General features: G+C 43.0%; 1 long non-coding RNA gene across 20 annotated transcripts; it reads left to right on the top strand.

Annotated features, from left to right (window-relative positions):
- The first annotated feature begins 43,485 nt into the window (after positions 1-43,485).
- LOC127317180 (uncharacterized) lies at positions 43,486-53,010 on the top strand. Of its 20 annotated transcripts, XR_011749435.1 has the most exons (16): positions 43,486-44,109; positions 44,196-44,251; positions 44,913-45,029; positions 45,771-45,916; positions 46,006-46,141; positions 46,242-47,140; positions 47,355-47,964; positions 48,260-48,401; positions 49,030-49,101; positions 49,223-49,285; positions 49,559-49,633; positions 50,286-51,348; positions 51,676-51,820; positions 51,995-52,119; positions 52,319-52,395; positions 52,590-53,010. It is a non-coding gene; the product is annotated as an uncharacterized lncRNA (long non-coding RNA). The 20 variants fall into 20 exon arrangements; XR_011749429.1 differs by having other exon boundaries at positions 46,242-46,344; positions 46,475-47,140; positions 49,223-51,348; XR_011749431.1 differs by having other exon boundaries at positions 46,242-46,344; positions 46,440-47,140; positions 49,223-51,348.
- Positions 53,011-72,089: the final 19,079 nt, after the last annotated feature.

The following is a 72,089-nucleotide window of genomic DNA, read 5'->3' as shown; positions in this document are numbered from 1 at the left end:
CACTAGTCTAAGCCTTGTATTGAGAGGTTCTACTTCTCATGCATCCAAATCCTTGAGCCAAAAACTATGCCACTTGTGTCCACCATACCTACCTACTACATGGTATTTTTCCGCCATTCCAAAGTAAATTGCTTGAGTGCTACCTTTAAAATTCCATTCTTTGTCTTTGTAATATATAGCTCATGGGACAAATAGCCTAAAAACTATTGTGGTATTGAATATGTACTTATGTATCTTATTTCTTATTAAGTTGCTTGTTGAGCGATAACCATGTTCCTGGGGACGCCATCAACTATCCTTTGTTGAATATCATGTGAGTTGCTATGCATGTTCGTCTTGTCTAAAGTAAGGGTGATTTATCATGATAAAATGGTTTGAGTATGCATATTGTTAGAGAAGAACATTGGGCCGCTAACTAAAGCCATGATCCATGGTGGAAGTTTCAGTTTGGACAACAATCCTCAATCTCTTATGAGAATATTATCTGTTGTTGAATGCTTATGCATTAAAGAGGAGTCCATTATCTGTTGTCTATGTTGTCCCGGTATGGATGTCTAAGTTGAGAATAATCAAAAGCGAGAAATCCAATGCGAACTTTCTCCTTAGACCTTTGTACAGGCGACATAGAGGTACCCCTTTGTGACACTTGGTTGAAACATATGTTATGCTATGATAATCCATGTAAATCCAAGCTAATTAGGACAAGGTGCAGGCACTATTGGTATACTATGCATGAGGCTTGCAACTTGTAGGATATAATATACATAACACATATGCTTTATTACTACCGTTGACAAAATTGTTTCTTGTTTTCAAAATAAAAGCTCTAGCACAAATAAAGCAATCAATGCTTCCCTCTGCGAAGGGCCATTCTTCTACTTTTATGTTGAGTCAATTTACCTATTTCCTTCTGTCTTAGAAGCAAACACTTGTGTTATCTGTGCATTGATTCCTACATACTTGCACATTGCACTTATTATATTACTTTATGTTGACAATTATCCATGAGATAAACATGTTGAAGGTAAAAGCAACCGCTGAAACTTAATCTTCCTTTGTGTTGCTCCAATGCTCTACTTTGAAAATATTGCTTTATGAGTTAACTCTTATGCAAGACTTATTGATGCTTGTCTTGAAAGTAATATTCATGAAAAGTCTTTGCTATATGATTCAATTGTTTACTCATTGTATTTACCATTGCTTTGAATCGCTGCATTCATCTTATATGCTTAACAATAGTATGATCAAGATTATTGTAACATCCCAAAAATTTCAAAAACAAACAAAATGAATTTCACTAGTTCCAAATTTTGGAAACCAACAAAAACTTTTATTAAATTAAGTTTGATACATAGCAATCTTGCTTAATTCTTGTGCTATTGCCATGATTGCTTGTTATAGTACTTTGAATAATCTTAAACCCTAAACCTCACCCCTCTTTTCACCACCCTAGTTAAAATAAAATAAAAGGAAATTAAATAAGAAAAAGGTATATGTGCCTATAGCTATTTTTATAAATCTTTACCCTAGACCTTTCTATTTTGTTTAGAGGTTTGGAAAACCTTCATAAACCTTACCTAGCACTTATCAAACTAAATCCAAAGTAAATCTAAAGAAAATAAAAAGAAACTAAAAATGCCATAGTGGCATATGAGAGTAAAATAGCAAATTTGTGAATTTGAGGATCTTGACCCTAAGACTTGTTGTGAATGGTGGGATCACTCCTATATACCATTTCAACACTCAACCACCTCATTTGGGTCAAGTCAAGTCAAATTAAAAATCAAATGCAACATATGCATAGAGGCATATGTGAAACATAGCCATAATACTCAATTCTTGCCTTATGCCTTTAAACCTTGACCAAATGGTGTGAAATCATTTCTAAACCTAATCTAACCCTAAATTGACCCTAATCCATGCCCAAGTAAAACAAGGGGAACAATTTACAAGAATAATGAAAGTTGACACATCACCTCCTATGTGTTAAGGCCAATTTTGCAAATCTTTGAACTAGACCCTTTGGAATGGTTTCAATGGTTTGGAAATGTTTCTAAACTAATAAGAATCACATTAGAGTCAAGAAAAATCAAATCAAAAAGGGAGAAATCAAATAGGGAGAAAATCCCCAAAATTCACTAACATACACTTAGCAAAATTTGCAAATCTTCAACCAAGGCCCCCATTGCTTGCTCTCTTGCTTGTAGAATACTTATATATGATAAACAAACACAATTGCATCAAAGAAACCAGAATCAAATCAAAGAAAATCTCAAAACCAACATACATATGATAATGGTCCAAATTGAGTTTTATAAAATGTTCCTCACTTTACCCCTCTGGTTTTGACTTTTCTTCAACCAAACTTGGTCAACTCTTGCCATGTCATCCAAGACCTTGAGAAAGTGAACAACTTTGCTGTTGACCATCAGTGCTGATGTTGACCAGGTTGACCAGAATAGATTGGACAAGATGAGACCTTGAAACAAAATGAAGATCATACCAAATTTGAAAACTTGCAAATCTTCATCAAATTGACCACCACCACCACCATTATTTCTCTTTGATTATATAAATGAGTTGCACCAAAAAGAATTTCAAATTTTGAAAAGAAGTTTCATGCGGCCATTATGTCGAATACCTTGCAGGCAGCATCTTGCAAATACAACACATGCCTTTACCCAACAGATTCTTGACTAAACCCCTGCCAATCTTTGATGATCATGGCTCTCCTATGTTCCCTGCATCATGCCCATTACTTGCCATGGTCGATTAAAGTGTGGAGAGGGCAAAACTTTGGCCATGCCGTACCCATGCCGGCCACCCAAGCACTCCATCTCCCTGGCCCTCCCCTCTCTCGAGCACCATGTCAGCAAGCATGCTTACACCTCCCTGAGCACGCCAGTACCCTCGCTGACTCAAACCCTGCACGCCATTGGCCAGAACGTCGCACGCCCAGACCATGCCAGAAACCTGCCAGGCACGCGGTGAGCTCGCCCTGGCATGACACTGGACGCCGCAGTAATCCTCCTCGCCTGGACGCGCTCGTCCTCCTCTCCCTTTTCTTCTCATGCACGCGCGATCACCACCACACCAGTACCCTCGTGGACACGCCCACTGGCTCGCGGAAGCACTGACGCCCACGCCATGATCAACATCTACCGCCACGGTACTGCGAGGACTCTACCGTCGCTAGCCCGCCACAGACCATCATTCGACTTGCGGTCACGCGCGTTAGCTCCGCCTAGCCGTCGCCTACACGACGCGCCCCCTAGCTTTCCCCTTCACCGCTCCAAACGCCGGCGCCATGAACGACCACCACGGGCACCCGCAGCACCTCGCTCCCCTATAAATAGAGGCACCCCTTGAGGAATTCTTCACACCATCGGCCTCCCCTCCTTCTCCTGAAGCTCCTCGACCACTTCCCCCATCCCAATTTAGCCGGAGTAGCACCAATTGCATCGCCTACCACCGCCACAGTAGCTCATCACCGCCGTTGATCCCGACCACCTCCGCTCCTCCCACGGCTACCAGGAGGTTCCTCGTCGTCGACAACGTCATCTAGCGTCCGCGCCGCCCCTCACCGGAGCTCCCTCACGTCGTCGACCCCCTACCGCCGCCGCTCCAGCAAGGTCTTCCCCTCGTCGACGACGACGACTGCCAACCACACGATCCGCATCTAATCGCACGGCCAAGGTGAGCCCTTACCGTTTCGGTGTTTAAAACACACTGATAGGTGGGGTAGCCATGTTAGGCGGCCCTCTGAGCGCTGAAGCGTTACTGGGCCGGCCCGTTAGTCTTTCCCGCCTAGGCCCAACATTTGAATTTGAATAAATCAAGTCTAGTCAATTTTGCTTGCAGATGCCTCATTTAAATTTGAATAACTTCGAATTTACTCAACCAATTTTGACCAACCTTATACTATTAGAAAGCCCATGAAATGCTTGATCCAACCCCACTGGATTCAACCCTATAGCTTTTGTAGAAATGGTATAGCAAAAATAACAAAACAGAGACTTTTCAGTATTCACATAAATCTAGAAAATCAACCATTTTGAATTTTGAAGTGAATCCAATTGCAATAATTCACATTTAACCAACTCTAATTTACTATGTAAAAAGATAGTATAGGTTCTGTACATGATCATGGGCTAGAAGCAAATTATTGGCTGTGTAGTCAATGTCTAGCTCATTTAAACTATTTCAAATTTTAGGGTTTTAAATCTATGAGGTGTAGCACCTCATTTAATTCACTTTCCCAAGTGTTATGAAGTAATGTGAGGTCCTTAGTTGCATAATCTCATATTTGCTCACTTGTGGAATTTAAATCAAAATAGTATCTCAATTGCAATGGTTATTTAAATCACATGAGATGATGAATCTCATTTAAATCATTTCTCTCAAATAATAAGTAGGAAGTGTTGACCTTGGTCAACATGTGATCATACATGGTTAGTTGAGAGGATTAAATCTTAAGAAGATTCAATGAGAGGAAATTATTTCTCCAAAACTAAAGAAAAACCCTAACTCCAATTTCAATGAGAGGAAATTATTTTCCTAATACTAAATAAGGAAACCCTAGCATAATTTTGTAATAAATGTTAAGTAGGGATGCTAGATCATTTGTGTGAGCCACTAAGGCTAATTAAGAGTACTTAAGTATTGTTTGGTGATTGTATCCTCGTATTCGTTTATAGACGCTAGTACCGGAGACTATCAAGAGGAGGAGGTATTCTACCAAGAGGGAGAAGAAGAACACTTTGATCACCTCACCAATCAAGGCAAGATAACACTCTTGCAAAGTTCCCATGTGCAAAGCTCTACAAGAGAAAGGCACCATTACATTTTACTTTATGATCCTATCCCAAGCTTTTACTTTACAAGTTTTCTTGTATTTTATTTATCAAAGTTACTTTTGATTTATGATTCACTTGGTTTAGTTTTGGAGTAGTACAAGAGCATCACACTTAGCCTAGAGAGCCATAAGCTATTTAGCACCCCTCATAACTAGTTTCTAGTGCTAAAGACTAAAAGTGACTACTCTAGTTGGGAACTTGTGAAATGAAATGACTTTGAAAACCTTGGAATGATGAGTCATTCTATTGACAGATCTTGAAGGTGAACATGACTTGTGAATGACTTGGTGAATTTTACCAAAACTGATGGTTGGGTTCGGATGCGATACCATTCCAATTTTACAAGTACCCCCACAATACCTGAATCTGGGTAAGGCTTAGCCGGAAACTTATGTATTTTAGTATGGGTTCCCTCTGAACAAGCGTCATAGGGGTCATGCCGAAGCTGCCTCCATTGAAAGTGAAATGACGTGAAAAGAGGTGAATGTACTACCCAAGCCCTGTGCAGTTCCCGGGTTGACGGTTTGTTTTCACCGGGAGGCCAAGCTCATGGGGAGAGGTGCCTATACTAGGGTATGTAAATGAAAGGTTAGGATTGGTAGTTCGCGTACTGCGTACGATAAATCAGGGCCAGTTACCCCTAACGAACTATTGCAATTGTTGTGGCACAAGTGTACAACCTCTGCAGAGTTTAACCTATTCGAATAGCCGCGTCCGCGGTCATGGACAGTTGGAAAGGCCATACTGTTTCGTCATCAGAATTTTTCTAAAAATATGAATGGTGACTTGGGATTTGAATTGAAAGGTGACTTTGACTTTGAATCACAATTGAGTTGTGGGAATGACACTAATGTTCCCACTTGAGTTAAGCTAGGCAAATGAAGAGTTTGTTTACTAAAGTGCTTATGAAATAAAACTGGCTTTATGCAAATGAAACTAGAGCTTAGAACCCCCTTACTATAGTTGATAGTATTTACATTAGTATTAGTTTGCGAGTACTTTAAAGTACTCATGGCTGTGTCCCTGGCTATTCAAATGGCCAGACTATGAAGAGGAATACCAGAACCCGGAAGAAGGACAGCAGGACGTCTACGACAACTAGGATCACTCCTGACGTCAACAGTTGCCTGTGGAACAGATGGACCAAGACCACTACTATTTCGCTTCCGCTATGTTTTTTGTATTTGGATCTCTAGATCCCCTATGTTGTAATAAGACTGGATCATGTGATCCTTTATTTGTAAGACGATTATGGTATGTAATGAATGATGTGTTGTGATATCAATCTATTATGTCTCGCAAAAACAATATTCCTGGGATTGCGAGGAATGGCATAATAGGCATCTGGACTTAAAAATCCGGGTGTTGACAAGTTGGTATCAGAGCCATTGTTGACCTTAGGAGACCCTAGTTAGAATGGACGTCTGAAAAACTTAGTTTCAAAACCAATGAAGTGAATATTTATGAAAACTTACTCTCACTCTTATCTTTGAGATCTTCTTCAAAATAAGAAAGTTATGCTCTATTCTTCTTATACTACTACATAAAATGTTGACACATCCCCCACCTCTTTAACTTACTTATCCTAATTGCTCACAGATGGAGTACCAATGGGAGTTCTATCAGCTTGGTCACGGAGGCGACCTAAGGTTCGAAAAGGATTTGAAGCAACTAGTGGAATATCTAGGACGCCCGTATCCCGAGTTCTTCGGAACACCCCTCAATAATCAGTCAGGAGGACCACCTCGGTGGGAAGTTTCTGCTGATCTAGGAAGAGAGCTTGGAGCCCCGATATGGGAAACCATATGGTTTTCGGTAACGGGAAACACTTGGAAGGAAGGACTAGTCAGAGCTATGCATGAAGCAATTGCCCGTCTGTGTGGACAAAATGAGAACAAGATCAAGAACAGTCGCTTCATCTACTACCCAAGACATGACTCCATGGGAAGATCGATGACCATGCCACCACACACGGAGGTGAATCACTATGTAGCACACCGAGACTTCAGGCTGTACAAAACCCGCAGGGATTTGGACAACGCCCTCGCCTCTCGCCAAGCACATCACCCGTGAAGACGAAGAATTCCCCCCTGAAGCGTAGTACCATTAAAGCACTTTCGTAGGTGTGAGTATGTATCAGGATTCCCCTTGTATCGTAGAGCGATGAATGGTTCTTCAAACCAACGGTGTGTTAGCTTTGTAATATGTGATGCTTGGTATGAATGAAAAAGTGTTGTTGGTTTTACCCCTGCAACACTACTCAAATTTTTAAGTTATAAACTGTTTAAACTTTAACAAAACAAACCATAGAAATTTTCCTCTTATCTCATCATCTACCTCAATGTTCAGATGGCCCCACCAACCCGCAACGCCACCCAGGATGCCATGATGCAACTACTGCAGACAATGATGGCAGACCGAGAAATCGAGAGAGCTGAACGCCAAGCCAACATTGCTGCACTGCAACAGATAGCCCAGAACAATCAAGGCCATGGAAACCACGATCACCCTGGATCGAAGCTGAAGAACTTTCAGAACACCAACCCACCGATGTTCAACAAGACTGAAGAGCCCCTCGATGCTGATGACTGGCTCCAGACCATGGAGAACAACCTTGAAGTTGCGGGAGTTGAAGCCGCAGAAAAAGTACTGTTCGCCACCCACTACCTGTCAGGACCTGCCAGAGCCTAGTGGACAATTGCCCGCGCAATGAATGCCGGACAAATGATGACCTGGGAGGACTTCAAGACCAAGTTCAGCAAATACCATGTGCCCCAAGGACTAATCAAGAAGATGAGAGACGAGTTCCGTGAACTCAAGCAAGGAAGGATGTCCGTGGTGGAATACCGCGACCGGTTTCTCACTCTGTCAAGGTACGCCCCGGATGAGACCGACACCAACGAGAAAAGGAAGGAGAGATTTCTGAACGGACTGCATGACGAGATGCAAACTGTGTTAGTGAACATTTCGTTCGCTGACTTGGAAGCCCTCGTGGACTCAGCCATACAGATGGAAGGAAAGCTGCATCAGGCCAATGAGAACCGCAAGCGCAGGATGATGAACCAGAATGGACCCCACCATACCCAGAAGCACCGCAACAACTCCTCTGGAGGATTTACCCCAAGATACAACAAGCCCACTGCTCAGAGTTATCGCCCCAACTACCCCAACAACAACGGAGGACCCCCGAAGACCGGAGGCAACAACAACAACAACCACAGCAACAACAACCATGGGGACAACAACAACACCAATACTGCCCCAAGGACTGGAAGCAATGCCACCCCCGCCACCCCGAAGGACAAGTCAACTGTGAACTGCTATGAATGTGGAGTTGTGGGTCACTACTCCAACGAGTGCCCCAAGAAGCTTGCCAAGATTGCCGCCAATACCGCAGCACCTGCTCAGCAACAGCGCCGCTACGCAGGAAGAAGGAACCAGAACAACAACAACGGCCGCCTCTACCACATGAATGCCACTGAAGCTCAGGAAGCACCCCAGACCATGCCAAGTATGTCTTCCTGTTAATCAAACTGCTCGATCTTTCTTAGGAAACTAACTTTTCTTAAAATCTCGGGACGAGATTTGTTTAAGGGGGAAGGGTTTGTAACATCCCAAAAATTTCAAAAAAAACAAAATGAATTTCACTAGTTCCAAATTTTGGAAACCAACAAAAACTTTTATTCAATTAAGTTTGATACATAGCAATCTTGCTTAATTCTTGTGCTATTGCCATGATTGCTTGTTATAGTACTTTGAATAATCTTAAACCCTAAACCTCACCCCTCTTTTCATCACCCTAGTTAAAATAAAATAAAAGGAAATTAAATAAGAAAAAGGTATATGTGCCTATGGCTATTTTTATAAATCTTTACCCTAGACCTTTCTATTTTGTTTAGAGGTTTGGAAAACCTTCATAAACCTTACCTAGCACTTATCAAACCAAATCCAAAGTAAATCCAAAGAAAATAAAAAGAAACTAAAAATGCCATAGTGGCATATGAGAGTAAAATAGCAAATTTGTGAATTTGAGGATCTTGACCCTAAGACTTGTTGTGAATGGTGGGATCACTCCTATATACCATTTCAACACTCAACCACCTCATTTGGGTCAAGTCAAGTCAAATTAAAAATCAAATGCAACATATGCATAGAGGCATATGTGACACATAGCCATAATACTCAATTCTTGCCTTATGCCTTTAAACCTTGACCAAATGGTGTGAAATCATTTCTAAACCTAATCTAACCCTAAATTGACCCTAATCCATGCCCAAGTAAAACAAGGGGAACAACTTACAAGAATAATGAAAGTTGACACATCACCTCCTATGTGTTAAGGCCAATTTTGCAAATCTTTGAACTACACCCTTTGGAATGGTTTCAATGGTTTGGAAATGTTTCTAAACTAATAAGAATCACATTAGAGTCAAGAAAAATCAAATCAAAAAGAGAGAAATCAAATAGGGAGAAAATCCCCAAAATTCACTCACATACACTTAGCAAAATTTGCAAATCTTCAACCAAGGCCCCCATTGCTTGCTCTCTTGCTTGTAGAATACTTATATATGATAAACAAACACAATTGCATCAAAGAAACCAGAATCAAATCAAAGAAAATCTCAAAACCAACATACATATGATAATGGTCCAAATTGAGTTTTATAAAATGTTCCTCACTTTACCCCTCTGGTTTTGACTTTTCTTCAACCAAACTTGGTCAACTCTTGCCATGTCATCCAAGATCTTGTGAAAGTGAACAACTTTGCTGTTGACCATTAGTGCTGATGTTGACCAGGTTGACCAGAATAGATTGGACAAGATGAGACCTTGAAACAAAATGAAGATCATACCAAATTTGAAAACTTGCAAATCTTCATCAAATTGACCACCACCACCACCATTCTTTCTCTTTGATTATATAAATAAGTTGCACCAAAAAGAATTTCAAATTTTGAAAAGAAGTTTCATGCGGCCATTATGTCGAATACCTTGCAGGCAGCATCTTGCAAATGCAACACATGCCTTTACCCAACAGATTCTTGACTAAACCCCTGCCAATCTTTGATGATCATGGCTCTCCTATGTTCCCTGCATCATGCCCAGTACTTGCCATGGTCGATTAAAGTGTGGAGAGGGCAGAACTTTGGCCATGCCGTACCCATGCCGGCCACCCAAGCACTCCATCTTCCTGGCCCTCCCCTCTCTCGAGCACCATGTCAGCAAGCATGCTTACACCTCCCTGAGCACGCCAGTACCCTCGCTGACTCGAACCCTGCACGCCATTGGCCAGAACGTCGCACGCCCAGACCATGCCAGAAACCTGCCAGGCACGCGGTGAGCGCGCCCTGGCATGACACTGGACGCCGCAGTACACCTCCTCGCCTGGACGCGCTCGTCCTTGATACGTCTCAAACGTATCTATAATTTCTTATGTTCCATGCTACTTTTATGATGATACTCACATGTGTCATACACATTATATGTCATTATTATGCATTTTCCGGCACTAACCTATTAACGAGATGCCGAAGAGCCAGTTGTTGTTTTATGCTGTTTTTGGTTTCAGAAATCCTAGTAAGGAAATATTCTCGGAATTGGACGAAATCAACGCCCAGGGTCCTATTTTTCCACGAAGCTTCCGGAAGACCGAGGGAGAAACGAAGTGGGGCCACGAGGCGCCGACACAGCAGGGCCGCGCGCCCAGGGCTGGGGCCGCGCCGCCCTGGCATGTGGGGCCCTCGTGAGGCCCCCTGACCTACCCTTCCGCCTACTTAAACCTTCGTCGACAATAGCCCCAGTACCGAGAGCCACGATATGGAAAACCTTCCAGAGACGCTGCCGCCGCCAATCCCATCTCGGGGGATTCAGGAGATCGCCTCCGGCACCCTGCCGGAGAGGGGAATCATCTCCCGGAGGACTCTACACCGCCATGGTCGCCTCCGGATTGATGTGTGAGTAGTTCACCCCTGGACTATGGGTCCATGGCAGTAGCTAGATGGTTGTCTTCTCCTCATTGTGCTATCATTGTCGGATCTTGTGAGCTGCCTAACATGATCAAGATCATCTATCTGTAATGCTACATGTGCGTTTGTTGGGATCCGATGAATAATGAAAACTATGCTATGTTGATTATCAATCTATCTATGTGTTGTTTATGATCTTGCATGCTCTACGTTGCTAGCAGAGGCTCTGGCCAAGTCATTGCTTGTAACTCCAAGAGGGAGTAATTATGCTCGATAGTGGGTTCATGCCTCCATTAAATCTGGGGGAGTGACAGCAACCTCTAAGGTTGTGGATGTGCTATTGCCACTAGGGATAAAACATCAATTCTATATCTAAGGATGTATTTGTTGATTACATTATGCACCATACTTAATGCAATTGTCTGTTGTTTGCAACTTAATACTGGAGGGGGTTCGGATGATAACCTGAAGGTGGACTTTTTAGGCACAGAGATGCGAAATTTGGATAGCGGTCTATGTACTTTGTCGTAATGCCCAATTAAATCTCACACTACTCATCATAACATGTATGTGCATTGTTATGCTCTCTTTATTTGTCAATTGCCCAACTGTAATTTGTTTACCCAATATGCTATTTCTTATGGGAGAGACACCTCTAGTGAACTGTGGACCCCGGTCCATTCTTTTACATCGAATACAATCTACTGCAATACTCGTTCTACTGTTTTCTGCAAACATCATCTTCCACACTATACATCTAATCCTTTGTTACAGCAAGCCGGTGAAATTTACAACCTCACTGTCACGTTGGGGCAAAGTAATTTGGTTGTGTTGTGCAGGTTCCACGTTGGCGCCGGAATCCCTGGTGTTGCGCCGCACTACACTCCGCCGCCATCAACCTTCAACGTGCTTCTTGGCTCCTACTGGTTCGATAAACCTTGGTTTCTTACTGAGGGAAACTTACTGCTGTACGCATCACACCTTTCTCTTGGGGTTCCCAACGGCCGCGTGTTGAACGGAAAGACATACGTCAACCACGCGCAGCAAGTAAAATTTCTGGCGCCGTTGCCGGGGAGATCAAGACACGCTGCAAGGGGAGTCTCCACCTCCAGTTTCTTTACTTTGTTTTTGTCTTGCTTTACTTTTATTTACTACTTTGTTTGCTGCACTAAAACAAAACACAAAAAAATTAGTTGCTAGTTTTACTTTATTTACTATCTTGTTTGCCATATTAAAAACACACAAAAAATTAGTTACTTGCATTTACTTTATCTAGTTTACTTTATTTACTATTGCTAAAATGAATACTCCTGAAAATACTAAGTTGTGTGACTTCACAAACACAAATAATAATGATTTCTTATGCACACCTATTGCTCCACCTGCTACTACAGCAGAATTCTTTGAAATTAAACCTGCTTTACTAAATCTTGTTATGACAGAGCAATTTTCTGGTGTTAGTTCTGATGATGTTGCTGCCCATCTTAATAATTTTGTTGAACTATGTGAAATGCAAAAGTATAAGGATGTAGATGGTGACATTATAAAGTTAAAATTGTTTCCTTTCTCATTAAGAGGAAGAGCTAAAGATTGGTTGCTATCTCTGCCTAAGAATAGTATTGATTCATGGACTAAATGTAAGGATGCTTTCATTGGTAGATATTATCCTCCTGCTAAAATTATATCTTTGAGAAGTAGCATAATGAATTTTAAGCAATTAGATACTGAGCATGTTGCACAAGCATGGGAAAGAATGAAGTCTTTGGTTAAAAATTGCCCAACCCATGGACTGACTACTTGGATGATCATCCAAACCTTTTATGCAGGATTGAATTTTTCTTCACGGAACCTATTGGATTCAGCTGCTGGAGGTACCTTTATGTCCATCACTTTGGGGGCAGCAACAAAACTTCTTGATGATATGATGATAAATTACTCTGAATGGCACACGGAAAGAGCTCCACAAGGTAAGAAGGTAAATTCTGTCGAAGAAACCTCTTCCTTGGGTGATAAGATTGATGCTATTATGTCTATGCTTGTGAGTGGTAGGACTAATGTTGATCCTAATAATGTTCCGTTAGCTTAATTGGTTGCTCAAGAAGAACATGTTGATGTTAACTTCATTAAAAATAATAATTTCAACAACAATGCTTATCGGAACAATTCTAGTAACAACTATAGGCCATACCCCTTTAACAATGGTAACGGTTATGGTAATTCTTATGGGAATTGTTACAACAATAATAGGAATACACCCCCTGGACTTGAAGCCATGCTTAAAGAATTTATTAGTACACAAACTGCTTTTAACAAATCTGTTGAAGAAAAGCTTGGGAAAATTGATATACTTGCTTCTAAAGTTGATAGTCTTGCTGCTGATGTTGATCTTTTGAAATTGAAAGTTATGCCTAATAGGGATAATGAAAATAAAATTGTTACTACAGCAAATGCCATTCAAGTTAGAATTAATGAGAATATAAGATTAATGGCTGAATTGCATGCTAGGTGGGAAAGAGAAGAAAATGAAAAACTAGCTAAAGAGAATAATGTAGCTAAAGTTTGGACTATTACCACCACTAGTAATGCTAATGCTCCACATGTTTCTGCGCCTCCTACTATCAATGGTAAAATAATTGGTGTTAGCAATGTTTCTACTCCTAATGCAAAGCGAGCAAAACTGCCTGAAACTGCTAAAACTGCTGAAACTGCCTGTGATAAAACTGCTGAATTTTTTTCCAACATTGGGAACAATGATCCCATTGCTTTAGATTATAATGGTTTAGATTTTGATGATTGCCACATCTATGAAGTTATAAAGTTCTTACAAAAACTTGCTAAGAGTCCTAATGCTAGTGCTATAAATTTGGCCTTTACAAAACATATTACAAATGCTCTCATAAAAGCTAGAGAAGAAAAACTAAAACTTGAAACTTCTATTCCTAGGAAGTTAGAAGATGGTTGGGAGCCCATCATTAAGATGAGGGTCAATGATTTTAATTGTAATGCTTCATGTGATCTTGGGGCAAGTATTTCTGTTATGCCTAAGAAAATTTATGATATGCTTGACTTGCCACCATTGAAAATTGTTATTTGGATGTTAATCTTGCTGATAATGCTATAAAGAAACCTTTGGGGAGGATTGATAATGTTCGTATTATGGTTGACAATAACCTTGTCCCCGTTGATTTTGTTGTCTTGGATATTGAATGCAATGCATCTTGTCCCATCATATTGGGAAGACCTTTTCTTCGAACTGTTGGAGCTACCATTGATATGAAGGAAGGTAATATTAAATATCAATTTCCTCTCAAGAAAGGTATGGAACACTTCCCTAGAAAGAGAATGAAGTTACCTTTTGATTCTATCATTAGAACAAATTATGATGTTGATGCTTCATCTTTTGATAATACTTGATATACACTTTCTGCGCCTAGCTGAAAGGCGTTAAAGAAAAGCGCTTATGGGAGACAACCCATTATTTTACTACAGTACTATGTTTTATATTTGAGTCTTGGAAGTTGTTACTACTGTATCAACCTCTCCTTATCTTAGTATTATTGCATTGTTGTGCCAAGTAAAGTCTTTAATGATAAAGTTGATACTAGATTTGGATTACTGCACAGAAAAAGATTTCTTGCTGTCACGAATTTGAACAGTATTCTCTGTAGGTAACTCATAAAATTATGCCAATTTACGTGCGTGATCCTCAGATATGTACGCAACTTTCATTAGTTTTGAGTTTTCTCATTTGAGCAAGTCTGATGCCCCAGAAAAATATGTCTTTACGGACTGTTCTGTTTTGACAGATTCTGCCTTTTATTTCGTATTGCATGTTTTGCTATGTTAGATGGATTTCTTTGTTCCATTAACTTTCAGTAGCTTTGTGCAATGTCCAGAAGTGTTAAAAATGATTGTGTCACCTCTAAACATGTGAAATTTTTGGTTATGCACTAACCCTCTAATGAGTTTGTTTCTAGTTTGGTGTGGAGGAAGTTTTCAAGGATCAAGAGAGGAGGATGATACAATATGATCAAGAAGAGTGAAAGCTCTAAGCTTGGGGATGCCCCGGTGGTTCATCCCTGCATATTTCAAGAAGACTCAAGCGTCTAAGCTTGGGGATGCCCAAGGCATCCCCTTCTTCATCGACAACATTATCAGGTTCCTCTAGTGAAACTATATTTTTATTCCATCACATCTTGTGTGCTTTACTTGGAGCGTCTGTTTGTTTTTCTTTTGTTTTGTTTGAATAAAGTTGGATCCTAGCATTCATTGTGTGGGAGAGAGACACGCTCCTCTGTTGCATATGGACACATATGTCCTTAGGCTTTACTCATAATATTCATGGCGAAGGTTGAACTGCTTCGTTAAATTGTTATATGGTTGGAAACGGGAAATGTTACATGTGGTAATTGGTACAATATCTTGAATAATGTGATACTTGGCAATTGTTGTGCTCATGTTTAAGCTCTTGCATCATATACCTTGCACCTATTAATGAAGAAATACATAGAGCTTGCTAAAATTTGGTTTGCATAATTGGTCTCTCTAAGGTCTAGATATTTTCTAGTAAAGGTCGAACAACAAGGAAGACGGTATAGAGTCTTATAATGCTTACAATATGTCTTTTATGTGAGTTTTGTTGTACCGGTTCATACTTGTGTTTGCTTTAAACAACCTTGCTAGCCTAAACCTTGTATCGAGAGGGAATACTTCTCATGCATCCAAAATCCTTAAGCCAAACACTATGCCACTTGTGTCCACCATACCTACCTACTACATGGTAATTCTCCGCCATTCCAAAGTAAATTGCTTGAGTGCTACCTTTAAAATTTCCATTCTTTATCTTTGCAATATATAGCTCATGGGACAAATAGCTTAAAAACTATTGTGGTATTGAATATGTACTTATGCATCTTATCTCTTATAAGTTGCTTGTTGAGCGATAACCATGCTTCTGGGGACGCCATCAACTATTTCTTTGTTGAATATCATGTGAGTTGCTATGCATGTTCGTCTTGTCTGAAGTAAGGGCGATTTACCATGAGTTGAATGGTTTGAGTATGCATATTGTTAGAGAAGAACATTGGGCCGCTAACTAAAGCCATGATTCATGGTGGAAGTTTCAGTTTTGGACAACTATCCTCAATCTCATATGAGAACATTATTTGTTGCTAAATGCTTATGCATTAAAGAGGAGTCCATTATCTGTTGTCTATGTTGTCCCGGTATGGATGTCTAAGTTGAGAATAACCAAAAGCGAGAAATCCAATGCGAGCTTTCTCCTTAGACCTTTGTATAGGCGGCATAGAGGTACCCCATTGTGACACTTGGTTAAAACATATGTATTGCGATGATAATCCAGGTAATCCGAGCTAATTAGGACAAGGTGCGGGCACTATTGGTATACTATGCATGAGGCTTGCAACTTGTAGGATATAATTTACATGATACATATGCTTTATTACTACCGTTGACAAAATTGTTTCTTGTTTTCAAAATAAAAGCTCTAGCACAAATATAGCAATCCATGCTTCCCTCTGCGAAGGGCCTTTCTTCTACTTTTATTGTTGAGTCAGTTTACCCATTTCCTTCTGTCTTAAAAGCAAACACTTGTATTAATTGTGCATTGATTCCTACATACTTGCATATTGCACTTATTATATTACTTTATGTTGACAATTATCCATGAGATATACATGTTATAAGTTGAAAGCAACCGCTGAAACTTAATCTTCCTTTGTGTTGCTTCAATGTCTTTACTATGAAACTATTTCTTTATGAGTTAACTCTTATGCAAGACTTATTGATGCTTGCCTTGAAAGTACTATTCATGAAAAGTCTTTGCTATATGGTTCAGTTGTTTACTCATTACATTTACCATTGCTTCGGATCGCTGGATTCATTACATGTGCTTACAATAGTATTGATCAAGATTATGATAGCATGTCACTTAAGAAATTATCTTTGTTATCGTTTACCTACTCGGGACGAGTAGGAACTAAGCTTGGGGATGCTTGATACGTCTCAAACGTATCTATAATTTCTTATGTTCCATGCTACTTTTATGATGATACTCACATGTTTCATACACATTATATGTCATTATTATGCATTTTCCGGCACTAACCTATTAACGAGATGCCGAAGAGCCAGTTGTTGTTTTCTGCTGTTTTTGGTTTCAGAAATCCTAGTAAGAAAATATTCTCGGAATTGGACGAAATCAATGCCCAGGGTCCTATTTTTCCACGAAGCTTCCAGAAGACCGAGGGAGAAACGAAGTGGGGCCACAAGGCGCCGACACAGCAGGGCCGCGCGGCCAGGGCTGGGGCCGCACCGCCCTGGCATGTGGGGCCCTCGTGAGGCCCCCTGACCTACCCTTCCGCCTACTTAAGCCTTCGTCGATAATAGCCCTAGTACCGAGAGCCACGATACGGAAAACCTTCCAGAGACGCCGCCGCCGCCAATCCCATCTCGGGGGATTCAGGAGATCGCCTCCGGCACCCTGCCGGAGAGGGGAATCATCTCCCGGAGGACTCTACACCGCCATGGTCGCCTCCGGATTGATATGTGAGTAGTTCACCCCTGGACTATGGGTCCATAGCAGTAGCTAGATGGTTGTCTTCTCCTCATTGTGCTATCATTGTCGGATCTTGTGAGCTGCCTAACATGATCAAGATCATCTATCTGTAATGCTACATGTGCGTTTGTTGGGATCCGATGAATAATGAATACTATGCTATGTTGATTATCAATCTATCTATGTGTTGTTTATGATCTTGCATGCTCTCCGTTGCTAGTAGAGGCTCTGGCCAAGTCATTGCTTGTAACTCCAAGAGGGAGTAATTATGCTCGATAGTGGGTTCATGCCTCCATTAAATCTGGGGAGTGACAGCAACCTCTAAGGTTGTGGATGTGCTGTTGCCACTAGGGATAAAACATCAATTATATATCTAAGGATGTATTTGTTGATTACATTACGCACCATACTTAATGCAATTGTCTGTTGTTTGCAACTTAATACTGGAGGGGGTTCGGATGATAACCTGAAGGTGGACTTTTTAGGCATAGATGCATGATGGATAGCGGTCTATGTACTTTGTCGTAATGCCCAATTAAATCTCACACTACTCATCATAACATGTATGTGCATTGTTATGCTCTCTTTATTTGTCAATTGCCCAACTGTAATTTGTTTACCCAATATGCTATTTCTTATGGGAGAGACACCTCTAGTGAACTGTGGACTCCGGTCCATTCTTTTACATCGAATACAATCTACTGCAATACTCGTTCTACTGTTTTCTGCAAACATCATCTTCCACACTATACATCTAATCCTTTGTTACAGCAAGCCGGTGAGATTGACAACCTCACTGTCACGTTGGGGCAAAGTAATTTGGTTGTGTTGTGCAGGTTCCACGTTGGCGCCGGAATCCCTGGTGTTGCGCCGCACTACACTCCGCCGCCATCAACCTTCAACGTGCTTCTTGGCTCCTACTGGTTCGATAAACCTTGGTTTCTTACTGAGGGAAACTTACTGTTGTACGCATCACACCTTCCTCTTGGGGTTCCCAACGGTCGCGTGTTGAATGGAAAGACATACGTCAACCACGCGCAGCAGTCCTCCTCTCCCTTTTCTTCTCATGCACGCGCGATCACCACCACACCAGTACCCTCCTGGTCACGCCCACTGGCTCGCGGAAGCACTGACGCCCACGCCATGACCAACATCTGCCGCCACGGTACTGCGAGGACTCTATCGTCGCTAGCCTGCCACAGACCATCATTCGGCTTGCGATCACGCGCGTTAGCTCCGCCTAGCCGTCGCCTACACGACGCGCCCCCTAGCTTGCCCCTTCACCGCTCCAAACGTCGGCGCCATGAACGACCACCACGGGCACCCGCAGCACCTCGCTCCCCTATAAATAGAGGCACCCCCTTGAGGAATTCTTCACACCATCGGCCTCCCCTCCTTCTCCTGAAGCTCCTCGACCACTTCCCCCATCCCAATTTAGCCGGAGTAGCACCAATTGCATCGCCGACCACCGCCACAGTAGCTCATCACCGCCGTTGATCCCGACCACCTCCGCTCCTCCCACGGCTACCAGGAGGTTCCTCGTCGTCGACAACGTCGTCTAGTGTCTGCGCCGCCCCTCGCTGGAGCTCCCTCACGCCGTCGACCCCCTACCGCCGCCGCTCCAGCAAGGTCTTCCCCTCGTCGACGACGACGACTGCCAACCACACGATCCGCATCTAATCGCACGGCCAAGGTGAGCCCTTACCGTTTCGGTGTTTAAAACACACCGACAGGTGGGGTAGCCATGTCAGGCGGCCCTCTGAGCGCTGAAGCGTTACTGGGCCGGCCCGTTAGTCTTTCCCGCCTAGGCCCAACATTTGAATTCGAATAAATCAAGTCTAGTCAATTTTGCTTGCAGATGCCCCATTCAAATTTGAATAACTTCGAATTTACTCAACCAATTTTGACCAACCTTATACTGTTAGAAAGCCCATGAAATGCTTGATCCAACCCCACTGGATTCAACCCTATAGCTTTGGTAGAAATGGTATAGCAAAAATAACAAAACAGAGACTTTTCAGTATTCAAATAAATCTAGAAAATCAACCAATTTGAATTTTGAAGTGAATACAATTGCAATAATTCACATTTAACCAACTCTAATTTACTATGCAAAAAGATAGTATAGGTTCTGTACATGATCATGGGCTAGAAGCAAATTATTGGTTGTGTAGTCAATGTCTAGCTCATTTAAACTATTTCAAATTTTAGGGTTTTAAATCTATGAGGTGTAGCACCTCATTTAAATAACTTTCCCAAGTGTTATGAAGTAATGTGAGGTCCTTAGTTGCATAATCTCATATTTGCTCACTTGTGGAATTTAAATCAAAATAGTATCTCAATTAAAATGGTTATTTAAATCACATGAGATGATGAATCTCATTTAAATCATTTCTCTCAAATAATAAGTGGGAAGTGTTGACCTTGGTCAACATGTGATCATACATGGTTAGTTGAGAAGATTAAATCTTAAGAAGATTCAATGAGAGGAAATTATTTCTCCAAAACTAAAGAAAAACCCTAACTCCAATTTCAATGAGAGGAAATTATTTTCCTAATACTAAATAAGGAAACCCTAGCATAATTTTGTAATAAATGTTAAGTAGGGATGCTAGATCATTTGTGTGAGACACTAAGGATAATTAAGAGTACTTAAGTATTGTTTGGTGATTGTATCCTCGTATTCGTTTATAGACGCTAGTACCGGAGACTATCAAGAGGAGGAGGTATTCTACCAAGAGGGAGAAGAAGAACACTTTGATCACCTCACCAATCAAGGCAAGCTAACACTCTTGCAAAGTTCCCATGTGCAAAGCTCTACAAGAGCAAGGCACCATTACATTTTACGTTATGATCCTATCCCAAGCTTTTACTTTACAAGTTTTCTTGTATTTTATTTATCAAAGTTACTTTTGATTTATGATTCACTTGGTTTAGTTTTGGAGTAGTACAAGAGCATCACACTTAGCCTAGAGAGCCATAAGCTATTTAGCAAACCCTCATAACTAGTTGCTAGTGCTAAAGACTAAAAGTGACTACTCTAGTTGGGAACTTGTGAAATGAAATGACTTTGAAAACCTTGGAATAATGAGTCATTCTATTGAAAGATTTTGAAGGTGAACATGACTTGTGAATGACTTGGTGAATTTTACCAAAACTGATGGTTGGGTTCGGATGTGATACCATTCCAATTTTACAAGTACCCCCACAATACCTGGATCTGGGTAAGGCTTAGCCGGAAACTTATGTATTTTAGTATGGGTTCCCTCTGAACAAGCGTCATAGGGGTCATGCCGAGGCTGCCTCCATTGAAAGTGAAATGACGTGAAAAGAGGTGAATGTACTACCCAAGCCCTGTGCAGTTCCCGGGTTGACGGTTTGTTTTCACCGGGAGGCCAAGCTCATGGGGAGAGGTGCCTATACTAGGGTATGTAAATGAAAGGTTAGGATTGGTAGTTCGCGTACTGCGTACGATAAATCAGGGCCAGTTACCCCTGACGAACTATTGCAATTGTTGTGGCACAAGTGTACAACCTCTGCAGAGTTTAACCTATTCGAATAGCCGCGTCCGCGGTCATGGACAGTTGGAAAGGCCATACTGTTCCGTCATCAGAATTTTTCTAAAAATATGAATGGTGACTTGGGATTTGAATTGAAAGGTGACTTTGACTTTGAATCACAATTGAGTTGTGGGAATGACACTAATGTTCCCACTTGAGTTAAGCTAGGCAAATGAAGAGTTTGTTTACTAAAGTCCTTATGAAATAAAACTGGCTTTATGCAAATGAAACTAGTGCTTGGAACCCCCTTACTATAGTTGATAGTATTTACATTAGTATTAGTTTGCGAGTACTTTAAAGTACTCATGGTTGTGTCCCTGGCTATTCAAATGGCCAGACTATGAAGAGGAATACCAGAACCCGGAAGAAGGACAGCAGGACGTCTACGACAACTAGGATCACTCCTAACGTCAACAGTTGCCTGTGGAACAGATGGACCAAGACAATTACTATTTCGCTTCCGCTATGTGTTTTGTATTTGGATCTCTAGATCCCCTATGTTGTAATAAGACTGGATCATGTGATCCTTTATTTGTAAGACGATTATGGTATGTAATGAATGATGTGTTGTGATATCAATCTATTATGTCTCGCAAAACCAATATTCCTGGGATTGCGAGGAATGGCATAATAGGCATCTGGACTTAAAAATCCGGGTGTTGACAATTATGTTGGTAGCATGTCACTTCAGAAATTATCTTTTATCGTTTACCTACTCGAGGACGAGTAGGAACTAAGCTTGGGGATGCTGATACGTCTCCAACGTATCTATAATTTCTGATGTTTCATGCTTGTTTTATGACAATACCTACATGTTTTGTTCACACTTTATGATGATTTTATGCGTTTTCCGGAACTAACCTATTGACGAGATGCCAAAGTGCCAGTTCCTGTTTTCTGCTGTTTTTGGTTTCAGAAATCCTAGTAAGGAAATATTCTCAGAATTGGACGAAATCAACGCCCAGAACCTTATAATTCCACGAAGCTTCCAGAACACCGGAGAGGGGCCAGAGGAGAGCCACAGGCCCACCACACAAGGTGGCGGCGCGGCCCAGGGGGGCGCGCCCCCCTGTTGTGTGGCTGCCTCGTCAGCCCTCCGACTCCGACTCTTCGCCTATAAAAGCCTCCCTGACCTAAATCTTCGAGACGAATAAGCCACGGTACGAGAAACCTTCCAGAGCCGCCGCCATCGCGAAGCCAAGATCTGGGGGACAGGAGTCTCTGTTCCGGCACGCTGCCGGGACGGGGAAGTGCCCCCGGAAGGCATCTCCATCAACACCACCGCCATCTTCATCAACGCTGCTATCTCCCATGAGGAGGGAGTAGTTCTCCATCGAGGCTAAGGGCTATACCGGTATCTATGTGGTTAATCTCTCTCCTATGTACTTCAATACAATGATCTCATGAGCTGCCTTACATGATTGAGATTCATATGATGAGCTTTGTATCACTATTAATCTATGTGCTACTCTAGTGATGTTATTAAAGTACTCTATTCCTCCTCCATGATGTAATGGTGACAGTGTGTGCATCATGTAGTACTTGGCGTAGTTTATGATTGTGATCTCTTGTAGATTATGAAGTTAACTATTACTATGATAGTATTGATGTGATCTATTCCTCCTTTCATAGTTTGTCGGTGATGGTGTGCATGCTATGTTAGTACTCAGTATAATTGCGTTGGTCTATCATGCACTCTAAGGTTATTTAAATATGAACATCGAATGTTGTGGAGCTTGTTAACTCCAGCATTGAGGTGCTCTTGTAGCCCTACACAATTAATGGTGTTCATCATCCAACAAGAGAGTGTAGAGTGGTTTTATTATGTGATCAATGTTGAGAGTGTCCACTAGTGAAAGTATGATCCCTAGGCCTTGTTTCCAAATACTGCAATCATCGCTTATTTACTGTTCTACTGCATCTTTACTTCCTGCAATATTACCACCATCAACTGCACGCCAGCAAGCTATTTTCTGGCGCCGTTACTACTGCTCATATTCATTCATACCACTCGTATTTCACTATCTCTTCGCCGAACTAGTGCACCTATACATCTGACAAGTGTATTAGGTGTGTTGGGGACACAAGAGACTTCTTGTATCGTGATTGCAGGGTTGCTTGAGAGGGATATCTTTGACCTCTTCCTCCCTGAGTTCGATAAACCTTGGGTGATTCACTTAAGGGAAACTTGCTGCTGTTCTACAAACCTATGCTCTTGGAGGCCCAACACTGTCTACAGGAATAGAAGTGTGCGTAGACATCAGCCACCGACTTCAACTGCCTGGTGAACCATGTTGAATCCATTGGCAGATGCGGCGCTAGAGTTGGAACGACCGTGAACGTGCATGCGTTCATGGCCAAACACAAAGCACTTGGGATTCACCTGCGCAACCTCCAAGCGAGTCACAGGCGCTACCTGGAGGCATTGGGCATGCCTACTGCACTCTCTGTATGTGACTGCTATATCTGTAGAGCAGCTTAAATTCATGTAAAATGTAGCTTATGTTGTAGGGTTCTATCGGTACTACTGTTGGATCTGTCGTGAATATATCTATGCTATGTTGGCTGCTGTATGCAGCTTATCCTATATTTTCTCTGGATTTGTGCCCTAGATTTCCTACCTGATTGGGTAAAAATGAAGGCATAAAGAAATGAATGGCGTTAAAAAACAGAAGGAGAAGCTGCTCTAGATTTGCTACCAATTTGGGCTATCAAATATGAATGAGATCGAGCGAGAGAGAGGAAAAAGGTACATTGAAAACTGCTAATCTAGGCGAAAGAGACAGAAACCACTTGTGCCCACGTCCCGGACCCACACGACTCCACACGCTACGGCCCCACAAACACGGTCTCGTCCTGTCCCACGCGGTTCCTTCCTACCAGCCCCACACGACGCGGCCCCACAAACGACACGACCCCACTCGTCAGCACGCAACGGTCAACTTAACGGATTCCTTCCGTCCCAGCTCCTTCTGCGGGTTTCAGACAAGGTCTTGGGGAAAACTGAGGAAAAAACTAAGGAGCTGGGGAAAACTGAGCACAACTAAGCAATCGAGGGCACGAAAATAGAAATCCCTAGATATTATGATAAGATCAAGAACATTGCTCTAAATAATATGAGGAAGTTCCCCAAGGTTTATGCACAAAAATAAACAATTTGCATTGGATTATAAAGTGCACAAACATGGAATCATCACTCCCATAATATCACTAAAAACAAAAGATACCAAGTGAATTAAACTCTAATGATCACCACAAAATAGTGCTTTAAATAAAATGAGAAAGCTCCCCAAGGTACATGAATAAATGAAAATGTTGCATTTGAATACAATATACATAACATAGAATCCTCACTCCCTCATTACCATTTAAAACACACACATTTGCAATAGATCATAGATAGAAAATTAAGCTTAACACTTGCAATGATAAATTAGTTGAGCAACAAGTAAGAGGCACCATAATAAATGGCTCAACCAAAAGGATATGTGAAAGGCATGACAAAGCATATTATAAGACTATTACAAGGATCAGCAAAAAGCATCATCATAGTCTTCGATTAGTTGTATTGCTTAGCATGACAAATCAACACACAACAAATAAATAAGATATCAAATGGAGATGTATCATCTCTTATGTGTATGAGTTTATCTAAGTGGGCAATATCACGAAGATGTTTATCCACAAAGAAACATGCACACACAAAATAGATACACAAGAAGTATATCATGATATCCAAGACGAAGTCATGCAATATACCAATAAGAATTTTTTTCTTAATAGCATGGTAAAAGGCTCAATTTTATCTTATTGTATATTCATGAGCTTCAACCACAAACACATAAAATACATTACAAATATCAACGAGGGATAGAAGATAGTTGGGATGCATTGAGAAAGGCAACAAATATCACAAACGAGGATACCAAAAGAAATAACTAAATTTGCACTTTCATCTATATTGCACACGTGAGAGCCTTGAGGAATTGATATGCAATAAAATTGCTAGATAGGCCTAGTTGGGATGGATGAATCATGAGCATGATTTAATATACTTCCCAACAAATGCACTCATCTCAAATTACTCACATTCACAATAAAGAGGTTTCATTAAGACTTTTGCAAGAAGCACAACATTTGCAAATCAAGAGATTCATGCCAAGATGCAACCACATGGTTGCTAGAAAAATATGCATGAGAAGATACTTGTTACCGAGATAGCATTCGTGTGGATGTAGTAGATATGTGTTCGTTGACCATCCTAGCTTGCCTCAAGTTACCATTGAGTCACCACTTCTTCCCAAGAGTGAGACAAACATCCAATGAATATCCATTGTACCTAACACAGAGGTAAGTACAAAATGGTCCCCAAACTAATCGGGTCCGAAGTAGTTAGACACACTACAACATATAGGACAAACTCCACAATACTATGTGCATATAGATATGAAATTGAATTTCATGCACATCTTAGCCAAATTAGGATTTGATGGAGTTTACCCTATATATTGGATCAAAGAAAATAACACATGCCATAAGATACATATATTAAATATGCATGCACAATACTTTCAAAAACCAAAGGAAGATACAATTTGAAAAAAAAAACACCAAATGAATCAAGAGACAATGATTATCCAAATTATATCAAAGAATCAAATCAACACAAGATTGACTCCAAAGACTTATCTCATTATAAGAAGCTAATTAAACCTAAACACAAAGGAATGAGATAACCAACTCCCAAGAGAGCAAGGTTCCAACAAATAAACCAAACCCTCGACACTTCTTATGATGGCACAAAGTACCAAAAAGAAAATTTATGTCTCCCAAAACCAAATTTTTGATAATGATCAAGAGATGTTAAACATTCTAACAAATATAGGAGATCTCCCCCAAGATGAGTGTATTATCTAGGATTTTGCATATGAATACAAAATGCACACAACTAGGATCATCACGCTACCTATATCTACAAAAAATGCTAAGAAACTTTGAATAAACAAATTAGACACATAAGATGCAAGGAAGACACATGGGAGTCAAAGCACAACAAATTCATGGCAATAAATAAGGCAATTTAAACAGAAGACCAATGTAAATATGATCAATAAATCTCTACCTCATAATAGATTGCCAATTGTCTTAGGACAATAGGTATTAGGAAAGAATTTCCGGTGGTAGTTTGTAAGTATACGTAAGATCATATTTACACCAAATAAAGCATATGGTAAAATATAAGAGTTAACCATTATGCAAAGAGAGTTTCTTGATAGGTTCAATTAGTCATACCAACATGCAAAGCAATTAATAGCAGTCATGCCAACATGCAAAGCAGTTAATAGAATGACTTGAAGCACATGGTTTCCCAAAAGTGTATTCAAGGAAACATTGTGAAAAACCATGCCAAAAAAACTTTCACAAATAAGATCCACAAAGATATTAGAAATGAAGCCATTTAAGCAAATTGGAACTTGTTTGAGCAAACATGCCACATATGAGAGAGATAATTTAAAATATCAATCATATGTGACACAACCTCAAATGTTCACATTTTCTAGGCTTGTAATATACACAAAGCTTATTACTCCCCCATAATGTGATAAGGAATTTAATTTGACAAGAGGCAAATAAGATTCAACTAGAGATATTAATGGACATTAGAATTTGAATTTCTCATGAAGATGACATACCACATAGAGACTAGATAATCTTGCAAAATAAATTTTAAGTGATATTCCTCATGTACACACATTGTTAGGATTGTGAAATTCCCAAGGGTTTTCTATTTTCGTGCCCTCGGGTCCTTAGTTGTACTCAGTTTTCCCCAGCTCCTTAGTTTTTCCTCAGCTTTCCCCAATCCCCTGTCTGAAACCCGCAGAAGGAGGTCGGACGGAGGATTCCCGTTTAGTTGACGTTGGTTGGTGCTGGCAAGTGGGGCCGCTGTTGGTGCCCCGCAGTGGACACGTCTATCCAGATCATCATGGGACCCACAACTTATCCACGTTAGCGCGCTGGACCCACAGCTTACCCAGGTGAACGTTGCAAAATGGGAGCCCAAGCCAGCCCCGCGCCCGTGCCCGTGCCATTGCTTCCCCTTTCTTTCCCTGCGCCCGTGCCTGTGCCATTGCTTCCCCTTTCTTTCCCCGCGTCCCATTGTTCTTCTTCTCCGCCAGCGGCAGCCCTTCTCCGGCAGGCGGGTGATGTCTAGTTTCTCTTCGACCTCCCGTTCTTCATGGCCGCAGTATGGACCTGTGCCTTTGACAAGATGCCCTGACTGCCCACGCCAGGAGCCTCTGAAGCGCCCGATCTGTAAGACGGACGACAACGGAAACCGTGGACGTGAGTTCCTTGCATGCGAGAGCTTGCCATATAGAGAGGGGGATAAGGTTACATCTCGCTCCAATTTCTCTGTTTTCTCTCGATTTTCTTGTTATTCCCTCGAATTTGGGATTTAGGGTTCACGTTGTTGTTTTCAGATCCTGAAGAAATGCAGGCATTTAGAGTGGATCGATGTGTATGTTCAGAGGCTTCAAATGCAGGAATCAATTAGAGAGAGGAGCCGTTCCGATTATGCCTAATGCTCCCAATGCAGGACTGGTGGAAGTGAAGGGAGAACTGAAGAAAATGAACTAGCAGTTATGGCAGCTGATCGAGTTGAAGAAGCAAGCTAATCTGATGGCTTGTTGTTTTTTCTGTTGTATAATTGCGATCGGATTCTTATCATTGCTCACCAGGCGCTAGAATTGTTACAAGGGATACCTTGTTACAAATCCATTATTCAGTTACATGTACTTGTAGTTGTTTTCATAGTTAGTGTGTGCATTCACCGAAATTACCAACTATATTGGAATGCTAAAGAAAGTTGATATTTGTTAGAGGGGTGACAAATAATCCATTCACTGAAATCCCCCAAATATGCCAAAACTATATCCCCTAAAAGAAAAGGAAAGTTAAAGATAGTTGAAAATTGTTAGAGGGGTGACAATAATGCATTCACCGAAATCCGCAAATATGTATGCCTCATGTTTATACCAAAATTATACCACTTTTGGGCCGTTTCAAATTACCAAAACTATATCCCAAACTATATTCCGTAAAAGAAAAGGAAAGCTAAAGATAGTTGATATTTGTTAGAGGGGTGACAAATAATCCATTCACTGAAATCCCCCAAATATGCCAAAACTATACCCCCTAAAAGAAAAGGAAAGCTAAAGATAGTTTATAATTGTTAGAGGGGTGACAATAATGCATTCACCGAAATCCGCAAATATGTATGCCTCATGTTTATACCAAAATTATACCACTTTTGGGCCGTTTCAAATTACCAAAACTATATTCCATAAAAGAAAAGGAAAGCTAAAGATAGTTGATATTTGTTAGAGGGGTGACAAATAATCCATTCACCAAAATCCGCAAATATGTATGCCTCATGTTTATACCAAAATTATACCGCTTTTGGGCCGTTTCAAATTACCAAAACTATATCCCAAACTATATTCCCTAAAATAAAAGGAAAGCTAAAGATAGTTGATATTTGTTAGAGGGGTGAAAAATAATGCATTCACCGAAATCCGCAAACTATATTACGTGGCAAACTCGTTATTGCACATAAATAGAGGGGTGGAACTCTCCACCGACAGAGAGAGAGAGAGAGAGGGGTGGCCACGAAGAGAGAGAGAGGGGTGGCCACGAGTATACTGCCCGTTAGATTAGTTGATCAACGGTTCATGGAGTCGATCTGTGTGACAACGGCTCAACCAATCAGGATAAGTTTGGGCTTCTGAGAGCATTTGTGACAGAACTTGAGGGCAAAACCGAGTAGTACTAAGAATCCAAGGGCACATAAATAGTAAATAGACTAAGGGATTCAAACAAAAGAATTACAAAATGAAAAATGCGTGTTTTGTACAGTATAATTCATATTGGGCTACATCAAATTATTTGCAATTCAAATATACATGAGTGTGACAATTATGGCATCATTTAGACGAACTATGTTTTTGGGGAAGATGTTTTGCAAAGGGGTTTGAGTGGAAAATCATGCATCTTCATAGCTACACTAGTGATTCTGAGAAGTGGCAATTTGTGGTAAAACTTGATTTATATTTGTTTGTTAAGGTTTTCTAGGTGGCAGGTTGCATAGGAAGACTCCATGAGTAGGTGCCACTATGTTTTTATTTTTTTGGATTTTTTTGCGCATGAAATGACTCAATTAGATATGTTAATCTCATTTGTTGACTCTCTGTTGACCAGCTAATTGAGGGTAAAACTGAGTATATTGCACTTGCCAGTCTAAGTACTCGAGGGGAAAACTGAGTACAGATAAAATTTCTGTATAAGGCCCGAGGTTATAACTGAGTACACCAAACGTCCCAGGGTTAGACTCGTGTCGCGGTGCACGCTGCTGCCGTGCATAGCGGACGCGTGTTGCGGTACACGCCACCTTCGTCTTTATAGAGCCTCTTTTCTCTCCCTCGACGCACGTTCTCACTGCAACCGCCTCTCATGTCCCATCATCTTCTCCACAACCGAAGAAAAAACCCCGAAGAAAACCGCCGGCGATGGAGAAGAATTAGATGCCCATTGTCGGCGCATCAGCCGCCGGCGCATCGGCCGCTGCCCCCGTCCAGGCCCCTATCGCTGCTTCTAACATAGCAGCCGGCGCATCAGCCGCCGGCGCATCGGCCGCCGCCACCGTCCAGGCCCCCGTCGCTTGGAACCCGTACGAACCAGTGTCGTACGTCACGCCGGAGAACCCCTACGACACCAGCATCGTCGACGACGAGCCGGAGGTAACCCTTTGCTCCCTTGTTCTTATCCCATTTTCAATCCTTTTGTGTTAGATCTAGCGTTATTAGGGTTCATCTGTTCCTAGTTCAATCCATTTGTGTTAGATCTTGCGTTATTAGGGTTCGTCTGTTCCTAGTTCTATCCTTTTGTGTTAGATCTTGTGTTATTAGGGTTCGTCTGTTCCTAGTTCAATCCTTTTGTGTTAGATCTTGCGTTATTAGTGTTTGTGATTTGCTTTTGTTTAAGAATTGTGCCAATGATGATGAATATTTGGGCACAAATTGATTCAGGGTTTGGTCAGTAAACAATTGGTGTGTACAAATTTGTTGTGCATGATCTTTGGTTTAATGACTCAAATCCTGGATATAAGTGTGTCCAATGTAACTGAGGCTACCTCTTTTTTTCGAGCCCATATTATCATGCATGATATTTTTTCACTCCCTGTTCCATCATCGTTGCAATTGACTCCGTGTTTTTTGCATGATCTTTGGTGCTACGTGTCAGGTGCAGAGCAGCGACGTCGATAGCGACGACGAGTCCTTCCACACCAAGACTCGTCACGTCCTCAGGAGGCTGCAGTCCGACCATTACGGTGACCCCTTTGCTCGAGGCATTTACAAGTGCCCCTTTTGCAACAGAAAGCTCCGCGCCACCGACTTCAACTGCCTGGTGGACCATGCTGAATCCATTGGCAGATGCGGCGCTAGAGTTGGAACGACCGTGAACATGCATGCGTTCATGGCCAAACAGAAATAACTTGGGATTCACCTGCGCAACCTCCAAGCGAGTCACTGAAAGATCGAGATGTCGCCTAGAGGGGGGGTGAATAGGCAATTAAAAACTATTGCGGATTTGTCTTGTAATAATGCGGAATTAAACTATCGTTTAGTTTACAAGCACAAACCCTAAATATGCTAAGCTTAACTAAGTGTAACAATATCAACTAGAGCTAAGCAAGATAGGCACAAGATATATGTAGCACAAGTGATAGCAAGATATATGTACTTCAAGCACGATGGCTATCACAAGGAAAGAGAGCTCGGGTATAGAAATAACCGAGGCACGCGGAGACGAGGATGTATTCCCGTGTTCCCTTCCTTTGCAAGAAGGTACGTCACGTTTGGAGGAGTGGAGGTCCCACGAAGGATTCCCCGCGCCACGAAGGCTCACCCTATTCTCCGAACCACACCCACGAAGGATAATGGCCCTTTCCGTATGGTTAGCTTTTCCTCCGCTCCGGAGATGGCAAGCTCCACAACCACTTCACAAGCTCCACAAAGGAGAAGCCCGGGCCTCTTCACAATCTTCTTGAAGAGATCACCGGAGCACCAATCACCAAGCCAACTAGGAGGTCTCCCTCCAAGAGTAACAAGCTCACGGTCTCTCACTCGAACTAATCGTGGTGGAGAGCTCAACACTATGCAATGATGCAAAGCAAGAACACCGGAGGTGTTCAAGTCCTTCACACTCAAATCCCACCAAAGCAACAAATGCTAGGATGAGATTGGAGAAGAAGAACAAGGGGAAAAGTCAACCAAAGACTTCAAGATCTAGATCCCAAGAGTTCCCCTCACTTAGAGAAGAAATGGATCGGTGGAAGTGTAGATCTAGATCTCCTCTCTCAAATCCTCAAATGTGAGCAAGAATGGTTGGAGGAATCAAGGGGAAGAGAAAGTTCTTCAAATAGCAACAATGGAGGTGAGAGGATGGGAAGAACTACCTTGGCTCAAGGTGGAAGAAGCCTATTTATAGCTAAGGGGGAAATAGAACCGTTGGGGAAAAAAACAGGAAAAAAGCAAAGGAAATCGGGCTGAAAAACACCCCAGGCCGGCGGCCCAGCCGGCTGACCGGATCCTGGGCTGAGGAGGCCGGTTTCCTGTCCGGCCAGGCCGGCCTGCCAGCCGGGCGGGACAACTGGGCCGCGCGGAGCAAAGCAGCCCAGGCGGGGCGAGCTGCAGGGCGGCAGATAGCGGGGGGGCGCGCGGGCTGCGCCGGCCGTCTCGGGCCGCGCGGGCGGAGGTGGCCGTGTGGGCCGAGTGAGGCGGAGGCGGCCCAACAAGGGATCCGGCCGGACCGGGGGCTGCGCCAGGCAGGCCGGTTACGGGCCAAAAGCCCCCTGGACCACGGCCGGAAGGCATCAGCCCCAGACCCAGCACGGACCGGGCAGGCCGGCGGCCGGGCCGGTCAGGCCGGTCGGTCGGCCGGTCCATTCCCCTTTTTTTTCATTTAATGTTTTGCTTTTTTCCTTTTCTTTAATAACAATTGCTCCCGAACTCCGAATCGCATGAAACCAATTTTGTTTGGAAGATAACAACAAATGCTATCTAATAGAAAGTGAAAACCCAAGAATCTGTAGGAGGGGATTTTATCATGAATATAAAAGGTAGAACCTTATATCATGAATAACCGGTAAAATCACCCAACCTCGAAAACGCAATAGAAGATGCATGTGAACTCCGTTTTCGATGAACTTGGGCTTGTTGTAAAGCTAGCAACAAGCTCAAGAGCCTCACACCGAGAAATACCAAGAAGCAATAAGAATATGCAACGCATGCAAGGATTGAGCTCCCTAAGATGATGTGATCAAGTTACCCAACCGAAAGCCCCTCTTAATAGTGCGGCTATCTATCCTATAGTCCGGTCTCCCATCAACCACCTCGAGACCGGTAAAAGGAAAACCTATCAAGGTCATACCTTTGCCTTGCGCATCCCATCACTTGATCATTGTCGCTTCGTGTATACTCACAAATGCTCCCCAATACACTATGATGGGAAAGCTTCATTGATGCACATCTTCACATGTCCACTATCACCAAATGGACGGCAAGCTTCAAGCATGTGATCCACTCAAGATGCTCATCTTGAACTTGCCCAACTCAACCTTGTATCTTCTCATACTCACTTAAGATAGAGCATGGCTAATATTGAGTTCCACATAAGAACTCCATCTTCATTTCTTCTTCTTGATCGTATCACATATATATCTTCATACCGATGATCTTGATGCCAATACACAAGGTATATCTTTATCTTCATGGCATCCATACTTGAATCCAACACATGGAGAGCAAGTAGTACCTATGGAATATTCCTTCATATAAACTCAATGAAAACATTAGTACATAGGGGTTGTCATTGATTACCAAAACCACACATAGGGGCAATATACCCTTACAATCTCCCCCATTTTGGTAATTGATGACAACCACAATAAGAGGGTTTATATAATGAATATTAGAAACAAGTACGCAACTTATCTGAGAATAAGTTGTATACAAGAGGTTGTATTTGATATGGTCAAGTAACACAAAGCTACTAGCCCATATCAAAACCGGCTCTACTCACACAACTACAACAAATGCAAGAGATGTGAGTAGAACCAATATATATAGAGAGAACTCCCCCACAATGTATGCACGTGTGATGAACATGAATTCATTGCATACATTGTCAAGATTAACCTTTGGGACAATTTCCACTATATATATACAACCATGCAAGACATATAAATATGGAATGCATGAGAGGCAAAACACTTAAGCACAAACCAAACTTAAGCACAAAACCATTCCCTTAAACCCTCTAAAACTTCTCCCCCATTGGCATCGATTGTCAAAATGGGTGAAAAAAATTAGAAGGCCAATATAATGTGAGTTCCTCCCCAAAGTGTGCACTTCTCATAATTTGAGTGGAATCAAATGCACATATCCAATGATGAATACTTGAAGGAAGTCAAACTATATTGAGGATCAAAGATTGCATAAAGATAATATGGTGAAGTGAGCTTCAATCAAATAAAGGCAAGCAATCAAGAATCCAACTGGACAAACAACGATATCATGATAAGAGAGATATATTGCTCTAAATAAGAAAGCTCCCCAAGGTTCGTGCACAATTTATAATGTTTGTATTTGAATACAATACGCACAAACATGGAATCCTCACTCCCTATATATCGTTTAGAACACAACTAAGATAAAGAGAATATGCTTATCAAGAACAACTTGAGTCCAAGAATTAAGAGATATGAGCGCATGAAGAAAAACAAATAAACCAAGCACTCATAAATCTTCTTTACCAACAACACTAAAATCAACAGGATAAGAAGATGGTTGGCAAAGAACAACGATATCAAGGTGAAGGATTAACTCTCTCATGTATATGAGTTTCTAAAGTGGACAAGATGATCCATAAAGAAACATGCACACACAAGAGATTAATAAAGTAAATAGGACAAGATATCCAAGATGAAGTCATAAAATATACCAAAGGATATTTGCTTAAAAAGCATATATATAGCCTATGGCTCCAATTTTCACTAGTGGTATATGAATGAGCTTCAACAAGAAAATCTCAAAAACATCACAACTAACAATAAGGGAAGTAAAGCTAGTTGGAATGTTTTGAGAAAGGCAACAAGTATCATAAATACGGATTTATTTCGCAATTTCATCAATATTGCACATAAGAGCTCTTTGAGGAATTGATATGCAATAAATTGCTAGAGGGCATATTTGAGATAGGTGAATCATAAACATGATATATATATTCCTATCATATGCATCTTCTCAAATTACTCAAATGTACAATAAGAAGTTTTTTCTTTTAAAAAGGATTTTTCAAGAACCTCAATATTTTCGAAATAAAGAATTTCATGCCAAGATGCAACCTACAAGAGGTTGGATGCTATATGAGAATGCATGAATAAGATACTTGTTACCGAGATAGCGATGGCTTGATGTAGTAGATAAGAGTTCATCGATCATCCTAGCTTAATTCCAATTCTCATATGGTGATAACTCCTTCCTTATAGATGAGACAAGCCTCCATTGCATCTCCAATGTACCTAAACATCATTCAAGTACATCTTGGCCCCCAAACTTATTGGGTCCAACATGGTTAGACTAACCACAATATATAGGACACACTCCATATAAATATGTGCAAATTTAGATGAAGTTTGAATTTCATGCACATCTTAGCCATTTAGGATTTGATGGAGTATACCCTATATAATGGATCAAAGAAAGCAAACATGCTACAAATATAAACAAATTACATATAAGCACACATAAAGACTTTAAAGATCCAAGAAAGATATACTTTGGACAAAACACCAAATGAATCAAATAAGGCATAAAGGTGTCACCAAACAAATTTGTTGTCCAAATTATATCAAAGACGCAAATCACAAAAGATTTGTTCAACAAAGTTCAACCAATGAACTAAGAGGTAACCATCGAGCATAAAAGATGAAATAAAGCAAACATGCTCAAAGATTTATCTCATTCAAGCAAATAAAATATGTAAGAAGGAATGAGATAGCAAACTCCCCAAAAGAGCAAGGTTCAAACAAAATAAACCAAACCCTATACACTTTTCACAATGGCACAATGTACCGTAAGGAAAAGGTTTGTCTTCCAAAACAAACACTTGATATGAATCAAGAGAATTTATCAAAAGATTTTTCAAAGGAACAAGGAAGACACATGGGAGCAACAAAGATTTGTTGGAAATAAAATAAGGCAATAAGAAGTAATTCAAGGTGAAGGTGATCCATAAACTCAACCACATACAAGGTTATCAATTGTCAAAGACAATGAGTATATTGGAAATAATTTCCGGTGGTGTATTGATAATGATAGTAGGATCATCTTCACAATAAAAGGCATAGGATTAAGTATATATAATTAAGCACTATGCACGGATGAAGATTCTTGATAGCTTCAATTAGTCAAAAAATCACGCACGGCAATGATTAGAATAACTTGAAGCAAATGGTGTCCCAAATAAGATATAGAGATATGTATTTGAGGGAAAACCGTACCAAGAATTTCTTACTCAAACAAGAATCCATAAGATGAGTAATTAAAAGATTTTTAATAAAAGTGGAGCTTGTTTGAGCAAACATGCCACCTAGTAATTAGATAATTAAGAGCATCAACTCTAAGTGGCAAAACCTCATATGTTCACATTTTCTAGGCTTGTGATATGTACAAAACATATTACTCCCCCATAATGTGATAAAAAAATTCTTCTAAACAAGAGGCAACTAAAATTCGACTAGAGATGATTAATGGACATTTAGAATTTGAATTTCTCATGAGTATAGCACACCACATAGTGACTAGATAATCTTGCAATATCAATACTAAGTGGTGATACCCATATACCCACATTTTATAGAAGGAGAGATGCACAAAGCATATCACTCCCCCAAAATGGGATGCTCCATTAATCACTCAAGGAGAGCCAAATAAGATATCATCAAGATGCATTAGGCTCAAATCAATACACAAGTATATGATGAGTCAAACAAACATACTTGAATGCACAAGATAAGCAAGTAAGACACAACACATACATACACATATTTGGTACAAAACCAAACATGCAAAGGGACAAGTAACTTACAACAAACATGAAGAGTTGAAGTATAAGTTACCGCAAAGAGGAACATTGGATATAAGATATAGATGATAATCCATACGACTTGGCTTGGTAAAAATATAATATATGAAGATCCCTTAATTCTTCATGAAGTAGCCAAGTCTCCAATGCCCTCCACTTGTACCTATTGATCAAGTTTGAGCTTGTTGGTCCCCAACCAAGTTGGGTCCTAAGAGGTTAGTCACAATAGGCTTGGCAACCCAAATGGTTCTTTTCTTGAAACCACTTTGAGTTCCAACAAACTTGGCAAACACATTGCCATCCTTATCCTTCCCTAGAGAATAATAATTATCAACAATTATAGGGTTAGATAAGGTACCACCTAAGCAAGAAGAAGCAAAGTGCCCCTTCTTACGACATAAGTAGCAAGTGTTCCCCTTTTTCTTCTTTATTGATTTCTTCTCTTGGGGAACAATATCTTGATTCTTCTTGGGAAGTGGCCTATCTTCAACTTGAGGCCGAGCATGAGCTTGACCTTGACTTTGTGGCCGTTTCCCTTGTTGTTTCTCACTCAAGTGCTTCTTCTTCTTCAATGGGCATGATCTAACATGGTGCCCTTCAACTTTGCACTTGAAGCAAACAATCTTGGCCGAATCCTTGACTTTGTCTTGGCCCTTCTTCTTGTTGTTCTTGCTCTTGAACTTGTTCTTGTTATTGGAGTTGAATCCAAGTCCACTCTTGTCATTGGGGGATTGTTGCGCACTCAACATCTTGTCAAGTGCGGATTTCCCTTCATGACGCTTTTCCAAGTCTTTCTTCAAAGAAAGAACTTGGGCCTCGAGCTCTTTTATTTCCTCTACATGGTTAGTAGAAATACAAGTACTAGAGGAAGTAGAAGCTTCATTGTTAGAGCAACAAGGCAAAGTGAGTAATCCAACACAAGGTGTATCACTAGTTTGACTAGATGGATTACAAGGACTAGCACATGAAGATATAGCATTTGTAGTAGAGATTGTGCTAATGTCCACATGAGGCTCACAAGATGTTGCCTTAGTGATACTAGCCTCATGAGCTAACTTTAGCCCATCATAGGAAATTAGAAGGTCATCATGAGAGCCCGAGAGCTTTTTATGACTTTCTTCCAATTCCCTATAATTGCGAGTTAGCAACTCAAGTTGAGCCCTTAACTCAACATTCTCCTTTAAGATAGATGCTTCACAAGAAGTAGAGTTAGTAGCACAAGCATCAACAATAGTTTTCTCATTTTCATGCATATAGGATTCAATTTTTTGTGTAAGCATGAAATTAGTATGCTTCTCATCTTTTAGCTCATGCTTGAGGAGAGTGAATCTTATTTCCCCATTTTCAACATGGGACTCCAACTCCACTATGGTTTCCCTATATTTATTCAAGGTATCCATAGAGTGTTCGAGATAAGCACGAGCTTCTTTATTACCACGAAGAGAAGCATATACCATTGCCATATCATGCACCAAGGTATTATGTTCTTCATCATTATCATCATCATCACTCTCGTCATTAGAGGATGTGTTAGGAGTCAAAGTAGGAGATACCTTTGATCCATTTGCCATAAGGCACATGTGCATACCGGAGGATGAAGATGAAGATATTCTTGAATCCTCATTTGAAATCATGTCTTGATCCATAGAGTGTTCGGTTTCCTCTACATTGTTAGTCAACAAGCAACTAGAGGAAATAGAAGCATTTTGATTATGGGAGCAAGACAAGGCAAGCATATCCTCATGAGATCTATGCAAGCATTTTACACATGATATGCAAGGACTATCAACACAAGCATGTAGATTATTTTCAATGCTAGATGTGTTTAAGTCCAAAGAGGAAACATTGCAATGAGATAGAGATGAAGAGTCATCACTATTGAGCACAATATCAACATTGCAATTTCCCTCACCACTCACCATATCATTACCTTGTGTCTTGCAACACGCTGGTGAAGTGGAAGAAGATGATGACTCATCGCGGCCGGAGGTGGAAGCAACTTGGAACTCTTCATGATGTGAAGGGGAAGAGAGCTCCTCGGAGTCACCATCGACCAAATGAGAAGTGGATCCACCAAACATTTCTTTAAGCTTGATCCACATCTCATGAGACGACTTTCGCTTTATATATATCAAGAACCTACGAAAATCGGGTCTCAAAGAGAATAAAAGCTCATTAGATACTTGAGCTTCAAGATGTAAGTTTTTCTCATCCTCTAAAGATAGATTTTGAGGATCCATCGGAGGAGAAAAACCTACATCTAGAAATTGCTCAATGTTTGGACACAAGGTCCGAAGTTTATAAAGCAAGCAATTTCGCCACAAATGATAATTTGTGCCAACAAAGATAATTGTGTCATTGTGCACTAAATTACTAGCCGACATCTTTACTCTCAAGGCGGTGAAGCCTTAAACAAGGAGAGACCTTGCTCTGATACCAATTGAAAGATCGAGATGTCGCCTAGAGGGGGGGTGAATAGGCAATTAAAAACTATTGCGGATTTGTCTTGTAATAATGCGGAATTAAACTATCGTTTAGTTTACAAGCACAAACCCTAAATATGCTAAGCTCAACTAAGTGTAACAATATCAACTAGAGCTAAGCAAGATAGGCACAAGATATATGTAGCACAAGTGATAGCGAGATATATGTACTTCAAGCACGATGGCTATCACAAGGAAAGAGAGCTCGGGTATAAAAATAACCGAGGCACGCGGAGACGAGCATGTATTCCCGTGTTCCCTTCCTTTGCAAGAAGGTACGTCACGTTTGGAGGAGTGGAGGTCCCACGAAGGATTCCCCACGCCACGAAGGCTCACCCTATTCTCCGAACCACACCCACGAAGGATAATGGCCCTTTCCTTATGGTTAGCTTTTCCTCCGCTCCGGAGATGGCAAGCTCCACAACCACTTCACAAGCTCCACAAAGGAGAAGCCCATGCCTCTTCACAATCTTCTTGAAGAGATCACCGGAGCACCAATCACCAAGCCAACTAGGAGGTCTCCCTCCAAGAGTAACAAGCTCACGGTCTCTCACTCGAACTAATCGTGGTGGAGAGCTCAACACTATGCAATGATGCAAAGCAAGAACACCGGAGGTGTTCAAGTCCTTCACACTCAAATCCCACCAAAGCAACGAATGCTAGGATGAGATTGGAGAAGAAGAACAAGGAGGAAAGTCAACCAAAGACTTCAAGATCTAGATCCCAAGAGTTCCCCTCACTTAGAGAAGAAATGGATCGGTGGAAGTGTAGATCTAGATCTCCTCTCTCAAATCCTCAAATATGAGCAAGAATGGTTGGAGGAATCAAGGGGAAGAGAAAGTTCTTCAAATAGCAACAATGGAGGTGAGAGGATGGGAAGAACTACCTTGGCTCAAGGTGGAAGAAGCCTATTTATAGCTAAGGGGGAAATAGAACCGTTGGGGAAAAAAACAGGAAAAAAGCAAAGGAAATCGGGCTGAAAAACACCCCAGGCCGGCGGCCCAGCCGGCTGACCGGATCCTGGGCTGAGGAGGCCGGTTGACTATCCGGCCTGGCCGGCCTGCCAGCCGGGCGGGACAACTGGTGACGAGGGATCACCTCGCCAATGCCTACGTATTGTAGACTTGGGTTTCGGGAAGAGCGACGATGGAGATTCCGGGAGCGAGATTAGGCACACGACGTACCCAGCTTCGGGTCCCCTCGGTGGAGGATCCCTACGTGCTGCTAGCAATCCACTATATGAGCATAAGTATGTTTACAGGGTGCCACCGTAGCGGAGCTATGTGGTCTATATTTTGTCTATCTGTTGTCTCCTTTATTTCGGGTGCCCTGGCTAGCTTTATATATGCAACCAGCCTAGGGTTTTACGAGAGTCCTAGTCGACTACTTCTTCGGGTTGCCTTGTTGGGTCTTCTCCATATTTGGTCTTCTCCATATTGGGCCGAGCCAGGTATACTAATAATGGGTACCCGAAGGGTATGCCCATGTCAGTAGCCCCCGAGTTTATAGGGAAGTCGAAGACTTGCATAGAAACTCCAAGCATAACCATCTCCGAAGTCGAAGAAATAGAAGGCGAGGTCCATGTCGTAGATCATGTGTAGCGTAGATGATGTCGACGATTCTTGAAATTATCGGGTGCGCGGCAGCGCTCCTGATGGGAGTAGCCCCCGAGTCTATGGGCAAGTGCTTGCACTTGGGCATAGACTCAAGTTGTACTGCTCGATGAAGAATTTGACTGTACTTCTGGGCGCATCCCCTCTTTTTATCGACTCCTATTAAAGAACTTAATGAAATCCAGCACTCCCGATGGGAGTAGGCTCCACTCGAGTCGTAGAATCGAGTTGAGTCTACAAACCTTGATTGTCGTAGATGCTGTTGTAGTATTTTTCTATCGGGTGCGCGACCAGCGCTCCCGATGGGAGTAGCCCCCGAGGCTACAGCCAAATGTTTGCACTTGGGTGTAGGCTCAACTTGCGTTTAATCGACACCACAATTTTTCCTCTTTCTTGTATCTTATCGGGAGGGTGAACAATTCTCTCGATAAGAGTAGCCCCCGAGTCTATGAGCAGGTGCTTGCACCTGGCATAGGCTCAAGTTGTACTACTCGATAAACAACTTGGTGCAGCCCCTCTTTTTATCGACTCCAGGCCGTTGCTATTTTTATTTGACATCCATATCTATATTGTACAGGGATAATGGTAATTGGGGCTAGTTCATCTGACGGATCAGGTACTAGTTAACTGCTCTAGTGGCAATCCGCAAAAACCTACTTCAAGATCACGTCCCTGGACATGATCCCGGGATACTGGTGTTAACTCGACAGGTGCCGCTTAAGGTCTACCATTATGTCGAGTCCCAGTCATGTTTTATCGGGTACCTAACACGTCCGTTAGGATTTTTCTTCGTATCTGTTGATACGGATAAAAGTAGCAAACCGACGTCAGAGACGGTGCCACGCCGCTCAGAACGGATCTGGGGTCTTACCTTCGCAGAGTTTTGCGGCATTCAGAGATTGTTCGCGACTTTGGCGCTCTGAGAATATTTTGTCAAGTGCCTTGTTCAGCTGCTGCAATGACCCATTTTGCGGGCTCTTCTATATTTTTCTCGGGCGTGATGAGACAGCCGAATATATTGGGTTCTTCTATATTGTCGGCAGGCACATCGCCGATACTCTTGCTCGGAACAAATGAAGAGTCAATGGACACGAAGATTTGTCTATCCTCTTTTTTTTGGTTCCTCCTTGATGATAATTTCGTCGTGTTCCTCCTTCAGGAAAATACTTCTTCGGGTCCTCCTTGAGGACAATTCTTCGGGTCCTCCCTGAGGACAATTCTTCGGGTCCTCCCTGAGGACAATTCTTCGGGACCTTCCTGAGGACAATTCTTCGGGACCTTCCTGAGGACAATTCTTCGGGACCTTCCTGAGGACAATTCTTCGGGTCCTGTTCTTGAAGATAATTTTGTCGAGTTCTCCCTTTGGACAATTTTGTCGGGTTCTCTCTTGTAGACAATTTCGTCGGCTTTCTCCTGCACAAATAAACAAACTTTTTCTATCTTTCCCTTGACTCTCTTTTTTGCATGCGGTGTTAGATGCTCAGATTCGATGATATGTAAAGTGAATATATGCCGCGCAGCCCCCGAGTGTCGGGTGCGGCGAAAGTAAACGATAATCAACTTTGTGCAAAATAAAAGAACACTTAGCTTTTTGGACACGACGAAATCGATGCATGATGAAGTCTTCGAGTGTAGATAAGAAATCTAGCCAAAGTAGAAACCACCAAATAGCAAAAGTGGATACCACCAAATTGTTGATGAAGAGATAGCCGAGCCCCCGAGCACTGCTGAGGTGATATCATGATTGTTGCTTAGGCGCCGTGTCATAATTATGACCCGTGGCGAAGTTGTTGTCGAGCCCCCGAGTATTTAGCTGTGATGTCAGAAGAAATTGACGGAGTCGCGGCGTCATATAAGGCCGGTGAAGCCATTTAGGATGAAGCCATTGGCAATAACATAATATGAATCCACTGAAAATTTACGCCGGAAATGCATCGGGTAGTATTATATTAGACCCCTTATAAGATGAATCCCAATAAAATAAATTCGCCGGAAGTGTATCGGTCGAACAAGACAAAACCAGTAAGCCGAAGAAGATAAATCCACTGAATCGAAGAAAATAAATCCACTGAGCCGGGGAAAATATATCCAGAGCCGAAGAAAACAAATTCACAGACGATAAGGCCGATGGAGTTGCGACGTTAAAGTCAGGCGGTGCATAGCCGAAAATAATCGACTCGGTAGATAGACGTTGAGGTCAATTCGCCGGCTGAGATAGCCGATAGAAGATGTCGACGAAAAAGCCTTAGTGACGATGTTGGTTCCATCGGATTTAATGACGGCGTAGAGTGCAACGGCCTTGTCGGATGCATACAAATAATATTATCTCGTGCCAGGAGGCAGCGAACTGGCCGGTCGGCCATAGATTCTACATCTACCATAGTAACATGAGTAGCACCAGTGAACGAAATCGAAGACAACTGTAGTAGCTATCTAAAGGTATAAACGATGCCCCCCATAGGGGGATTCACAACAATTACCGCTTGTGGACCGTCCGATCTTTGCATCTGGGTAATCTGGTCCGTTCCTTGTGGCTGAGAGCGAGCGTTTGGTTGGTTGTGGCGTGCGCGTTTGGGCCCCAGTGGTTGGGCCACGTTTAAGGCTGGCAATGGGTCGGGTTTGGTCGGGTCGACCTAAACTAGACCCATGCCCATCACCCTTATCGGGCACACCTGTGACCCACGACCCTACCCATGGGTAAGGAACGAGACCCATGCCCAAACCCATCGGGCAACCCGATCCTATCGGGCAACCCATCGGGTACAAAAAATGGAGAGTTTGACGCAACCAAATATCTAGAACACATCGGCACATTGTTGGGATGCCAGGACAAAGAGTGGTGTATTCCCGTTCATGGCTTTGTAACTGAAAGTAGTACTAATATGCACATGTTTGGTGTCTAGATAAAAGAGCTTTGTGTGTAAATGATGTATATTGTCTACATGTATAATATATGTGTATCATAGCTTACGTACCATATAAAATTATGCAATTATTTTAATTAGTAATATTAATCGGGTGACCCATCAGACCGTGAGCGTAGGCGATACCCATACCCGACCCACGACTAATCGGGTTGCCCATAGGTTATTTCCATGGGCGAACATCAGGACCCATACCCTACCCATTTGGATCGGGTGCCCATGGGCGGACGTACCCATGGGTCGAATTGCCGGCTTGAGCCACGTTTCATGGGGGATTGGTCCGGTCTAAAATATCTCTCCCTCAACCAATCTGGTCGTGTGAGAGACGAGAGAACCAAAGCCACTACCTATTCCCCCGATTCAGCAACGCACGCGGGTGAAAACCCTAGGTCCCTAGCACGCAGCCGCGCTCCTCCATCTCCTTCCTCCTGGCTTTTCTATGCTCCCTCCAATCCCATCCACGGAAGCGGCATCCTCGGCGGAGCGCGGCGCGGGCAGACAGCAGCGGCATCGCCATTGGAGCACGCGCAGGAGCGGCGAATCCCTCCGTGTCCGGGTCCTGGCTACTGCCTCGTCGCCGTGTGTGCTATCAATCGCCGTCGACCTCTGCCTCCTCCACCCCAGCCAGTCGTTGTCGTGCTGCTACATCTCCTCGCCGAGGTTGGGGGCGACGGCCACGAGCCGGATGCGGTCGCGTGAACGCGCGCGAGGGGAGGAAGCAGAGGCAGACGGCGCGCGAGCAGCGGCCTTACAACGGGGAGGAGAGAGAGGTGCGCGTGAGGATAGAGGAGAGCGAGCTGGCGGCGAGCTGCAGCGCCGGCCCGGAGGTGGAGGAGCAGCAAGTGGCGGCGGCGCTAGGTGGAGGAGCGGTCGGCGCCGCTGCTGCGTATTTAGTCACCTTTTTCAAGCCCGAAATTCATGTCCAGGTCATTAACCATCTCACCATCAAGATTAATGTCTCTTTTTTCCTCCGTTTGATTACAACATGTTCATCTTCCCCCATCACTTGCAGGAAGGAAAGGGAAAGCGCGCTCGGTCGTTTTCGTCTGAGAGGACACTCTGTTGCAGGTTTCCTCTCATCTTTGACTTTGGTGTCAGATCTAGCAACAGTTATTTTAGAAGATTGCGGTTCTTTAATTCACAGACGAGATTTTCCCAAAATCTGATTGCTAAATAGCAAATTAGGTGGCTATGAGAGTGACAATAATTTTCAGAGTTACATTATAAAGTTGTTCAGTGCTAGAGAACCTTCTAGGTATTTAGGCATGAAGTGCTAACCTTAGTTGTTCAGTTCTGGACATTTCTTAGTTTGGCCTTTCTTAGTGCTGTACTTTTCTTTTTTACTTTATGGATATGGAGGGTGCTCTATTGTTCGCTTCATGCTTACGTGTGTTGCAAGCTCTACGCAGAGATCCATTTACCATTTTCTATGTGTCGTCGCTGATTTTTGACCTATATAGTTTTTTGTATGTGTGCGTGTTGCAAATTGCTATCTCATGTACAAAAAAGTGATTCCAGTAACAATTTAGATGTGCACAATTACACAAGAAATGTAACGGAGCCTTGGTAAAGGTTCTCCAGTTCAGTGATGTATTGTTTGTTGTGAAATTTTATATTCTTGCCAAGCTATAATTTGCCTGCTAACTACCATTTCTTTTCATTCTACTCAAGTGAAATTTGCCACGCGACTATTTTCCTTGATTGATATAGGTTGTGTTGAATGCTTCAGGTTTTATGCAGTGAGCTGTTGGATGCTGGAATTTGAATTTGGTTCTGTGATGATCTGGCTGGAGCCTAGGGAGTCGAGTTTACTCCAGTGACAAAACAAAGGCTAAGATAGCTCAAGGTAAATCAACTAAAAGTTTTGTTACCTCTATATGTGTTCTAGCTGCATGATACTAATACATACTCCGCCGATGCAAAAACGTTTTGATGCCTCTATATGCGTTCCAGCTGCATGATACTAATACATGATATTTAATATCTTCGCTGGTATAGAGAGAAATAAATTATTTTCAGGCTATTAAAGGCTGGCTTATTTTTTTCTTTGTCCTAATTACTGCAAGTTTTGGCGATGCTTCAGTTTGCGCACAACCATAAAAAATTTGGGTGCCATTGTTGAACTGCACCTCTGTTTTCGTGATATTTTTGGTTTATTCAGTGTTGTAAAAAAGGGTTTAGCTAATGGAAACAGATCACGCTGTAGATATCCTTGATTTTATTTGCTTATGATTGAACCTGGGTATATGTCCTTGATTTTATTTACTTCTCGAGACAGTATTATTTAAATTTAGTATAGACTATTCTTGGAGTGGCAATACTTGTGTGACTAATTCCAGAGAGGACATGAGAGGATATTCTACATTTGTTGTGTAAAATATAATGCAAATATATTCAAGGAATGAGCACCGTTGGGGTAAATCACCCTTGAGCTACTTCCTTAAACTAGGATAACAAAAGTGATTTTGTTCTCTTCATTATTTTTTAGTCTCCTGCAATATTTCTGAAATTATTTCTCTCATAATTGAGGCACATATCACCATTCTTAATTAATCTAGGTTGCATATGCATGGTACAATGGTAATAGACAGGTACAACCAGGTTTGGATCTCCCAACAAGACCTGCTCATACAGTGTACATGGAGCTGCATTGGGCACCAGCCAGGTTGAAGCAACCGGGGCAAACCTTAGATGGCCCTATGAGCCATTCTTTGTGCATGAGGATGTCAAGAGGTTTGTTTGTTGTGTACACACCCAGGGTTTTCATCAATAAGCATTTTTTAGAACGCTGTAAGTAATACATGGTGTATAACAATCAACAGAATGGTTGAAGTGAAAGGGCAATAAACATTATTACAGCCCAGGATGCCTTATCTCTTTAGATGCGTGTTGATCTGAAATGGAGCAGATCTAGATGCCCCGATCTGATTCAGCACTTCCTCTTCTCTCGATTTCAAGGTAATTAGTACAATGGTGATGTTTGCTTGCTCTGTAGTAAAGTATGGAGCTGTTTTTTGTTGTGCAGTAATAAATGAGAGCTTGGTTGCTTCAAATGCAGGTGATGTTTACTGTGTAGCAAAAATGAGAGTTTAATTACTTAAAAATGAGAGAGTGGCTACTTAAAAATCAGAGGTTGTTTGACCTTGATTAGTTCATGTCAGGTTTGTCCTCCACGACATGTTTTTCTTGCCTAATGCAAGTGGATCTGTTTTCTTATTCAAATAAGTAGTTTAATACAGTTTCATCATGCCCAAAGTGTTCATCATCAGCTCATGTAGCTTCATACAACAGCTTCGGAAACTCTATTCTTGGTCCTTGGATACGAATGTCAGTCAGATCTATGTAAGCTTGAACATGTAAATAGTAGGAGGGGAAGGGCAGCAGGGTGCCATGTCTAGAGGAGTTAGAGCTTGACGCGCGGGAGCAGGCGAGCGAGATGTGGATGGACAGAGGGATTCGGCCTCCACTGCCACCATGCTGAGAAGAGGCCCATGGTGGTAGCAGCCGATTATAGAGGTCTGACTTTCTTTCCTCTACATTCTCGCCTTTTCCTTGTTCAGAACCCTAATATTTTGATTGATTAGATTCTAAATCTGGAGCATATAATCTGATGTTGCTAAAATATGTTAATCATTAGCTTTATTTCAATATTTTTTGGTAATTGTTATAGCCTAATTTTTTCAAGACAAAAAGAAAAACAAGGAACTGTGATGCATTTGATGTTTCTTAAGTAACCCCTCTGTCCAAAAGAGCACATAAATTATATAATCTTTGAATCATCAATTTGTGTTACCATTCACTTTGATTACAAGGATCTGGCCTCCTGTGCATTTTGCTTGTTGACAATTCCTCCAAGAATTGTAGGGAGACACTATGCATCACAGGATATTCCTGATTTTAGAGAGAGAGAGGCATTTCATCATCCATATTATAGGGAGACACTATGTTTCTGGGAATGTAAGTTATTTCCTTGCAAAGATAGAAATTTTCTCTTATTACGCTATGTTGTTTGTCCAGAAAAGGTACCATGTGAATTGGCATCATTGACTGTGAATTGTTCCCTTGCGAGGATAGATATTTTTTCTTATTACGCTATGTTGTTTTTTTTCGGGAAAGGTACCATGTGTATTGCATCATTGTTTGCTTATACCTACAAGCTTTTATCTACCAGGTTTCTTGTGATTGGAACCAAATCTGATATGCCCCGGAGTTTGGATAGGACCATTTCAAAAAGAGCTAATTGCTCTCTCTAAGTAGAGTATACAACAACATACAAAAAGAGTCAATTGGGACAAGCCCGTGGGGGGAGAAGACAAGGGGAAGTGAGTGCGAGAGGCAGAGACTAGAGAATGAATCGTGTGTCCTATCTGTGTGTATTGTTTTTAGATGCATTTTAGAAGACTATAATTAAATTTTCTACGTTCTACGTAGATATTCAACATTTCTGGTTGCAATTGTATTTTCTAAATTATGCTTCCTAATTCGTTTCCGCACTGTTGGGTGTGTGCTCAATCTGTATGAATTTTGGCTTACTGATTTTGTTGGTCTTTTATTCCACAAGTCTATGATTTTTCCGCTGTTCTTAATGGTGAGGCAAACTTTGATATAGTAAGTCTGTCCAATGTGTTTTTGTGGTCTATGCTGATTCTATGAAAGCATTAGCGGCCTCGCCGGTACCAGCAGCAGGATCATGATCTACATTCTTGCCTACTATCTCTAGACCATATGTTGCGCCACAATGGACTGTCGAGAGATCAGCGGCAGCGAGATGCAGCCTACAGGTACTTTCTCCTGTTCTTTCTCCATCTGTGAAGTACTGATGCTCTTTGCCTATTTTGGAAAGCGAACAATTCAGTTCAACATATTATGGCGCTGTTTCCTTATCTAAAAGGGTGCTTATGAGAAATTTTTCTAAAAAAACACTACATAACTTTGCCACTAAATCTACTCTACATCAGTGCCTATTCCCTATACGTGCCTATTCCCTATACGACTTGCAACAACTATACAGAACATAGAAATTAGGTACATTTATTTTTGATAAGCTATCTAATGAGGTTTCCTTTCTTACAAAAGGCCCATTAGTTTGAGGAGATTTGTTCCTAACAACTGAGGCAGCAATTCAGTTGGCTTGAAGGACATCAACAACAATGGGAGCATTTGTGTCCAAATTTTGAAGGACGAAAGGAACTGTACTACTATTTCGAAGCCATTGAAGGTTTGTTCTTTTTTGAGTGGATACCCCCCAGTTTTATATGTTAACAATTATAAATTTTAAAATTACAGCGTTGTTCATATAAATTATGTAGAACATACTTTATATATGTGTACTGAATATTTTTGGAAATATTAAGTGCCCTGTTTTACTGGATTAGACCTAAAATTAATTTCTTGTACTTACCCTGGTCTTAAAAAATCATTTGTATCTGTAGGTCAAGTAAAAAATGCCATTTTATAAATATTTATACTAAATGTGCTATTTCCCCAAACAAACTTCTTGCACGAATGAGGCCAAATCTCAAGTCTGAATTCACGTCTCATTTCGTTTTGCTGGGTAGATAGTGCCCTGCTTACATATGAAAAATATTTTATTAACTTATACTGAGAGTTCGTTTGTTCATACACATTAGAGCACCGGCCACTCCTATGGCTTTCGTCTCCAACTCAGTTTTATTTGTTCCACGATTGTTACCTATCAATATGTATGTCCATATCTATTGCTGAGGAATATATCCCTTAGTTTTTTCTGCTATTAAGAATTTTAGAATAGGTATGATTCTCTTATTTTGTGTGTGTGTGGGTATATAGATTGGCATTACCCTTGCTTAGGATGTCCTGCTATACAGGGATGTCCCCTTCTTTTGCGGCATGAGGCGAGAGGAGCATCGGCAGCCGCTGCATTGCAACTTCTAGCCAAGGTGAGCCTCCTCTGATTTACCCTCTCGTCCTCTTGCGCACTCACAATGTTCTTCTCTACCCACCCGTGCGTTACTCCTTCATAGTTTTCGGGCTCCCCTGTTTGATATGTCTTTTTTGCAGGCACTCCTTTGTCCATGGAACAGCATGAGCTGATGTTGCCGTGAGAGAAAGTTTGGTTATATGGTACGAAGGTTTGAGCTCTCTACAAATGATGTGATCAAGCACCTAAGAGCCCCCACTTGATAGTAGGTTAAATGGACATTTCCCTCCCTAAGTATCCAGGGTTAATTAGAGAGAACGTGTAGACATCAACCCAGGCGGTCTTTTTTCTAGGAGAAAAGAGTAAACTAACTCACCTAGGCCCAAGTGAGGGGGCAAGCTTGATTGAAGTGGCACTTATGTACCCTCTGTTTAAATGAGTAGATGATTCTTTTCACAACATATGTACTGTTATAGGTATGCCATTTTACTGACTATGAAGATCGATGTATCACAATAATGAAGGAACATGCCTTCCCAACATTGGTTCAGGTTAGACATACTGATTTCTTCTGAGGTAATATCCTAAAGCAACTATTGAGGTTTTTGTATCAGAACTAAATTTTCGCAAAATGACGTTGCTTCATAAGTTGATAACACTGTCTGCAGGTCAAAGAGAGAAATAATATACTGTATGTTATATACATAGTTCATGTGCTACATGGCTGTAGGTCTAAAATTAAAATTCATAATTTCAAAAATTATTGGAATAGTCACTTAATGACATTTAAATAGCATGTAAGGCTTGCACTTAAACAAATCTGTATGTGCGTGCCTCCTGTTGATGGGTTCAGAGACTTAAACATTGATGGTAATATTCTATTTTGTTCCTAGAGCCAGCTTGGTACACATCGCTAATAGTAGCTGTAGTGTTCACATTTTGGTAGTGCATAGACAGGCGAGACAAAAGCTAATGTGATGCCTTGAATCGTTGAGGTTTCCAAATAAAATCTTATAAGTAGAATTTATTTATTTACTGTGCATTACACAAGCTTCAACCTGGCACTCTGGCAGTGGTGTGAGAGTGAAATCATGGAACTGAAAAAGATGAATTGGCCTTTCTGGAGGTTTTTTGTACAAGTCTTTTGTTCTGAAATTTAAATAGTTATTTCTATGTTGGAATTATAACTCGTTGTGTTTTCAGATGTCATGCCCCCTTTTTTTTAGATTCGCATTACGAGAGATTCTCAAAGATCAGTAACTCATATGCATTTTTGTGTGTGCATCCTTGGATTGAGGAGTTTCCTCTCTGTCCATCTCGGTATCGGTAAAGGTAATCCCCGATGATTTGTAGAGTATTTTTGTACATTTACTATTTAGCTAAACGTTTTTCTCTAGCTCGGATTTCATGCCTCGATTTCTGCAGCTCATTGTTTGATTGAAAGTTTAGTTAGTACTAAAAATCTTTATTTATTGAGTCTTCTCTTTTCCCGGAACAACAAATTTTGGTGATGCAAGTGAACGTTCTTTCTATGTTATATGCATATCTTGCATTACAGAGATCATGTTTTCCCTTTCATAGTTGCCGTGTAAATATGAACTAATTAAGCATATGTTGTGACGATCCTCCTGTGCATCTTTATGTGGATGGTGCTCTTCTACCGCTTCTTCATGCTTGCCGTACGTGACCTTTTGGTTTGTCCTGGTATAGGTTAGTTTAGCTAATCGCTCTAGACATTTGTAGACTCCTGGTTTAGTGGCATTATACTGGATGTTTGAACATATAGAGGAAACATCCTTATAGAGGGCTGGATCTATCTCCCACTGAATACCTCAAATATGTAAACCTTATGTATATAAGAGCAACGTTATTTTCTCTAGGCCTAAACAGTCACTCCTGTGTATAACATACTTCCATATATTATCTCCATCTGCTTAGCATGTGAGCATCACTTTAAGATTATCTATTTAGTCTTCATTTGCTACTTGCCTATGATCAAATTGTATACTTGTTCATTTTATGATGTACTTGCTTTGCACTCCTCATTTGTGAACTTCATTCTAATCCATCACGCTTTTGACTCTTGCTAGGTTCCAGTCGTTATACATATTTTTTTGAGGGAGGGTATGTATACATTGTGGATGTACTGTTGTTCACTTCACCTATTTTATGTTTTTTTGGTACATCATATGTTACTTACGGTATTCAACACAATGCTTATTGATGTGAAACTTGGGGAACGCGCGCGTGTGCGAGCTGTTTACGTGTAAGTACGGGACCTTGAATAAAGTAGTGTTAGTTATTGTAACATATTCCTCTATTTTCCTCATTGTATGTAAGCGTTTGCTACTCCGTTCGTGGTTTCATTTATTCATTTAATTTTTATTATTGTAATATAACCTATAAATTAGCGTAAATTCTACGGGCTGGTGTGCTAAATCTTAGTTTTTCAGCTTAGCTGCAATTTTTTTGTTTGTACTGCAGTTATTCTAGCTGTTTATGCTGCTTCCACATATTGATGGTTACCGATTTACTTGCAGAACATCTACACTCTGATAGTTGTTAAGTAATGTTCGTCTCTCATTTTCTATAGATCCTGTAACTGAGTTTAAGGGAATGATGGGTGAAGGTGGAGGAGTTGATGAAGATAGTACTAAATCCTATAGGGCAAGGATTATTTTTTCACTAGCCAATGACAAGCTAAGATGGCTCCAAAGCCATATGAGCTCCCCCATTTGGTTAGTTTTTATATCTTAACTAAAGCGGACTTTGTTATTGTAGACTGTGTGTAATTTCTCTTTGACTTTCGTTGATGTCTAACTTGATGAGCTGGTGAAGCAAATTCATTGCTGATTTACGAATTTATCTTTGATTTACCAAAAATCTAACCTGATTTTTGCTGCTCTAACTAGATGAGTTGGATACAATCACAAAGAGGTGCTTAAGAAATATATGCTGTCTAACTTTATGACTTCGATTTTCATTGTTTGAGATTGTGGGCTGCTGCAGGCTGTTGTTGCAACTCTTTCTCTAATAGGTAGTTGTCTTTCTTCACTTTATTCGCTTTTACACCACCATGTGTCTATCCTTCTTCTATTTATTATGTTCATTCACACATTTATATGCCCTATTTCGAATCAACTGCACCTAGGTACAATTTCACTGATTCGATCGTTACTTCATCTATATAATGTGTTAGTTTGTTCAATCTAAATATCCTCTTGCATTTTGTATAGTGATGGCAAGACTGTTATCGTCTGATATGTCAAGAGATCCTTGCTCCAGGAATCGCCTCCTCGGATTGGGTCTAAAGGTGATACTTTTTTTTGCATATTAAACGTGCACACTGATGGAATATACTTTCACCGCGATACTATGTTCATGGTCAAATGTTATTCGGTTATGAAACAAGATGGTAATATAAATTTAGAAGCTTTTGTATAATGTACAAATATCACTTGACATGAGATGGGGAACTTTTGTATAATCTACAAATATCATTTACAGGTCAGATAAATATCACTTTGCAAATTTGGTTCCGAGTGGAAAAACCAAATATGAAGCAAATATTAAGGAGAAACCGAGGACGACAAAATCCACTTTTGGTGTAACCAAAATGAATAGCTGGCTATATATAAGTTTTTGTATTCAAATGATGATTTTGTATTGGTTCATGCCTAGCTTATTATCTAGGCTTAATAGAAAGTGTTTCACATAATGCTCGTTAGTGCGAAAGATGGGGCCGTGCGCGAAGGGGTGCCCCTAAATCTAATAGAGCCCATTGTCATAGTAAATTTTTTTTGGTTGCACATTACCGTTGAGCTTCTTAGCCTTTTGCTTCTGTTTGTACATTTACATGTTTCTTTTCTGCTACAACGCAATGATTCTAGCTATGTGTGTCTATGAGATTACTCACCTATTTGGTACACTTTGATGCTCCTTTTGTAATTTTGTATGATTTATCCTAATTCCATCCTACTAACATTGTTTTGTGAAACCTGAAAAATTATTGTCATGTTGGCAGTTAATTTTCATCGCCGTTAGATAAAATGTACACTCGCACGAGTTTCACGGGATCGTGCGCCAAGGCGCACATCTAAATCTAGTTGTATATAAATAGGAGAAGTAGGAGTGGTAAGCAGTTAGCTTTTCACTTCGATGGAAATAGTAAACCGACCAGATTCCGCGACAAGTGGTCCCCTGAACACGGCGAGTGCATGATGGCAAATAGGGTCGTCGAAACAAAGTAGTCGAAATTTGTTCTGCAGTTATATTACGGCACAAAAACTGCGCGCAAATAATAGTACGAGTCGCGAAATAAATTTTACGTAATTGGAAGTATAGCACCTGGGTCCTTGTATCGGATGGTGAATTTGCGACGGCTGGTGCGCACCGGCGGGTACAGCGGTACACGATGATGATGGCAAAACCAGCTACCCCGAGGTAGCAGAGATCAAAACATCGGGTCCTCGAGTTTTTGGACATCGATCACGTGATGTCGTTGGTGCGGCCTCGTATCTCAACTCTTCAAAGATATTCTCTTGCACGGCCGAGTTGATGTTCCTTCTAGAAATTTGCTCCATGGCGATCTCTGCCGGAATTTCTTAGGAATTTTTCTCATAGTACAAGTAGCCGGTTAAATAATTAGCATTGCTATAAAATAATAATCTCATCTAGACATGCAAAAGCAATCATGCGAGTGCTAGTACGTGAACGAATCGAGAAGAATATGGATACTGATAGCATGTTGTTGACGTCTGAAACCCACCGGCGGGCAGCGACGGGCAACACCGTAGAGCCGGGAACAACCTAGGGCTGCGGCTGGCCGAGGTCCCTCCGAGCGACGGCCCGCAAAGCCTTCTGGTCACACGTCCGATGCTGATTGCAAAGGCGTGCCACCTGACCTATACCTGGCCAGGAAGGTGATGGGGATGCCTCGCTTAGTTTCCTGCATGGCATACATGTAAACATTAAATACGAGCCTCGATCGGCTCTCAGGTTATCCTGTGAATCGGCTCAAGGAGCCGATCCACCCATGATTCGCACGGGGTGCATGAATATATGGTGGTCCTGCTTGATCAAGATAAAGCTAATGAGATCTACGACGATTTAGGGTTTTCACCGCATAATCGGATCATCCTACTCAGGATTGGGCCTCGCGGCCACGCACGGTGATCGTAAGCCGATCCTAGACAAGGTCTAAAAACCAACACGAGGTTGATCCCCGGAACATCCTGTCTAGGACTAGCAAACACCACCCTACGTGCCGCTGGATCCTCCAGCCCTTTGTAAGGCCTAACTATTGCAGATATTAAACTAATCCTTGATGAACAAGGAGCAACCGTAACGGATCGGATCTACTAAATAATGATCAAGCGGGGTGCCGCCCCTACACCTAAGATAGGTGTAAGGGCGGCTAGACATGCGAGGGTTGCACTACGATAGCATGTTACACGAAGAACTATGCTAACCCTAACACATCTATGATAACTACGTTGCTCGCCATCAAGAAGGCTTCAGTACGAGTAACGCATGAACAACGTGGAGCTTGTGCTGCCTAGATCGCAAGATGCGATCTAGGCAGCATGTTGCTTACCGGTAGAAACCCTCGAGACGAAGGAGTTGGCGATGCGCCGAGATTGATTTGGTTGGTTGAACGTTGGTTGTTGTTTATTCCATAAACCCTAGATACATATTTATAGTCCAGGGGACTTTCTAATTTAGGCGTGCACCTAACCGTGCACGGGTAAAACTCTATCTTCTAATCTAAGATGCAATCTACTATAATTAAAGATACACGGGCAATCTAGCCCAAACTCTTCGTGCAAGGCCGCTTCAGAGATCTTCCACGTGTAATCTTCCAAGCCCATCTCCCTTACGGCCCACCTCCTGATTTGGCCAAAATCTGGTGATAACACATGCCCCCTGGTTTTGGTAATGATAATTTCAAAACCACTCTGTTTTTCCTTCGAAGGGTCATGTCGTGGCAGAGCAGACCTGTCGCAGTATTCTTCATCATGACGCCCTGTCTTTTCAGCTTCTCTGCAAAATTCGATAGCTTTGGCCTAACTTCCTCGGAAACTGCAATGGCATTAAATTCCCACCAGGCTTCTCATTATTTAGCCGTGCCGATTGATTAGCCCTCTTCATCCCCTTCCTCTGTTCCAGCTATCGGCACCCCAAAACCCTTCTTCCCCTGTAGCGATGTCTTCCTCTTCCTCTGTCTCCTCCGGCCTCTCCCTCCAATCCTTCTCTTCAAGCGAGCCGGAGTGGAACTCTGATCACGCGCCAGAGGGCAACATGCCTCTGACCGATGGGGAAGAGGACCTCAAGTTCCTCATCGATGGGGAGCTGGTAAGCGAAAGTGAAGACGACCTCCATCCCTGGGCGAACCCCACCTCCCCCGACGGGAAGGGGGAAGAAGTAGAGGAAGAAGAAGAAAAAGAGGAGGGCGGCCCCTCTTCCCCCGCTAAGCTTCTGCCGGCCAAGCGATTCCGTGCTTGGGCGGACAGCGAAGACGATGATGATGACGAGGAGGAAAAGGAGGAGGATGAATCCTCCTCCTCCATCGGGTATCCGCCGACCAAGCGCTTCCGCTCCTGGGCGGACAGCGAGGATGACGATGATGACGAGGAAGACGAGGCTCCGGCCAAGGGCTGGGGCAGCAGCGACGAGGAGCTTCCTGGGAGCAGCGCCGACGACATCGACGGCGGTGATGACGAGGACAACGACGACTAGTAGAATAGGACTAGTAGTAGCAGTGCACTAGGCACCAGATCCCTCTTTTGAGAGCCATCGGCTCTTTCCTGTAAAGCCGCTCCTTTGAATTAATGAAAATTGTTCTTTCAATTCGTCTTTCAATTAATCCAATTCCATTCCTTCCGCCTGTCATGCCAAGACCGATAGCAACGTATCGGATTCCTTTTCGTTTGGACGCCCATGAAGCCGGACTCACATGTCGATCAGCCCATCAGTCAAGCACTTCTCAAATTCAGGCTGCGATTTGATATCCGACCATAATTTTTTGCAATCCCTTAGCCGATGACTACTCATCGGCTATTTTGAGAATCCAGTCCATTTCCTTTTCTTGCAGCGACAGGACGGTCCAAAACCTGTAAAGCCGACAGCCTCCTTTTCCGGTTCCTCTCCGTAGCTTTAGCAGTTTTCCTTTGCAACACCTGAACTGCTTTCAGAGAAGATCACGATGCAGGGTCAATCGATGCGACTCCAATCGGCTCCCAAAACAGAACATCTACCAAGTTAGCTGCCCCCCGAGCCTTGATCAAGGCGAGAATGCCGGCGAGGATGCATAGATCGTTGATCAGTTTTATTCCACTGAGCGTCTTGGTCTTGTGTAACTGTACTAGAGTCGATGGCTGCGCATCGGCTGCTTCTCAATTCTAAAGTCGATGCCCTTGCATCGGCTGTCTGTTATAAATTTTTTTTTTACTGGCCAATTTTTTCCATCGGCCCCCAATGTTTCATTGTACACATGTTTACTGCACATGTTCATCTGACTATATGCCCCCCGAGCCGAATCTGCCAGGTGACTGCAGATATCGGCTTTTATGGTTAGCCAGGGCACTGCACTTGCACGTCGGCTCCGCAAGGATTCGTGCTGACTTTCATCTGCCGACGTGGCCGCTGCCCAGTAGATCGATGCTGAACACAAGCAGAACATGTGGTGAAGATAATTTTGGCCGATTACTGGAATCGGCCTCCATGTTGGTTGGAGCGCTGACTGAAGGTTTTGTAATGCCCCTTCATAGATTTCTGGGGCCGATCACAAAGATCAGCCTCGCCCCGTTTGCTCATCAGTTTGTTCTTGCTACTCGGTCAGGCTGGAGGATAAAACCAGCCCAACCTCTGACTTTATGTGCTTGCTGTCGTCCATCTTGAGTACATCGTAGAATCGTGGAGCACTAAGCTCCGTCGGAAGGACGAGCACCATGTTTGTACCAGCCGATGTTTCATCATCGGCTTTCCTTTGCTTGGGACGCCACTCCATTTTCCGTGGACGACCCTCTTCGTCCAGGGTTCGCTGAACTTTCGCAGCCAGATCAGGTCGTGCCTTCCTTAACGTATGCAAGTATACCCTTTCGGCTTCCTCCAGACCGCGCAAACGCTGAACCCTGCGCTTTTGTGAACGGCTGAGTCCGTCAGGGCACCACCTTGGACGGTGGTACCTGTCTTCTTCTTCTTGTCCCTCGTCTTCTGAATCCTCGAGATCTGCCCACCGAGGGGACTCAGCGCGTTTGCTTTGTGGTGGGAGAGGCCCTAAGCGCCTAAACACAGATACGTTGGCTGCCTCCTTCTTCTTATGGTTGCATTCTGGGCAATTGCCGATTGTGGGCAATCGGCTCATTCCTGAATCCCAGCAGTGTCTGAAGAAAGGGCAGTCCCAGTGCCTGTCGTTGTCATCTTGCTCCCTTGATTCTCCTTTGGCACAGCGCTCGTGCTCCTCCTCATCGTGATTGTGCCGACGATGTCTTCTGGCTTCTCTAGCCAGACGATCTCTTTCATCATCATCGTTGGATCGTCGGCGTTGATCATACTGACTCACATACTTGTTGAGGAGGTGATCAGAGAGGGGTCGCTGATATCTTATGTTCTTTACTTCTCCCTCTGTGACGTAGCGCTTGCCATCATAATGGAGCCGATCGCGTGGAGCGGCTTCCTCTGCGTCCTTGCTACGAGAGCAGCTGCCCTCGTCTCCATCTTTGCCACAGTGGTGCCCAGGTCCTACCATGTTGATGCTGAACGAGGATCCTGGCTGGCAACCTTCAGGGTAAGTGCATCCTACCATGTTAACGGCGGGGAAGGGCTGGGTGTCGACCTTCATGGCGTACTGGTTGAAAATCAGACGCCCTTTTTCTATCGCCGCTTGGATGTGCTGATGCCATACCCTGCAGTCGTTGGTGGCATGGGAGAGCGAGTTATGCCATTTGCAGTATGGCTTTCCGTTCAGCTCTTGCGCCGTGGGGAATTTGAGACCTTCAGGAATCGTCAACTGCTTCTCCTTGAGCAGGAGGTCGAAGATTTGCTCAGTTTTGGTCACGTCAAAATCAAACCCCCGGGGCGGGCCTGGTGGCTTTACCCACTTGCAGGACACGGGGGTTCCTCCCCGAGTCCATTCAGCCACTGCTACCTCTTGATCTCCCGCAGAAACTTCGTCTTCCACTGCATCGACCAGGACTACTGCACGCTTGAATTTGTCCTGTTACAGGTCCGGGTGGCGCTGTTCATATGCTGAAAGTTTCTGAACCATGTGCGCCAGTGAGGGATAGTCTGCTTGGGAGGCCATGTCCTTGAGCGGTGTTGCGAGGCCCGCTACTGCCAACTCGACTGCTTCCTTTTCAGTTAAACGAACCGAATAACATCGGTTCCTAAGATTCCTGAAGCGCTGGATGTATTCTGTCACAGTTTCTCCACGCTTCTGACGTAGTTGTGCTAGATCGGCAATGCCGGACTCGGAAGCCTCTGAATGGTACTGCGTATGGAACTGCTCTTCCAACTGCTTCCAAGTCCGGATGGAGTCTGGTGGCAATGAGGTGTACCATCCGAAAGCCGATCCCGTGAGGGACTGTGAGAAGAGCCTCACGCGTAGTTGATCCGACACTGAGGCCGGTCCTAATTGTGCCAAATATCGGCCTACGTGCTCGATGGAGCTGGAACCATCTGATCCACTGAATTTGGAGAAGTCAGGGAGCCGATATTTAGGTGGGAGCGGGATCATCTCGTAGTCGTCGGGGTACGGCTTGGAATAGCCGATTGCCCTCCGTTTCGGCACCATGCCGAACTGGTCTCTCGATGCGTTGCTGATCTGATCCATTGTCTTTGGCTGCAGGAGTTGAACTCTGAAGATTCGCCGGGGTGGCGTACTTAGCCAGCCATGTTTGCTTTTCCAGCTCTGAGCCAACTGCAGGAGCTGAGCTCTGGAGGTTTGTCGGGGTGGCATATTTAGTCAGCCACGTCTGCTTCTAAAGCTCTGTTGTTGACGTCCCTCCTGTTTTCCCAGAAGTCCCTGATGCTGTGGCCTGGTTTGTGAGTGCCCAGTTACCACAATCTGGCACATACGTGCACGTGTACCCGTGAGGGATCTCCTTCGGCGCCTCAGGCAAGAGCTGGTAGTCACTAGGGTCACCACCGATCTTGTAGACGACGAATGCCGGTGAAGCCGGCACTTCTGGTGCTGCCAACGCATATGGCAGCGGTGGACGGGACTGGAGTGGCAACTCTCCTTGATGCGTCCCGAGAGCTGGTCCTGACGGCGAGTACTGGTGCCTCATGATCTCCTGGATTACGCGAAGAGCGACACGCTCCAACGTGTTGACCAGGTTCTCAGAGTGGCGGTGTAGCGAGTGAGCCACCAAGTAGTTGATCTCCTGCCGCAGGGACCTGGTGCGTTCTTCCGACGGGGCAGAGAGGTCTATCCCATCTAGTGCACCATTGGGCGAGAACCCCTTCCACCTGATGCCATGTGAACGGGTTCTGTGGAAAGAGCCGATGAGGTCGGCTTCGAGGATGACTTTGACCTCGTCATATTTCTTCTTGAGCTCGTCGGTCAGATCCTCGTATGTGACTGGCGTGCCGTCCGCCATCTCAGATGTAGATGGCGATGTGGTCGATGTAGAAGCTTGTCCCACCGGGCGTGCCAGAATGTGTTGACGTCCGAAACCCACCGGCGGGCAGCGACGGGCAACACCGTAGAGCCGGGAACAACCTAGGGCTGCGGCTGGCCGAGGTCCCTCCGAGCGACGGCCCGCAAAGCCTTCTGGTCACACGTCCGATGCTGATTGCAAGGGCGTGCCACCTGACCTATACCTGGCCAGGAAGGTGATGGGGATGCCTCGCTTAGTTTCCTGCATGGCATACATGTAAACATTAAATACGAGCCTCGATCGGCTCTCAGGTTATCCTGTGAATCGGCTCAAGGAGCCGATCCACCCATGATTCGCACGGGGTGCACGAATATATGGTGGTCCTGCTTGATCAAGATAAAGCTAATGAGATCTACGACGATTTAGGGTTTTCACCGCATAATCGGATCATCCTACTCAGGATTGGGCCTCGCGGCCACGCACGGTGATCGTAAGCCGATCCTAGACAAGGCCTAAAAACCAACACGAGGTTGATCCCCGGAACATCCTGTCTAGGACTAGCAAACGCCACCCTACGTGCCGCTGGATCCTCCAGCCCTTTGTAAGGCCTAACTATTGCAGATATTAAACTAATCCTTGATGAACAAGGAGCAACCGTAACGGATCGGATCTACTAAATAATGATCAAGCGGGGTGCCGCCCCTACACCTAAGATAGGTGTAAGGGCGGCTAGACATGCGAGGGTTGCACTACGATAGCATGTTACACGAAGAACTATGCTAACCCTAACACATCTATGATAACTACGTTGCTCGCCATCAAGAAGGCTTCAGTACGAGTAACGCATGAACAACGTGGAGCTTGTGCTGCCTAGATCGCAAGATGCGATCTAGGCAACATGTTGCTTACCGGTAGAAACCCTCGAGACGAAGGAGTTGGCGATGCGCCGAGATTGATTTGGTTGGTTGAACGTTGGTTGTTGTTTATTCCATAAACCCTAGATACATATTTATAGTCCAGGGGACTTTCTAATTTAGGCGTGCACCTAACCGTGCACGGGTAAAACTCTATCTTCTAATCTAAGATGCAATCTACTATAATTAAAGATACACGGGCAATCTAGCCCAAACTCTTCGTGCAAGGCCGCTTCAGAGATCTTCCACGTGTAATCTTCCAAGCCCATCTCCCTTACGGCCCACCTCCTGATTTGGCCAAAATCTGGTGATAACACATGTACTACGGCCAAGAAGTAGAAGTAATAAACACTTATCTTTTTTTTGACGGAAATCAATGGATCGTATTACCGTGTATGCCGGAAACACGACCATGTTACAGATGAAGATCCCGACGGAAATAATTTTTCCGCTACACGCCTCATGCCGCGTTTTCCAAACGTAGTTGCATACGACGAACTTGATGTATTTTCATCCAGATGCGATCCGAACATTGTTGATGACGAATGATCCTGCCCGGATGATAAAATCCAGCGTCGCGAATCCCCACGGTCGGCGCCAATTGACGAGGGATCACCTCGCCAATGCCTACGTATTGTAGACTTGGATTTCGGAAAGAGCGACGATGGATATTCCGGGAGCGAGATTAGGCACACGACGTACCCAGCTTCGGGTCCCCTCGGTGGAGGATCCCTACGTGCTGCTAGCAATCCAGTATATGAGCATAAGTATGTTTACAGGGTGCCACCGTAGCGGAGCTATGTTGTCTATATTCTGTCTATCTGTTGTCTCCTTTATTTCGGGTGCCCTGGCTAGCTTTATATATGCAACCAGCCTAGGGTTTTACGAGAGTCCTAGTCGACTACTTCTTCGGGTTGCCTTGTTGGGCCTTCTCCATATTTGATCTTCTCCATATTGGGCCGAGCCAGGTATACTAATAATGGGTACCCGAAGGGTATGCCCATGTCAACTGGGCCGCGCGGAGCAAAGCAGCCCAGGCGGGGCGAGCTGCAGGGCGGCAGATAGCGGGGGGGGCGCGCGGGCTGCACCGGCCGTCTGGGCCGCGCGGGGCGGAGGTGGCCGTGTGGGCCGAGTGGGGCGGAGGCGGCCCAGCAAGGGATCCGGCCGGACCGGGGCTGCGTCGAGCAGGCCGGTCACATACCGGGCCCGAGGCCGGTTACGGGCCAAAAGCCCCCTGGACCGCGGCCGGAAGGCATCAGCCCCAGACCCGACGCGGACCGGGCAGGCCGGCGGCCGGGCCGGTCAGGCCGGTCGGTCGGCCGGTCCATTCCCCTTTTTTCATTTAATGTTTTGCTTTCTCCTTTTCTTTAATAACAATTGCTCCCGAACTCCGAATCGCATGAAACCAATTTTGTTTGGAAGATAACAACAAATGCTATCTAATAGAAAGTGAAAACCCAAGAATCTGTAGGAGGGGATTTTATCATGAATATAAAAGGTAGAACCTTATATCATGAATAACCGGTAAAATCACCCAACCTCGAAAACGCAATAGAAGATGCATGTGAACTCCGTTTTCGATGAACTTGGGCTTGTTGTAAAGCTAGCAACAAGCTCAAGAACCTCACACCGAGAAATACCAAGAAGCAATAAGAATATGCAACGCATGCAAGGATTGAGATCCCTAAGACGGTGTGATCAAGTTACCCAACCGAAAGCCCCTCTTAATAGTGCGGCTATCTATCCTATAGTCTGATCTCCCATCAACCACCTCGAGACCGGTAAAAGGAAAACCTATCAAGGTCATACCTTTGCCTTGCGCATCCCATCACTTGATCATTGTCGCTTCGTGTATACTCACAAATGCTCCCCCATACACTATGATGGGAAAGATTCATTGATGCACATCTTCACATGTCCACTATCACCAAATGGACGACAAGCTTCAAGCATGTGATCCACTCAAGATGCTCATCTTGAACTTGCCCAACTCAACCTTGTATCTTCTCATACTCACTTAAGATAGAGCATGGCTAATATTGAGTTCCACATAAGAACTCCATCTTCATTTCTTCTTCTTGATCATATCACATATATATCTTCATGCCGATGATCTTGATGCCAATACACAAGGTATATATTTATCTTCATGGCATCCATACTTGAATCCAACACATGGAGAGCAAGTAGTACCTATGGAATATTCCTTCATATAAACTCAATGAAAACATTAGTACATAGGGGTTGTCATTGATTACCAAAACCACACATAGGGGCAATATACCCTTACAGTCACAGGCGCTACCTGGAGGCGTTGAACGTGCCTACTGCAGTCTCTGTATGTGACTGCTCTATCTGTAGAGCAGCTTAAATTCATGTAAAATGTAGCTTATGTTGTATCTATCGGTACTACTGTTGGATCTGTCGTGAATATATCTATGCTATGTTGGCTGCTGTATGCAGCTTATCCTATATTTTCTCTAGATTTGTGCCCTAGATTTCCTACCTGATTGGGTAAAAACGAAGGCATAAAGAAATGAATGGCGTTAAAAAACAGAAGAAGAAGCTGCTCTAGATTTGCTACCAATTTGGGCTATCAAATATGAATGAGGTCGAGCGAGAGAGAGGAAAAAGGTACATTGAAAACTGCTAATCTGGGCGAAAGAGACAGAAACCACTCGTGCCCACGTCCCGGACCCACACGGCCCCACACGCTACGGCCATACAAACATGGTCTCGTCCTGTCCCACGCGGTCCCTTCCTACCAGCCCCACACAACGCGGCCCCACACGATGCGGCCCCACAAATGACACGACCCCACTCGTCAGCACGGAACGGTCAACTTAACGGATTCCTTCCGTCCGAGCTCCTTCTGCGGGTTTCAGACAAGGACTTGGGGAAAACTGAGGAAAAACTAAGGAGCTGGGGAAAACTGAGTACAACTAAGGACCGGAGGGCACGAGAATAGAAATCCCAATTCCCAAAGGCATATCACTCCCCCAAAATGTGATAGTCCATTAATCTCTCATAAGAGCCATATAAGATACAACAAGATGCAAAGAGGCTCCAACACGAACACAAATACATGATGTGCAACCTAACATACATAGACTTGATTTCTCAAGAAAAGCAAGTAGAAAGCACAGCATATAAAAACACATGTTAGGAACAAAACTAACACATGCAAAGGGGCGAGAAACTTTCAATATAAATGAGTTGAGCACATGTTTCCGCAAGGAGGGACATTGAATATATGATAGAAGCAAGATAACTAAAAGACTTGGCTTGAGATAAAATAAATGATGAAGATCCCTTAATTCTTCATGATGTAGCCAAGTCTCCAATGCCCTCCAACAAGCACCTACTGATCAAGTTTTGGATTGTTAGTACCCAACTAAGTTGGGTCCTAAGAGGTTAGTCACAATAGGCTTGACAACCCAAATGGTTCTTTTCTTGACACCACTTTGAGCACCAACATATTTGGCAAACACATTTCCACCCTCATCCTTACGAAGAGAATAAACATCATCAATGGTGATAGAGTTGGATGAGGTACCAATAGTGCAAAAGGAGGAGATGTGGCCCTTCTCACGGCATATGTAGCAAGTTCTTTTCTTCTCCTTCTTCTCACTAGATTTCTCCACAATGGGAGCATTGGCTTGTTTCTTCTTGGGAAGTGGCATTTCTTCAACTTGAGGTTGAATATGAGTTTGAGCTTGAGGCCGCTTCCCTTTTTTGCTTCTTCTTCAAAGGGCAAGATCTAACATGGTGCCCTTCAATATTGCACTTGAAGCAAACAATCTTGGCCGGGTCTTTGACTTGTACTTGGCCCTTTTTATTCTTGTTGTTCTTGGACTTGTTCTTGTTGTTGGATTTGAATCCAAGTCCACGCTTGTCATTGGGGGATTGTTGCATACTCAACATCGTTTCAAGTTTGCATTTCCCTTCATGACTCTTTACCAAGTCATTCTTCAAAGAAGTGACTTGGGCCTTGAGCTCTTTGATTTCCTCTACATGGTTAGTAACAACACAAGTACTAGAGGAAGAAGATCCTTCATTGTTAGAGCAACAAGGCAAGGAAGTTAATTCATCACAAGATTTAGCAATATTATGAGTGGATGAATTACTAGGACTAGCATATGGCAATATAGTATTTTGATTACTAGTGCTAGTATCCACATGAGGCTCACAAGGTGTTGCCTTTGATACGATATCCTCATGAGATAACTTTAGCCTATCATGGGAGGCTAGAAGATCCTCATGGGAGCTTGAGAGGTTTCCATGATTTTCTTCCAATTTCCCATGATTGCTAGTTAGCAATTCAAGTTGAGCCCTTAGCTCAATATTCTTCTTCAAGATAGATGCTTCATAAGAAGTAGAGTTAGTAGCACAAGCATCATTATTAATAGTAATAGGAGAAGGCAAGTTGGCATGATCTTTTAGATAAGAAGCTTTAAGTTGCTCATGCGACTCAGTGAGTTTTGTGAGCGCACTCTCAATGACCCTTGAGCCCTTTTTGAGTTGCTCAAAATCCTCAAGGAGTTTAGCATTAACAAATACAAGCTTATCATTTTTTTAGCTTTAGTTCATTTGCCACCTCAAGAGCTCTATCATGGTTTTCCTTTTCTCTAGACAATTCTAGAGCAAAGGTCTCCTCAAGAGCTTCCTTGGTGGTTTGTTCTTCTTCAAGTTCATCCTTTAGGGATGGCACATCTTTGGCGTACTCACGTTCAAGAGCACCCATTTTATCAATGGTGTTCTCACGCAACCAAATACATTTTTGGCTCTTAATAGAGGTAGTCAAGATTTAAAAGAAGTGAGTGCTAGCAATTTTATCTTTGCAAATAACTTTGAATACATTCTTACCCTTATCGCGTAGAGAGACAACCCAATCCTCTTCGTCATATTCATCCTCATCCTTATCACCACGAGAAATATTAGGTTCCATGGTAGGAGATACCGTGGAACTCTTGTCCATAAGGCATATATGAGAACCGTGAGATAAATATGAGGAGTTACTTGAGGCTCCTTTCAAGATCTTTTCCTGACCAATAGAATCTTTGGTTTCCTCTACATTGTTAGTCACACAACAACTAGAGGAAATAGAATCATTTTTATGATGGCCACAAGACAAATCAAGCATATCATCATGAGATTTATTCAAGCAACTTACACATGATATGCAAGGACTATCAACACAAGCATGTAGATGATTTATAGTGCTAGATGTGTTTACGTCCATAGATGAAGCATTGCAATGAGATAGAGATGAAGAATCATCAATAGTAAGCTCAATATCAACATTGCAATTTTCATCACCACTTACCATATCATTACCTTGTGTCTTGCCACACTTTGGTGAAGTGGATGAAGATGAGAACTCATCACGGCCGGAAGTGAAAGCAATCATCCTCAATAATATTGGACACATCATATTTATCTTGAAGATTTGTCCATAATTCATGAGCGCTGCCAAAATGCAAGATTGATGAAGTAACTACATTGCTCACAACAATGGGAAACACATGAGAAGCAAGAGCATCGAGGCAAGAGTTTTTCTTCTCCTCAAGAGATAAATTTTGAGGATCCTTAGGAGAAGAAAAACCATGTCAAGAATTTGCTCCATGTCCAGGGAAATACCCCGCAAAATATTAAGCACATAAATTTTTCATAGATCATAATTTGTGCCATCAAATATAAACAAGTTATTGTGCGCTAATCCCCTAACCGACATCTTTACTCTCAAGGCGGTGAAGCCTAAGAATGAGAGACCTTGCTCTGATAACAATTGAAAGGACGCGAATGTCGCCTAGAGGGGGGGGGGGGGGGGGTGAATAGGCGGTTTAAAACTTTTACGAGATGGGCTTAACAAATGCGGAATAAAACTAGCGTTTACTTTGTCAAGCCTAAAGCCTATGTACTATGGTTCACCTATGTGCACCAACAACTTATGCTACGCAATATAAGCAACTAGGTGATAGCAAGATATATAACTTAAAGCACGATGGCTATCACAAAGTAAAGTGCATAAGTAAAGAGCTCGGGTATAGGAATAACCGAAGAGACGCGGAGACAACGATGTATCCTGAAGTTCACACTCTTGCGAGTGCTACTCTCCATTGGAGCGGTGTGGAGGACAAGTCACTCCAAATGCACGAGGGCCACCGTATTCTCCTCGAGAATTCCCACCAAAAGGGATGTCCTCGATCCACTATGGAACCTTAGGGACGTCACCGAACCCGCACAAAGCTTGGGGATATCTCCACAACTTAATTGGAGGCTCCCAATAAGTTGTCACTAAGGCCTTACCCTTGAAGAATCTCCACAACTTAATTGGAGTCCCCAAGAACACCACAAAGATGCCACAAAGGCCTTGTCCTTGAAGAATCTCCACAACTTAATTGGAGTCCCCAAGAACACCACAAAGATGCCACAAAGGCCTTGCCCTTGAAGAATCTCCACAACTTAATTGGAGTCCCCAAGAACACCACAAAGACCACTAAGCCGTCTAGGGTCCAAAGACCCAAGAGGAAAAGCTCCGGGAACAAGCTCCCGAAGAGAATATCTCACGAACTTTCACCTCCGCGTATCACCGCGGAGAAGTCAAACCGATGCACCAAATGCAATGGCAAGAACACCACAAAGATGCTCAAGTACTTCTCTCTCAAATTCCAACAAAGCTACAAAAGCTATTGGGGGAATAAGAGAGGAAGAACAAAATAAGAGGAGGAACACCAAATTTCTCCAAGATCTAGATCTAGTGGATTCCCCTCACAAAGAGAGGGATTTGATTGGTCAAGATGTAGATCTAGATCTCCTCTCTCTTTTCCCTCAAATAGGTGCAAGAATCATGGAGGGATTAGAGGTAGAGGTAGCTTCTCAAGGTCAACAATGGAGTAGGGATAGAGTGGAAGAAGCCACCAGCCCAAGGAGAAAGAAGGAGGTCTTATATACCCCATCCCAAAGGAATATGACCGTTTGGGACCTCCTGGGCGTCAAAAATCGGCTAAGGACCTGAGCGTCCGGGCTTACTGGACTCGGGCCGGATATTTGGCCAGATATTTGTATCCGGGCAAGATTATCCGCCCCTCCCCCCCCCGAAAACTGCAGAAACACCAAAACGATAGATATCATAACTTGAGCATCCGGACTCCGATTTTGATGATTTTGGGCTCGTTTCGAAGCTAGTAACAATCTCTACAAGATCAGCCAGGGAACCATCATATCCCAGCAAGGTAGGATAGAAACAAATGATGAAAGTTTTAACCTATCTAAAAAAGACATACCGGTAAAACCTCCAACCTTGAAAATGCAACAAGTTGCCCGTGCAAAAACCATTCTTGATGAACTAGAGCTTATCATGAGAATGATCACAAGCTCTAAAACATCACATGGATAAGATCCAAATAACTACCAAGAAAGATGATGCAATGATGCAAAGGTTTGAGCTCTCCGAAGGATACGATCGAGTTACTCACTCGAGAGCCCTCTTGATAGTACGGCAACTAAACTATAAAACGGTCTCCAACTACAACATGAGACCGGTAAGAAAGAAACCTTATCAAGAGAAAACCTTAACCTTGTGCATTCCTCTTGAGCTTGATGATGACGATCTTGACCGCAACAAGATGGACCAACTTTCTTGATAGTGCTTGCTTGACGAAGGCTTGTGGATTGCTCCCCCATAATCCACCATGGGAGAACTTCTTCTTCGGCACAACTTCACATGTCCATGATCACCATATGGATGGCAAGCTTCACGCTTATGATCTCTTCGAGTTGGCTCATCTTGAACTTGCACTTCATTTCTTCATGGCAAGCTTCAACCATATGATCTCTCCGAGTTGGCTGGCTCATCTTGAACTTGCACTTCATTTCATTGATGTCTTGAAGTTAACTTTGAGAGCTCACTTCATCTTCAAGACATATTTGACACTTGATATCATTTATCAATTTCTTCATATCGCAACCTTGAAGCCAACATATGGCTCAAACATTCCCTATGGACAACTCCTACAAATATAACTTAATGCAAACATTAGTCCATATGAATTTTCATTAATTACCAAAACCACACATGGGGGCTCCATGTACTTTCACCAGTGGCGGACCCAGGACAAAAAGCCAGTGGAGGCCTTGTTGTGTGGGCCCCACATGACCTCGCGCCATCTATACCCATATGAAGTAGGTACTAGCGAAAATTTTCATTAGAAATTAGGCAACATGACACTTTATTTTAAAATTTTACGACATGATTTTAAAATTTCAAAAAGTAAAAAAAAATATAGACATAATGATGTAATTACCAACATACAAAATCTCAACTCGAAATATTATATTCTGGGTTTAAGAAAAATGACAAATTTGACAGATTTTGGAGGTTTGAATTTTGCACGGTTCACAACTTTAGATTTAGGGATTTCTATTTTCGTGCCCCTGGTTCGTTAGTTGTACTCAGTTTTCCCCAGTCCCTTAGTTTTTCCTCAGTTTTCCCCTCCTCTAGTTTGAAAGACGCACAAGTGCTGGAACGGCCGGTAGCCGTCAAGTCAGAGGCCTTGACCGTTAGTCTGACCGGGTGGGGCCGCACAGGGGCAGCTCCTCCCTGACCGTCTCGTGCTGACGGGTAGGGTCAGGAGACACGTCGGAGCAGCCATCCATCTATCGCTGACGTGTGGGCCGTTTTATGTCATGATTTTATACGCGTTGCTGCCAATGACAAATGGGGCCGCTCTATAGGGCTGCCGTAGTCAATGACCAGTGGGGTCGTATATTTTTCAGGAAAAGACATATATTGCCGCTCTGTGGGGCTGCCGCAGCCAATGACCAGTGGGGTCATCTATTTATTTAGAGAAAATCATATATTGCCGCTCTGTGGGGCCTCCGCAGCCAATGACCAGTGGGGTCGTCTATTTTTCAGGAAAAGACACATATTGCCGCTCTGTGGGGCTGCCGCAGCCAATGACCAGTGGGGTCGTCTATTTATTTAGAGAGAAAAAATCATATATTGCCGCTCTGTGGGGCCTGCGCAGCCAATGACCAGTGGGGTCGTCTATTTTTCAGGAAAAGACACATATTGCCGCTCTGTGGGGCTGCCGCAGCCAATGACCAGTGGGGTCGTCTATTTATTTAGAGAGAAAAAATCATATATTGCCGCTCTGTGGGGCCTGCGCAGCCAATGACCAGTGGGGTCGTCTATTTTTCAGGAAAACTCACATATTGCCGCTCTGATATATGTCTTTAGAGAATATCATAGAGAAAAGCAACAAGTTCGCTAATTAATTATTTTTAAGATAGACCGGAGAACCGCTGGCAGCTCATTCCCCACCGTCGGACGGAGCAGCCATCGTCGGCGCCTCGTCGCGCCGTCGGCTCTGTCCCCCAGCGGCGTCGGACGAACTGCGGCGCTGCACGTCAACCACGACTCCAACACTTCTTTCGTCCGCACGCATTGTACCCACCGCAGGAAAGTCCGCCGCAAGCAGATCCGCCGCCCATGACGACCGGGATTTGTTCCGCGCACCAATTGGTATAGCTTGGTAAGACCTCCGCTTCTGCTTCCCCCGCCCCCTAATCCATTCGGTTCCCGTAATTTATTGGAGTTTGCAGGTACGAAATAGTCCTCAATGTCTGGTCGTAGCGGGTACACCGGCGAGGGTGGAGATTCGATCATGTCGTGGCCACGTTCTACTTCTCCTACCTCGTCGGAAGTGCAGGTATCTAGCTTCAGCTCTCTGTACTACCGTTGAATTTGAAGTTCCGCCATGGCCTGTTGGAGTGATTTCAGTTGTTCTTTTTTCCATTATTGTTACAGTTAGCCAGGCAAGCCGATGATCCATGGTACATTGCATACCAAGATGAATCAACCCAGTGGTGTAGCCAGAGGATGGATTTGGAGGAGAAGGTGGCCAATTTAGGTGATGAATTCGCCCGTAAAAACCTGATGATATTCGAGCTGAAGCGTATTGTGGAGGAAGAAAAGAAGAATTCAGAGCTTATTCGCAAGCAGAAGTTGAGAGTTGAGACAGATCTTGCCGTATTTGATCAAGTGGTAGAAAATCTAGAACATGAACTTAAAGTGATGGGAGAGGAGAAAAATAGATTCATCTGTGCAGTTTTATTAGGTGTCATCTGATACGTCTCAAACGTATCTATAATTTCTTATGTTCCATGCTACTTTTATGATGATACTCACATGTTTTATACACATTATATGTCATTATTATGCATTTTCCGGCACTAACCTATTAACGAGATGCCGAAGAGCCGATTCTTTGTTTCTGCTGTTTTTGGTTTCAGAAATCCTAGTAAGGAAATATTCTCGGAATTGGACGAAATCAACGCCCAGGGGCCTATTTTCACACGAAGCTTCCAGAAGACCTAGGGGGAGACGAAGTGGGGCCACGGGGCGCCACCACACTAGGGCGGCGCGGCCCAGGGGGGGCCCGCGTGGCCCTGGCGTGTGGGGCCCCCGTGACTCCTCCGACTCTGCCCTTCCGCCTACTTAAAGCCTCCGTCGCGAAACCCCCAGTACCGAGAGCCACGATACGGAAAACCTTACTGAGACGCCGCCGCCGCCAATCCCATCTCGGGGGATTCAGGAGATCGCCTCCGGCACCCTGCCGGAGAGGGGATTCATCTCCCGGAGGACTCTACACCGCCATGGTCGCCTCCGGATTGATGAGTGAGTAGTTCACCCCTGGACTATGGGTCCATAGCAGTAGCTAGATGGTTGTCTTCTCCTCATGTGCTTCATTGTCGGATCTTGTGAGCTGCCTAACATGATCAAGATCATCTATCTGTAATGCTATATGTTGTGTTTGTTGGGATCCGATGGATAGAGAATACTATGTTATGTTGATTATCAATCTATTACCTATGTGTTGTTTATGATCTTGCATTCTCTCCGTTGTTAGTAGAGGCTCTGGCCAAGTTTTTGCTAGTAACTCCAAGAGGGAGTATTTATGCCCGATAGTGGGTTCATGCCTCCATTAAATGCAGGACGATGACGAGAAAGTTCTAAGGTTGTGGATGTGCTGTTGCCACTAGGGATAAAACATTGATGCTATGTCCGAGGATATAGTTATTGATTACATTACGCACCATACTTAATGCAATTGTCTGTTGCTTGCAACTTAATACCGGAAGGGGTTCGGATGATAACCTGAAAGTGGACTTTTTAGGCATAGATGCATGCTGGATAGCGGTCTATGTACTTTGTCGTAATGCCCAATTGAATCTCACAATACTCATCATGTCATGTATGTGCATTGTCATGCCCTCTCTATTTGTCAATTGCCCAACTGTAATTTGTTCACCCAACATGCTATTTATCTTATGGGAGAGACACCTCTAGTGAACTGTGGACCCCGGCCCATTCTTTTACATCAAATATAATCTACTGCAATACTTGTTCTACTGTTTTCTGCAAACAATCATCATCCACACTATACATCTAATCCATTGTTACATCAAGCCGGTGAGATTGACAACCT

Source organism: Lolium perenne, chromosome 7 (genome assembly GCF_019359855.2).
Source record: "Lolium perenne isolate Kyuss_39 chromosome 7, Kyuss_2.0, whole genome shotgun sequence".
Classification (NCBI taxonomy): domain Eukaryota; kingdom Viridiplantae; phylum Streptophyta; class Magnoliopsida; order Poales; family Poaceae; genus Lolium; species Lolium perenne.
The sequence above is the reverse complement of the archived record's forward strand: the minus strand, read 5'-3'. Positions and strand labels throughout refer to the sequence as shown.